At 42.7% G+C, this 63342-nt stretch overlaps 2 protein-coding genes and 1 non-coding gene across 3 annotated transcripts in view; 1 reads left to right on the forward strand and 2 right to left on the reverse strand.

Moving 5' to 3' along the window:
* Positions 1–4333, reverse strand: part of Rab19 (RAB19, member RAS oncogene family) — a 13099-nt gene extending 8766 nt beyond the window's left edge. Inside the window, exons 1-2 of the mRNA XM_026405418.1 lie at positions 4133–4333; positions 1403–1586 (exon numbers count right to left, since the gene is read on the reverse strand). Of these exons, the coding sequence (XP_026261203.1) occupies positions 1403–1586; positions 4133–4333 (385 nt within the window). The remainder of the gene's footprint in view (positions 1–1402; positions 1587–4132) is intronic.
* Positions 4334–9612: 5279 nt separating this feature from the next.
* Slc37a3 (solute carrier family 37 member 3) lies at positions 9613–56966 on the forward strand. The gene is made up of 15 exons (XM_026405380.2): positions 9613–9709; positions 20127–20284; positions 22601–22709; positions 27627–27719; positions 29285–29368; positions 31512–31657; positions 36054–36150; positions 39259–39343; positions 40246–40424; positions 43012–43153; positions 44731–44832; positions 45406–45453; positions 46112–46263; positions 53602–53667; positions 54850–56966. Exons 2-15 carry the CDS (start codon positions 20196–20198, stop codon positions 54940–54942), a joined length of 1485 nt encoding a protein of 494 aa, XP_026261165.1. The 5' UTR covers positions 9613–9709; positions 20127–20195; the 3' UTR covers positions 54943–56966.
* Positions 38226–38298, reverse strand: Trnaa-ugc (transfer RNA alanine (anticodon UGC)). The gene has a single exon. It is a non-coding gene; the product is annotated as a tRNA-Ala (tRNA).
* Positions 56967–63342: the final 6376 nt, after the last annotated feature.

The following is a 63342-nucleotide window of genomic DNA, read 5'->3' on the forward strand; positions in this document are numbered from 1 at the left end:
CTAGCCATTACACCTGGTATGGTTAGCTCTTTCTCAGTCCCATAGCTAGCTATCTTTGCAAGTTTTAGCTGTGCTTTACGCAGGTAACATGCATTTGAGTCACCCCAGGATCTTGTTAAGATGAAGATTGACTCAGCAGGTCTGGGGTAGAGCCTGAGATCTTCTTACCCTGAGATCAAACTCCCAAGTGATGCTGCTGGTACACAGACCAGACTTCTAGCCTAAACTTAAAACTTAGCAACCTAAAACTAAAACTTAGCAACCACTTGGTAAACAGTAGTATTTCTAGGAGGGAGGAAAAGCCAACTCGGCTTGCAATACTCAAGTAGCAGAGAAATGCTTTTCTAAATGTATAATAGGACTGCCCATATTTCAAAGTAGGAAGTTTTCATTGTGTAACTGAATTTTTCCTTAATTTTCATGATGGTTTGTTGTTAAGTTTGGTCTAGGATTTTTTTTTTTTTTTTGGGGGGGAGGGTCGGGATTGAACTCAGAGGCTCCTAACCACTGAGCCACATCCCCAGCCCTTTTTACCCTTTTTATTTTTTTATTTTGAGATATGCTTAGGACCTGGCTAAATTGCTGAGGTTGGTTTTGAACTTGTGATCCCCTGCCTGGGCCTCCTAAATTGCTGGGATTACAGGCTTGGGCACGTCTGGATAGTTTAGGGTCTTTTTTGGCGGGGGGGGGGGGGGTAGCGGGGACTGAACTCAAGGGCCCTTGACCATTGAGCCACTTCTCTAGCCCTATTTTATATTTTATTTAGAGAGAGTCTCACTCAGTTGCTTAGTGCCTCGCTGTTGCTGAGGCTGGCTTTGAAATCCCAATCTTCCAGTCTCAGCCTCCGGAGCCGCTGGAATTACGGGCTTGCACCACCGCGCCCGGCTGTTTCAGGGTCTTAAAGAATATAGATAATCACTCAATGAAGTCATTCAATAGCGAGGCACATTCATCTGAGTGACGTCCTGGCGATTTGGAACCACCTGTCTGTTAACTCCAGTCGTACTACCTGTGCAGTCCACACAGCACCTGTGCACGCGGTGTGCAGGGGCCTCTCCGCCCACCCCAGATCCACCCAATGAGAGCTCGGGGGAGGGGTGGCGAAATCTGTCCCGCGCCCGCCCCTGCTGGAGCCGGAGCCGGAGCCCGAGACCGTGCGCACCGCAGGCGCGCGCTCTGGCGCTGAGCCGCGTCCCCAGCCTAGAAATCTGTACCTCTAACTAGTTCTCACCACCCCACTCTCATGCTCAAATGAATCTACTGGGAAGTTCTGGGCAAGGTAGTTTTTCGGTCCCGTCCATCGCTGTCACGACCCATCGCCTGCCCCGGAAAACTCGCGACCCGCTGGGCGCCCGCAGAGGGGGCTGGTCAAGAAAACAGTGAGCCTCCGGGGAACGCCTACCGATCAGCATGATGACCAAGTTAGCCGCCCCGTACTTCTCTATCTCGTGAATCCAGTGGGGGACCGACTCGAACGTGGACGGCCGCGTGAGGTCGTAGGCGATGATGGCTGCGTGGGCGCTGCGGTAGTAGCTCTGGGTGATGGTGCGGAAGCGCTCCTGGCCCGCGGTGTCCCACACCTGCATCTGCAGAAGGACAGAAGAAGGGCCTTCAGGCGTCCGGCCACACGCGACCTCTTTCCCCGGAGTAACTCAACGCAGTGTCCTGGGTCTCACTCATTTTCCCTGCAGGGCTGGGCGGGGAATCTGTTTTAGTGGTTCCCAGGGTGACTTGGACCGTTGTGCTTTCAGGACTGCATATCACCACCTACAGGAGGCTTCCCTGAGAAGCAGAGCATTTGTTCTTTGACTTCTCACCTCAATGTCCTTAGGTCCAGATTTTGGGGTTATCCTTTGAGCCTGCCCATTGATGGGGGATGGCATTGGTTAAACTTTTTTTTTAATGAATTAATTTAAATTGTTATTATTATTTGGTACTGGGGATTGAATCTAGGGTGTTTTTCTTTTTTTCTTTTTCTTTTTTAACCACTGAACCACATCCCCAGCACCCCCCCCCCCTTTCTTTTTTAATTTGGAGACGAGGTCTCACTAAGTTGCTAAGACTTGCCTTGAACCTGTGATCCTCCTGCCTCAGCCTTCCCAGTTGCTGGGATTACAGTCATGCACCACCCTGACCAGCTATCTCTTTGGTATCATCTAGTAGCCAGACCATATTAACAATTTCCTGATGATTTCCAAAATATTCATCCCCTGGCCATCAGGGGTTGAATCCAGCATCCCCCACATGCTAGGCAAGTGCTCAGCACAGAGGTAAATCTCCAGCCCTTTTTATTTTTGAGATGAGGCTCCATAAATTGCCCAAACTGGCCTCAAAGTTGTAATCTTATTCCCTCAGCCTCTCAAGTAGCTGGAATTAGAAGTTCAATTTTTTATTTTATTTTTTTCCTATACTGGGATTGAATTCAGGGATGCTCTACCACTGACATACATCCTTAGCTCACTGGTTATTTTTACTTTGAGACAAAGTCTTGCTAAATTTTGCAAGATGACCTTGAACTTGTGATCATTCTGTCATAGCCTCTGGAATTGCTAGGATTACAGGTTTGCACCACCACGTTCAGCCCAACTTTTTTTTGTGTGTGTGTGTGTGTGTGTATGTGGTGCTAGGGATTGAACCCAGGGCCTGTGCATGCAAGGCAAGCACTCTACCCAGCAGCCCAAATACCTTTTTTACAATTGTTTTTATTTCATCAAGATCCCAAATAGGACTGGGGTTTTGGTTCAGTGGTAGAGAGCTTGCCACACATGTGTGAGGAACTGGGTTTGATCCTCAGCAACACATAAAATAAATAAATAAATAAAGATATTGTGTCCACCTACAACTAAAAAAAAATATTAAAAATAAAAAAGGGTTGTGGCTCAGTGGTAGAGCAGTTGGCTCGCATGTGTGAAGCACTGGGTTCAATTCTCAGCACCACATACAAATAAATGAATAAAATAAAGGTCTATCAATGATTAAAAAATATTTAAAAAAAAATTAAAAAGATACCCAATAAACACCTGTAATACCAGTAGCTTGGGAGGCTGAGGCAGGAGGATTATGAGTTCAAAGCTAGCCTCAGTAATTTAGTAAGGCCCTAAGCAACACAGTGAGTCCCTGTCTCTAAATAAAATATAAAAAAGGGCTGGGGATGTGGCTCAGTGGTTGAGTGCCTCTGAGTTCAATCCTTGATACCCCAAAATAAAGAATAAAAAGGACTGGGAATGAAGTTCAATGGTAAAGCGCCCCTGGGTTCAATCTCCAGTATGGAAAAAGATCACAAATAAGATCCATTGACTACATTTCACTAACAGTTTTTTTTTTTTTTTTGGGGGGGGGACAGTACTGGGGATTGAACTATGGGAGGTTCTACCCCTGAGCTACATACATTACCAGCCCTTTTTAGTTTTTGAGAGGCCTAGGCTGGCCCTTATCTAGTGATCCTCTTGCCTCAGCCTCCTGAATCACTAGGATTATAGGCACATTTGGCAAAACATATTATCTTGCTCTGATTTTTTTTTTTTTTTTTTGCAGAGGGATAGGTACCAGGGCACTGGACCACTGAGCCACATCCCCAGCCCTGTTTTGTATTTTATTTAGACACAGGGTCTCACTGAATTGCTTAGTGCCTTGCTTTTGATGAGGCTGGCTTTGAACTCGTGAACCTCTTGCCTCAACCTCCCAAGCGGCTGGATTACAGGTGTGTGCCACTGCACCCAGCTTGCTGTGATTTAAATTTATACTTTGACAGTGAGGATGGGCATCTATATTTTAATCTATGAACTAGTAGTTATAAAGCTTGGAAAATAGTAGGTTTGTCCAGTCTGTGAATTGGCCACTTTTTGTATTTGGTTGTTGGTCTTTTTTTCCTAGATATTTATCAGAGCTCTTTTCACATTAATAAAATTAGCAATTTGTCAGTCTCCTACTGCAAATATTTCCTTACAGTTTGTCCTGCATCTTTTGACTTTGCTTATGGTATTTTTTGAGTATGTGGATTTTTTTTTTTGCCCTTTCCTTTGTTTCATGCCTTAATTAAAAGGCTGATGTCCCCCATTCCAGGGGGATATGGATGAGCTTCATGTTGGGAACTCTGACTAAAGGAGGCAAAGCCACCCTGTGCTCCTCTCACCTTTACTTTCTTGCCGTCAATCTCCAGGGAGCGCACGGTGAAGTCCACCCCGATGGTGTTCTGCTGTGTCTCAGTGTAGACCCCAGATTTGAAATGCTGAACCACACATGTCTTCCCCACATTGGAATCCCCAATGAGGATAACTTTGAACAAATAGTCAAAGTTCTCATCTGCTGCCCTGGCTGAGCTGTAGAACTGCATGACTCTGATCACCTGGAATAGACCTAAGAAAAGAAGGGATTCAGCTTCTCTCTAGTGGGCACCCACCAGGCACCAGGCACTGGACACCCAGCAGAAGACAAGACAGAGGGCCATGGTGGCTTTCACAGCTCAAACATTCTCGTGGGCGTGGGATGCTAATGATGGCAGTACCAGACTTCCCACAAGTCCATACCTTCACCATGTGTTGACAGTGCTTTAGGGGTGCCCTCAGAATGACAAGGTACGGCTGTCATTCTCTGGTGGATGGAGAATGCCTGTTCTCCAATCACAGCATTGAGGAAAGCCTAGTCCAGGAGACAAGGTGCCCCAGGGGCCATCAGAGAGCAAGATGGCAGAGGAAGTGCCCCCAGGAGTGACTTCCCTGCCATTAATCGGGTGGAGGACATGTGTATGTCAGTTTCACTTTGGGGAGAAGCCTCCCAACTACCAGAGGACTTGCTGCCCAGGAAGCCTGAGACAGGACTGAGGATGTCTGACCGGGAGTTACTTCAGAGTCAGTTCAGGGAAGAATGATGTGGCCTATTTACTGATTGATTCACTTACTTTGGTATTGGGGATTGAATCCCGGGGCGCTTTACCTATGAATTACATTCCCAGCCCTTTTTATTTGTTATTTGAGACAGGGTATAGCTAAGTTGCTTAAGGACTTGCTAAATTGCTGAGGATGGCCTTGAATTTGGAATCCTCCTGTCTCAGTCGCCTGAGTCACTGGGATTACAGGTGTGTGCCACCATGCCCAGCTAGTTTAAAAGTGTTTAATGGTAGTGTTTCCCCAAACTAACTGATTATCAGATTTACCTGGGAAGATAATTAAAACATATGTATTCCCAGAACCCATCCCAGATCCATTATATACACTTTAAAACTAAAAAAACAAAAACAGAACCATACACATACACACTCCCCAGATGAGTCTGATGACAAGCCAGGTTTGGGGAACGAACACTCGTTAACACAAGCAATCACCTGAAACTTTATTCTCACCTTTCATATCGCTGTCACTACCTCCTGAAAATGACCCATTGGGCAGCTCTGACTTCTGCGGGGTTGAAACCCATTTCCTTGGATTTCAGTCTGTCAACCCCAGAGATACCTCTGCTGTGCCAAAACATGTCACATTCCTGTTCCACATGACAGCTCATCAAACACTTGTAGCAGAAAGCTATTCCCTCAAGGTAAACAGCCTTTAACTGTCCTTTATATGATACTGTGTTAGGTCTCCTCATCAGATATCTCATGAAAGTAAATGAAACCTTATCCTATTTGATGATAAAATTTGATGTGCTAAAAAAGTTTCTGCATTGACACCCTTCTTCATTTTCCCCTGATTCATTCTTTTCTCTAACGTTATGGAAAAACCAAGTCTAGCTAGGCACCTGGCGCATGCCTGTAATCCCAGAGGGTCAGGAGGATCACAAGTTCAAAGCCAGCCTCAGAAACTTAGTGAGATCCTGCCTCAACAGAAAAAAAATAAAATGGGCTGGGGATGTGGCTCAGTGGTTGAGCGCCCTGGGTTCAATCCAAAGTACAAAAAAAAAAAAAAAAAAAAAATCCCAGTCTATATCATCACAAAAATATCCAGTCTGTATGTAAATATGTAAAACCCAGGGTTTTAAAGGAATCAAAAAGAGCCATATCTTTCTTGGATGCCTCAGATATCACATAAACCACTTTTTTTTTTTTATTTCCCTCTGACTTTTCAACTAAGAAAGCCATTCCACTTCCGGTCTCATCACTTGAACTTGAGCTGAAACCTTATTTTCATGTCCCTCCTTCCCTTTCCCCTGTAAGCCCCCAGGGTTTCCACCAAAGCCCTCTGCTCCACAAGGAGAAACCGAGCCACCCCTTAGCTCACATCCTGCACCTTTACCTTCCTGGCTCACCTGTGGCTTACCTGTCTCCCTCTCTCACCTGTGCTAGCCAGAGGTAATGCTGTCTTCTCCTGGTTTCCTTTGCAGCCCTCGGTGCCCCTTCTTCCTCCTGCCTCGCTGCGTGGTGGGAACTGTAGTTCTGGCCCCAGGTATCAGGTTGTGTGGCCTGAGAAAGTGAAAGGAAAGCAAACACAGTCCCTCCCACCTGCCCCAAGCCACCTCAGCCACGGAGCCCCAGGCGAGGCGCTGGAGCACCGGGAGCCAGCTCCCCTCCAGCAACCACGCTGCCCCTGCTCCTGTTGCTCACTGTCTTTCCTGCACCTGGCATCTGTCATTTCCCCTGGTGTCCCCTGTTTGGCTGGGCTGGGGGTTGTTAGAAGGATAATGAGTCTTAAGTGACTTAATTGCTTTGTCGATTTGAAAAGCTCTTTTTGAGAAGTCCCAGAGAGAGAGGAAGCGAGCAAAGAGGAGGTGAAAAAAAGGACTTTGAAGGTGTGTGTGGAGACAGAACGGAACAAAAGTCTCATCTCACTCCCAAATTCCACCACTCAGTGACGGTTAATCTCTAGGTCTTGGAAAACCTCAAACCTGCAGTTCTGAAGGCTGGTGGTAGATGCGTAGAGCTGAGATGGATTTCTCCTTCTATTCCCCACAGAGTCTAGAATACTAACGGCTTCTAGCATAATGACTAGGTGATCTGGGAGGCTGAGGTAGGAGGATCTCAAGTTGGAGACCTGCCTCAGGAACTTAATGAGACTCTAAGCAATTTAGCAAGACCCTGTCTCAAAATAAAAATAAAAAAGGGCTGAAAATGTAGCTCTGTGGTAAAACACCTCGGGTTCACTCCCCAGTCCAAACAAAACAAAACAAAAAAGCAAACCAAAACCCCCCAGATTTTCTACATGAGGTAGGTAGAGGGCTGTATACCTACATATATGTAGGGTAATGTGTATTGCTGTTAAATAGCACCAGGAGCAAAAGAGAATCGGAAACATCCCGATTGATAAAATACTGAAATTGGCATAGTGTTTTCTAGGAAAGAGTCCCAAAATCAACTTGAGGAGGTTGCAACCAGCAGTTTTACAAGAAGAGGTTGGGGGGAAATTCAGAATGTACATAATTTAATAATGGTAAATATTGCTTTAGAAAATGTTTGGGTCAGTTGTATACATGCAGTTGTATATACTGGGAATGAGGTAAAATGTTCTTTCTTGGGCTGGGGATATAGCTCGGTAGAGTGCTTGCCTTGCATGCACAAGGCCCAGCACCCCTTCCCCCCCTAAAAAAAATTCTTTCTTTTTTTTCTTGCCCGTGGTGGCGGGGGCGGGAGGTGTCACTGTTGATTTAACCCAGGAGTGCTCTACTACTGAGCCACAACTCCAGCCCCTTGTTTTCCTTCTCACATTTTAAAAAAATTGGTGTCTTCTTGTTGAACATACTGATGGGATTTGTTATATATTCCTACATGCACACAATGATAAAACAGCATCATTTGGCCATTATTACTCCTCAGCATTTCCTCCTCTCATTACATCTTCCACCCCTTGTTCCAGCCCTTTTTAAAAATTTTTATTTTGAGGGCTGGGGATATAGCTCAGTTGATAGAATGCATGCCTCACATGCATAAGGCCCTGGGTTCAATCCCCAGCACCACAAAAGAAAAAAAGTTTTTTGAGATAGGGTCTCACTAAAGTTTCTGAGGCTGGCCTCAAACTTGCAATCCTCCTGCCTAAGCCTCCTGAATCGATAGGATTACAGACACCACTATGCTGCTGGCAGGTAGAGCAAGAAAACAAACAAAAAAGACACTGCCAAATGCTGCTCTGCTCTGTGGGCTGCTGCTTTTTTTTTTTTTTTTTTGGTGCTGGGGACAGAACCCAGGGCCTAGTACACGCAAGGCAAGCACTCTACCAACTGAGTTATCCCCAGCCCTGGGCTGCTGCTTTGAGAGCCACCATGGCATGTCCTCAACCTGGAAATCAAATGTAGGTCAGGATCTGCCACAAAAGCACCGGCTGGGGCAGGAAGTAGACGTGGTGTCTGTGTCAAGGAGGTCAGGTGCAAAATATTGTATTTCCTCTGGTAATGGTTAGGGTTGCAAAGTAAGTCAGCTGACAGATCCAGCACTCAGAGGGCACCCAGAGGTAGGAAGCAAATGTTAAAAATGTCCAGGTGGTTAAAAAAATTAAGTCCAGAGATACTGTCTCTCCCCGTCCAACCCTCTCCCCCAAGTTGAAAGGGCATTGTGTGGGCTATGGGGAAATTAAGTATTCTTGCCATGGGTGGAAGTAACAGAGGTTGTGCACTTGTTATCCATGCATAAACATAATCACATGTGCATGTATATATACAAAGAAATGCACAAATATGTACACATATATACCACATATTTCACTTTTTTTTTTTTTTTTTTTACTATTTTCACTTTTTTTTGTGTGTATGTGATACTGGAGGTTGAATCCTGGGACTCAAACGTTAGGCAAGTGCTCTACTATTCAGATATATATATATATATATATATATATATATATATATATATATATATATATATATATATATTAAGAACTGCATTTCTGGGGCTGTGATTGTGGCTCAGCGGTAGAGCGGTCCCCTAGCACGGGTGGGGCCCGGGTTTGATCCTCAGCACCACATTAAAAAATAAATAAATAAAATAAAATAAAATAAAGGTATTGTGTTGTGTCCATCTACACCTAAAAGAATATCAACTTCATTTCCCCAACAGTTGAAAGCCCCCAGGAGGCAGCGCACCTTTGCCTTTATTTGCCTAAAGGGACCCTTGCTCGGAGTTCTGTTGTCAGGCTTTAACTTTGCTGAAGGCTACATTGATGTTATTAGGGCAGATGGGGCGTGGTGCAAACAAAACTGTGTATGATACTCACAGACTAAAGGCCCTGCCAAAATGGGCAACTACATCTATTTATTTTTTGGTGGAACTGGGGATTGAACTCAGGGCATGGTGCATGGGAGGCAAGCACTCTCCAACTGAGCCTTATCCCCAGCCCTAGCAACTGCATTACTTAGTTTAAACAAAAATTTAATGCTTAGCCAGGTCAGTAGCACAGCAATAAAGAATAAAATTAAAATTAAAAAAATAAAAGAATGGAATAAAAATAAAAATATTCCATAAAAATAAAAAATGGAATAATGGTTCGTTGAAAAAAAACCTGTCCGTCCATTCCCCCCCGCGTTTCAGCTCTGGTTTTCCTCTTGACTTTCTTGGCCAGCAACGCCGGCGGTGTCCCAAGCCCGGGGCTGGGGCCTCGGTCCCGCGGAAGCGCCCCGCCCGTAGGTAAAGCCGCGCGGCGGGACTACAACTCCCGGCTTGCACCGCGCTCGCGCCCGGAAGCCCTGGCCGCGGCTCCGAGGGTGAGGTGGCGGCGGGGGCGGCGGGCAGCGGCGCGGAGCCGAGCGGAGCCAGCGCGTGGAGCGGCCGGCCGCAGCGGGGGAGTCCCGCGGGTCTCGGGTGCGTGAGCTCCAGCGCGTGCAGCCCGAGCCCGGCAGGGGAGGGGACGGGCCCGAGGGGCTCCCGGGGCGCGAGGGCGGTGCGGGGCTGGGGGTGCTGGCAGCTGGTGGGTGTGGCGCCCGGGCGGGGCCGTCCCGCGCCCCCCGGTGGCCCCGCGCGGGCTGCGGGTCCCGCGGCGGGCGGGGACCTCCGGGGAGCCGCGGGAAGGGCCTCGTGGCGACCCGCGTCCCCGTCTGAGCCCTCGGGAGGTGGGGGCTTTTGTGCCCCTCGAGGACCCGCCGCGGCCTTGGAGCCCGCGAGGCTCGGACTTCTCCAGCAAAGGGCTGGTCCTGAGCCCGGGCGAGGGACTGCCCAGGGGCTGGGAGGCGCTCGGAAAGGATGCGCAGAGGGCAGAGAGGCAGGGTCCTGGGTTGTGATTTGGGGATGATCGTGGTCTCAGCCCCGGGACTGACGGTCCTGTGACTCCTCATTCCTCCCTCCACACTGATTTGCAGAGTGTGGTCTGTTTCTTCTTAGTTTTGACAGGAGGTAATGGGACGTGTGCCCCTGCATCCTGGGGTTCTTGAGACGGTAGGCGACCTGGTGGTACATTGTTACCGAACTGTTTATAGGAAGAATCCTTCCCCGGTGGGCAGAATCAGACTTGTTTTTCCTCCTGTGTTGGGGATTGAGCCGAGGGCTTGGTTCATGCTAGGTAATTGCAGTCAAAGCAACTGCTCTACCTTTGAGTTACACCCTCAGGCTCCCCCACTTCTTCTTTTTTTTTTTTTCTTTGAGACAGGGGTTTACTAAGTTTCCCAGGTTGGTTTCGACCTTGCCAGCCAGGCAAAGACAACGTTGTTGTCCTTGGAACATGTTCAAAAACAGGAAGAATGTGGTTTTGGGAATTCTGAAATAAGATAATTTTACAGATAAATTCTAGGTATTTAACATCTGTGTTATTGAGACAGTTTAAGAAGAGAGAAAAATTACAAAGAGATTTGAGTTTTGAATAGAAAAAGATTTGTGTGGTACAGGTAAAATGGCTTCAAATCAGATGTGAAATAAAAAGCTACTTGTATAAGTGTTGGATATTAAGGTATTAAATTAAAACATACAGTACTGTAAAAACGGTCAATTCAACTAACCTTTTAACACTTTCCTACCTACCTCTTAAACTTTGAGTATGCATATTTTTTCATTTTGCAAACATAAAATCTGAAGTCCAGGGAGTGAGGAAGTTGCCTATCCAGTGCCCTTCTCATTTAATGTGTAAGAGAGTCACTCTTACCGTCAAGGTGAGCTTTTTCCCATCCTGCATGTGCACCTGTGCATCTTAGGTGTGATAATTGTAATTGCTGTGTTTTACTCAGCTTGGGATAGTTTCTAAGCCTTTTCATTTAAACAACATCACATAGAATGTAGAGTCATAGGGCTAGGTTGTGGCTCAGTGGTAGAGCTCTTGCCTAGCATGCATAAGGCACTGGGTTTGATTCCCGGCACCACATAAAGATAAAAACAAGTAAAATAAAGGTATTGTGTCCATCTACAACTAAAGAAATATTTAAAAAAAATGTAGAGTCAGTTCTGGTTTGAATATGCACTACTTTTCTTGAGAGATTACTTTCTAAGTGGTTTATGGTGGCATATGCCTGTAATCCCAGCTACTTGGGAGGCTGAGGCAAGATGATCACAAGTTCAAGGCCAGCTTTGGCAATCTAGTGAGACCCTGTGTCAAAATAAAAAATCAAAGCTGAGTGTAGTGGTGCATGTTTGTAATCCCAGTAGTCTCAGTGGCTCAGGAGGCTGAGGCAAGAGTATTGTGAGTTCAAAGCCAGCCTCAGCAACTTAGTGAGGCCCTAAGTAACTCAGTGAGACCTTGTCTCTAAATAAAAGTACAAAAAAAAAAAAAAAAAAAAAGAGAGAGAAAGGGGGCTGGGGATGTGGCTCAATGGTTAAGAGCACTTGGATTCAATCCCTGGTACATAAAATAAAATGAAAGGATTGGTGATAGAGAGAGAGATCTCTATTATCTTTCTTATCTGTAAACTATTGGGGAGAATTGAGTGATATTCGTGCAAAGTACCTACCACAGTGCCTGGAACCTTGTACAAAATATAGTGTTGTGCAAAATCATCCATTCAAAACATCTTCATTGGGCTGGGGGTGTAAGTCAGTGGTGGAGCACTTACCTACCATTCACAAAACCCTGGTTGACTTCTCAGCATTGCAGAAACAAGCAGCAGGAAATCTTTATTGCTCATTCTAATTATTCTGCATAGTTCTGGATTAGAGCTGTGGTCTTATGAAAGAAAGCCACTGCTCTCTTGGAGCTTTGATGAAAGGTAACCAATCACATCAGATGATTATGTTGGGAGAAATGCTGTAAAGGAAAGAAACAGAAGCAGAAGCTGAGGAGTACCACTTTTTGGTAGGGTGGTCAGGGCATGCCACTTGAGGTAACATTTGAGGATGAACCAAGAAAAGGAAAGGATTCAGCCATCATAAGGAAAAGCATGTATGGCAGCACAAGAGCCAACAGGGCCCAAGGCATGAGAGGTCTTAGCAAGTTAAGGCACTCGTGTGGGGCACCTCGGGTGGGTCCTTAGGTCGGGAAGGTAGGTGGCAAGGAATGTGGCCTGACCAAGGACTAGGGAACACCTGGCTGCCCAGGGGGCGTCTATTCATGTCATGGGAGGCTGCTCATCTCTGTTGATGCCAATAGGGACAGAACTCCAGCTTCTAAGAAGTGAGGGGAAAGGGGTAGAATTGTGTGTGCTGTGTGCTTGCGGGTATGTGTGTGAGGGGAGGGGCTCTGCTGGGATGTGGGCAGGGTATGGATTCTGCAAGGTACAAAAGGAATTGGGAAACAGGAGGGAGGCTTCGCTCTCTGCTGGGTTGTGCCTTTTGACTTTTCTACCATATTCATATATTCCAAATTGAAAATTAATAAAACAAATTCCGAGCTCTCCAGCTGTCTACTCAGGCAGTCCCCTCTGTCATTTGGAGCCTTCTCCCACCAACCTATCCCTTAGCCATCCTACTTTTCTGTAAGAAAAGAGTCTGTTTTGATGTGTGTCTTGGGGAGACATCAAAGGGTTGTAAGCAGAAGCTGGCTTCTGTTTTCACATGTGCTTGAGGCTCCTGCAGAGAGTGACTTGGGGCTGGGGTAGATGGAGCTGGTGAAACCTCACTGGAGGCCGTTTGGGTCAGTTGGCAGGTGGGTGATGCTGGCGGTTTATCTTAGGGGAGTGGCAGTGATGGGGCAGAGTTGATGGGGATGAGTTTTGGAGGTGAAAGGACTGGGCTGGATGAGGAAGCTGTGAGAAAAGGAGAAATAAAGGGTAAGTCCCAATTCCCTTGGTAGGAGGAATGGCGGAACCATTTACTGAGGTGGAGGCTCCAGGGAAGGGGTGGATTTGGAGGGAGAAAGGAAGAATCCTGTTTTAGCTCTGTGGAGGGATATCAGGTGGTCAGTAGGAACCCTGGAGGGTCTGAGGTGGCACCATAAACCTGGGGATCATTGGCATAAAGCTGTGGTACTGGCTGAAGGAATGTGGCCTGACCAAGGACTAGGGATGTTGATGTTGGAAGTTTAAAAAGAGAAGTGTGAAATTGCCACCTCCGAGGTGAGGAAACACTTGCTAGGGAAATGCAGCAGGCTTGCCGGGCAGTGTTGCAGCCCTTTGAGGTTTGCGGGTTTGAATCTGAGACGGAAACCTGTTTGTGATTTTTCTCTGACAAAACTCAGCTTCATGGGTGCAAGGCAGGCGGACCAGGCTGGGAGAAGACCAGGCCAGGAGAAGACTTGGCCAGCAGGAGATGGCAACCTCTGAGCTGCTGAGGAGTTGAGGCCAAGGCAGATGTGGCAGACATGGGGAGGACACTGAGGTCGTGAATTGGGAGCCTGCTTGGAGTAAAATAACTGCTGGAGCATGGGGTGTTGGGCAGGCAATCTGGAGATAAGATGTCTGAAATGCAGTTTGGGAGCTGATGACCAGGGTTACTTTTGCCCACAGAGTGGGTTTAATCAGGAGGTATCCACTGCCTGCTGGAATGCTCTGAAGCAGTGGGAGGAAGGTATGTGAAACTGGAGCTGTCCACATTAGAAAGGCAGTGCTTGGGCCATCAGTTGATGGTATCTCACAGGATATTCTGTGAGATATCTGTGAGATAGATATAGCCCCAGGATAGACCTCTGAGTATCTTTACTGCCTAGTAAAGTCTGGGACATGAATTTCCAAGGAGGTAGGGTTTCCCCCCCCCCTTCCCCCACATTGGGGATGGAACCCTGGGCCTCACATGATACACAAGCACACTGTCACTGAGCTACATCCCCAACCGTTTTTATTTTATTTTATTTTTTGAGGGTAGTGGGGATTGAACTCAGGGGCACTGGACAACTGAGCCACATCCCCAGCCCTATTTTTTGTATTTTATTTAGAGACAAGGTCTCACTGAGTTGCTTAGTGCATTGGCCTCACTTTTGCTAAGACTGGCTTTGAACTCTCGATCCTCCTGCCTCAGCCTCCCAAGCTGCTGAGATTACAGGCATGCTCCACTGCTCCTGGCCCTTTTTATTTTATTTTGAAATAGGGTCTCACTAAGTTGCCCGGGCTGATCCTCCTGCTTCAGCCTTCTGGGAGCTGGGATTATAGGTGTGTGCTTACCACACTGGGCTTAGAAGTGGAATTTTAGGAATAATAATTTAGTGATTGGCTGTACCCAAAAGCAATGCTGTTGCTGAGAATTGAATCTAGAACCTCACACATGCTAGGCAGATGCTGTACCACTGAGCTAATTCCCAACCCTGAAGTCATCAGTGGCATTGATTACACAATATTAATATTGTGTTCCCATTCTGGAAAGTGCCATTTTTATTCTTTTTTTTTTTTTTTTTTTTGGTGGTGCTGGGGATTGAACCCAGTGCCTCATACATGCCAGGCAAGTGCTCTGCTACTGAGCCATGTTTCCAGCCAAAAATACCATTTTTTAATAGTTGGTCTTCTAGGACAAAAAATAAAACAATGTGACCCTCCCAACCAACTAATCAACCAAACAACAACCAAAAAAAAAAACCCTCCACTTTATTACAAATTCATGTTAGTGATTGTAAAATTGCTTTAAAAATGTAGAATATGGCTCAGTGATTCTGGATCTTACCAATAGCAAGGATCTTTTGAATCTGGGGACTGTTTGCCACTGAGCAACATTTCCAGCCTTTATTAAAATATTAAATTTTGAGACAGTCTTGCTAAGTTGCTTAGGCCCTTGCTGAATTGCTGAGCCTGGTTTTGAACTTGGGATTCTCTTGCCTTAGCCTCCCCAAGTCGCTGGGATTATAGCTATGAGCCACTGTACCCAGCAAGGATCTTGTTTAACCTTTTGTGGTACTGGGGGTTGAACCCAGGGCTTCTCACATCATAAGCGAGTGTTCTTCCACTGAACTATATCCCTAATTAGTTTTTATTTTGAGACAGAAAAACCTCAGCTGTGGAGGTTGGTCCCGAACTTTTTATTCCTCTGCCTTAGCCTCCTGAGTAGCTGGGATTATAGGCATGTGCCACTGTGATGGGCAAGGACTTTATTTTTAACAAGAATTGTTTTTTCTTTTTAATTGATTCTTGTGGGGGAAATAGGGAGATATTGTCAAAGGATACAAAGTTTAATTTAGATGTCAGGAATAAATTCTAGAGTTTTGTTGTGCAACAGGGTAACTATAGTTGATAACAATGTATTTTTTTGTGCCTTACCTTTACCCTCTTGGCTTGGCGCATGCTAGGCAAGTACTCTGCCACTGAACTATGCCCTTAGCCTTTGTATTGTATTTTGAAAATTGCTGAATAGATTTTAAGTTTCTCATCACACATACACACACATAAAAAAAAAAAAAAAGAAAAATTTTTATCAGGTTGACTGAGCCATTCTACAATATACAAATATTTCAAAGCATACTATATATGATAAATATATACTATTCTTGTGAATTAAAAATGCTGTAATCTAAGAAACAATAATTACCATCAACTATTATGTGATAGGTATGCATTCAGTATTCATTGAGAAGCCACTCAATGACGAACTATTGTGATTTCAGAAGCACTGAAATTTGGTTTTCTTTTTCTTTTTTTGTTTGGTACCAGGGATTGTACCCAGGGGCACTTAACCACTGAGCCACATCCCCAGCCCTTTTTAATATTTTATTAGAGACAGGGTCTCACTGAGTTGTTGAGGCCAGGTTTGAACTCGTGCTCATCCTGCCTCAGCCTCCCAAGTTGCTGAGATTACAGGCATGTGCCACCATACCCAGAGTGGTCTTCTCAATTACAGTAGCATTTACTATACTTTGAAGATATTTGACCTCTCTTCAGTCTGTATTTAGAACATTACAGAAAGTGGTCTTTAGAAAGCAGGATGTGCTGGCTGATTCAGACTTGGCAAAAACTCCCGTGTGCAAGTTATTATTTTTAGTTATAATTACATAGGCCTATATGTTATAATATTCATTTTAAATGGCATTCTGTCAACAGCAAGTGATTATTTGAAACTATTTTCTCAATGTGCTTATTAGGACTTTTCTCTTTCATCTCTATGGTCTAGGAAAAGATAGTTTATTTAGAAACTACATTTACAAGCTGGATGTGGTGGTACATACCTGTAATCCCAGCGACTGGGGAGGCTAAGGCAGAAGGAGCACAAGCCTCAGCAACTTAGTGAGACTTTGTCTCAAAATAAAAAATTGAAAAGGGCTGGGATATAGCTCAGTAGTAAAGTGCCCCTGGGTTCAATCCTTGGCGCACACCCCCCCCCCTCCCGGAAAAACATCCACATGGCCTCATATCTCAGTAGTTATTTAAAGCTATTAATTTTTTTTTTTTTGTGGTGGTACTGGGGATTGAACCCAGAGCCTTGTGCATGTGAGGCAAGCACTCTACGCACTGAGCTATATATCCCCAGCCCTAAATCTAATAATGTAACTGTACAAGCCTCCCTCTTCCGAATCATACAACTGTTGCCAAAGCAGTACAATCTCACAATCTCAATGCATTGGAGTACACATTTTTGAAATTATTATTATACTTGATAAATAATGGAATTGTATTATATCCTGTATCCTTTCCTAAAATATTCAGTACAGTGTTTTTTTGTTTTTTTTTTTTTGGTGTTTTTGTTTTTTCCTTATAGTTGGACACAACACCTTAATTTCATTTATTTTTATGTGGTCCTGAGGATCAAACCCAGGGCCCCCACACGCACTAGGTGGGTGCTCTGCCACTGAGCCACAACTCCAGCCCCCAGTATGGTATTTTGAGGTGAAATGTATTCGGTCCAGAGAGCTATAATTTCTAGAGAGTGGTTGAAACTTCAGGTTGTTCTGTTTGTATATCATGTTTATTTTTCTAGATGGAAGTAAGTTTAGTAGCAATGCGAAAAGCTCTTATTTGGAACTTTTATTTCTTAATGCTAAAAGCTCTGGCTTTCTAGAATTACAAAGTTTATTTACATTTTGTAAATAGAATTTTACAGTCTATTCTACTCATAATTTAAGAATGAAATTAGCTACATTCTACTGATTTAGGATTAATCTTGGGCAGCATTTTCTCCACCTGTGCTTCTGAGGATTGAGCTCATGGCCCTGAGTGTGCTAGGAAAACATTCCACTGAGCTATGTCCCCAGCCCTCCCACTCCTCATGCACTGTCTGTTTTAGCTAAACATCAATCAAAGGAGATGGACCACTTTACAGATGACAGTCTTGTGACTCACAGAGGTGACCTCTCCAGTGGTTCACAGAGAGTAGGTGAAACAGCTCTTATTATATGTATATAATTTAATGACACCTTGGTTTTGTTCTTGTTGGGGCTCTGAAAATGATGCCCCAAAGTGAAGGCCTCAGAAATAAGCCTAAGGAAAGCAGTCAGTCTGTGACCTTTTCTTGTCCTTCTGGCTCCTGTTTCCCAAGGCAAGACATAGAAACTAGTTTTTCTTCCTCAAGGCAGGTCCTAGAGACCTGAACCCCTTCTCCATAAGCAAGCTACAAAACCTGAACATGTTGCTCTCACTTCCTCTGCCTTTCTGTGTAAGAATTGGCCATAAGGAAATTCTCTGACCTGCCTGAGTGTAGATCATAAGCCCCTTCATTCCAAAAAGGGTCCTGCCCCATACCTAGCCAGAATGCTACAACTGAAGGGCCAAGAGAAATCTGAACACACAAGCCTGTCTGGGTATGCTGCCATGTCTTTTACTTTTAGGTCATACCCTTTTTGTCCAATCATATTTCTGCATGGCTGTCCCTGCTTAGTGGAACTTAAGCATGAAAATGAATAGTTCACATGGCCTTTGGGTCTTTTATCTGAAGGCTTCCATGTCACATAAAACTGGGATTAAATAAATTTGTTATGCTTTTTCTCTTGTTAATCTATCTTTTGTTATACTGGTGTTGGCCATGATCCTTTATGATAAGAGGAAAAGAGATCGTCCTGCTTTTTTATTCTAAAAGATGTAAGAATGGCCAGGTGCAATGGCACACACTTGTAATCCCAGCAGTTTGGGAAGCTGAGGCAGGAGGATTGCTTGTTCAAGCCAGCCTCAGCAACGGTGAGGTACTAAGCAACTCACTGTCTCTAAATAAAATACAAAATATGGCCAGTGTAGGGGCTCACTGGTTGAGTGCCCCTGAATTCAATCCTGGGTACAAAAAAAAAAAAAAAGAGTTGCAAGAATGGCCTTTCTGCTGAGTCTCTCAGTCTGTAAGGCTTGAGTATATCCACTAAATTGTGGCCTGTGACAATAAGTAATCTGACAATTACACCTGCAAAGCCCTTAAATATAAAGCAAAGCCCTGCGATTCTCCCTGTGGTTGCTCTTGGGCTTGTCTCCAACCTTGATTGTGGTAGTATATCATACACTTCATTTTGTTAATGTGTTTCTCTAATATGCAGACAAATTATAGAACTTTTCTAAAGCTGTGGATATGCCCTCCATTATAAAGATAATACACATGTTTATTATAGAATTTTTAGGGAAGTATATTGAAGAAAATTAAAATTGCTCCTAATTTGATTACTCAGACTAGTGTATTCCCTGTTGTGTTACGTAAACATGGAGTTGGATTGATTATCATTTCCTGTTTTTTGCATATTTAAGTTTTTCTACAGATGGAGTACTAGAGATATTAAGTGTAACTGCTTATTTTATGTATAATTCTTCTTGGATATCAGAGGTGGCTGCAGCTTTTAGTGCAGAGAAATGAGTGCAATTAAATAGAACGCTAGTGGAAATGTAGAAAGAGATGCCTTTCCTTTTTTTCTGTTCCTTTATGAATGATACACAGTCATTTATTTTATTTTTTTAATTAAAAATTTTTTTTTTTGTTTTAGGTGTACACAGTATCTTTATTTTTATGTGGTGCTGAGGATCGAACCCAGTGCCTCACCCATGCCAGGCCAGCGCGCTACCCCTTGAGCCACATTCAGCCTTTCATTTCTTAAATATAAAAAAAGCTTCTGTAATGTTTTGTGAAAACTACCTTTGTTTATAGATCTAAAGGCATTTCATATTTCTTTAGGAATCAGCTCCTAGATGTTGGAATTTTGTGTCAAAGCTCATGATGAACATGGCTGGGTTGTTTTCTTCCTGTAATGTTGTACTCATTATCATCAGCAGCATGTGAGAGTTCAGGAACATACAACATACCCTGAGCTGCACTGAGCACTTTTTTTTGTGTGTGTGTGTGTGGTGAGGGGATTCAACCCAAGGGCTTTTGTATACTATGCACATCCTCTGCCACTGAGCCATACCCTAAGCACAATCTTTAAATATGCAACATTTTCTTACCTAATATTATTAGAGAGATTGGAACTTTTATTTCTTAAATTTCATAGTTTGTTTCTTATAAGTGGCTTATTTACTTTGTTCATTTTCTGTAAGAACTAGTGATTTTCAGCTGGGTTTGGTGGCGCATGCCTGTAATCCCAGCAGTTTGGGAAGCTGAGGCAGGAGGATCACAAGTTCAAGGCTGGCCTAAGTAACTTAGTTGAGACTCTCAGCAATGTAGCAAGACTCTGTCTCAAAATAAATGAAAAGAGCTGGGGATGTAGCTCAGTGGTAGAGTACCCCCAGGTTTAATTCCCAGTATCCCACTCCCACTAAAAAGTGATTTTCTTCTTAGTTTATATGATAGATTATATCTACTAGGATAGATATAATCTTTGGTCAAGGGTTTTGTTAGGACTAGCTGATAACTATAAAACATAGTTATGAATCAGATTTTCTGGTATCAACTAGCCCAGGAGCTTCCCCCCCCAACCCAGGCTTAATTATATGTTGGTTAGTCATAGCCTAATTAGTTCAGGTTTTGTGTAATCTTTTGGATGATTTGGATTACATTTTTCCTTCTCTTTTGGATAAGATTAAGAAAGTGTTTTATTTTTCCCTAGAGAGAATCCATGATGTAAATCATTCACCAGCAAACTTTAGGGTCAGAGTGAGAAGGCATCCGGAGCACCATGGCCTGGCCGAGTGTTTTCCAAAGAGGGACTGTGCTCTCGCGGTTCAGCCATCACCATGTGGTTGTATTCCTGCTCACCTTCTTCAGGTAGAGACTTGCCGAAGCTCTTCTCTTGGTTTATTTGTTTTGTCTTTTGAGGGAGGGGTCTAATTCACTGATTGTTATAGGCCTCTAATGAAATAGACTAGTTTTCCTTTTGGAATTAAAAAATGTGTAATTTAACCTTCATATTTCAACTTTTTTTTTTTTTTTTTTTTTTAAAGAGAGAGTGATAGAGGGAGAGAGAGAGAGAGAATTTTTTAATGTTTATTTTTTAGTTATTGGCGGACACAACATCTTTGTTTGTATGTGGTGCTGAGGATCGAACCCGGGCAGCACGCACGCCAGACGAGCGCGCTACCGCTTGAGCCACATCCCCAGCCCCATATTTCAACTTTTAAGTTTTAATTAATTAGTTTTTTTAAAACATTTATTTTTTAGGTGTAGGTGGACACAACCCAATGCATTTATTTTTTTTTTTATGTGGTGCTGAGGATTGAACCTGGGTCCCACCCATGCTAGGCGAGCCACAATCCCAGCCCTTAATTAATTAGTTTTTTAAAAATATACTTTTTAAGACTTTATTTTGTTTATTTTTTTAATATGGTTCTGAGGATCAAACCCAGTGCCTTGCACGTGGCAAGGCAAGTGCTCTACCACTGAGCCACAACCCCAGCCCTGATTAATTAGTTTTTGACAATGTTGAGGACTGAACCCAAGGCCTTGTGCATGCCAAGCATGCATTCTGCTACTGCACCACATGCCTAGCCCTGTTAATGCTTTTGGAGAGCTCTAGTATAGTGGTTCTCAGGAATCATTTTGCCTTCCAGGAGACATTTGACAATGTTGGGAAACATTTTCAGTTGTCTCCATGGAGTAAGGGGTGCTGTTTGCATCTAGTGGTGGGGGCTAGGAATGCTGCCAAAACACCCATGCACAGGATAGCTCCCACAGCCAAGAATTTTTTGCCACAAAATGTTAATAGTGTGGAAGCTGAGAAACCCTGGTCTAACATGAAGTGTTCTATTGGTCGAAATCAGGGGGTTGAGAACAAAGTCTATGCGTACTCACGGGTTGTGCTGTGCCTCCTTGAGCACTGAAGATGGTGTGAGACATTGGAGGAGCTCTGGTTAACTCCTGTGAGTCTCGCCGTTAGCAGCACCCATGTAGTCAGCGCAACCCAAATCCATGTTCATGATTCTGTAGCCCTAAGTGGTTCTCTTTAGTAACATAATGTAAACCATACACCAAAAGAATATTTAAAAATCCACAAAAACGTATATAAGATTATTTATTTTTGTGTTAGGCACATGTTATATAACTCTATTACTGAACTGTTGTGATATTTCTTCTGCACGGGTTTGTTATTAATCTTTATTGAAGGTACCACAAATGATCATTTGTTTTCCTCCTGCCTGCCTTTCTTTTTTTTTTGGGGGGGGGTACTAGGGATTAAGCTGAGGGGCACTCATCCACTGAGCCACATCCTGGCCCTATTTTGTATTTTATTTAGAGACAGGGTCTCACTGAGTTTCTTAAGGCCTTGCTTTTGCTGAGGCTGGCTTTGAACTCTGCAATCCTCCTGCCTCAGCCTCCTGGCCACTGGCCACTGGGTTTACAGGCATGGGCCACTGCACCTGGCTCTTTCTTCCTTCCTTCCTTTCTTCCCTCCCCTCCCCTCCCCTCCCCTCCCCTCCCCTCTCTTCTCTTCTCCTTTCCTTTTTTCAGTTTAAATTCAGGTCCTCACACATGCCGTGCAAGCACTCTACCCTGAACTATATCTTCAGCCCTTTCTTTAAAGGCAGAAACTAAGAAAGTGGTCTTCCAATTAAGTGAAAGTAAATAGGTCATTTGGATGCTTGGTTTGGGGGCTATTTGTGAGGGGTATGAGGCATCAATCTGAGGAAAAGACATGGATCCAAGGAAAAAACTGAATTGCTGATGCAGTGAGTGCCCTTTGTGTGCTAAAGATTAATTTTTTTTTTTTTTTTGTGATGCTGGGGATCAAACCCAGGGCTTGGAGCTGCTGCCAGGCAAGCACTCTACCATTGAGCCACATCCCCTGCCCTGAAGGTGTAAAATTCTTTACAGAATTCCATTCATGACTTAAAGTGGGTTGGGATCAGATACATATCCATCTTCTAGTTTGCAGTATCTGATATGCATGAGCAGGGACTCATAATGAAGATGACTAGTTATTTTTATTGCATCAATTCATAGTTCCTATAGAACAGTACTTATTTTTTTTTCTTTTGAGAGAAGAATTCTAAAATTGAGTAGAGACAAATGGGCATATATCTGTGATTTTATTGACTTCTGTTTTCTTTGCTACTGATTCATCTGTAGTTTTTCTCTATTTTGTAGTTATTCGTTGCTCCATGCTTCAAGAAAAACATTTAGCAATGTCAAAGTTAGTATCTCCAAGCAGTGGACCCCAAATGCTTTTAACACAACACTTGAGCTGCCTGTAGAGGTAAGTGGAGCCAGTGCTGGGAGGGACTTAGAGAAGGGACAGAACTTAAGTCTTCTTAAGTTCTCTCTTGCATTGTTTACCTGAAACAGCTTATCCTGTCCTAGGGAGTCCAATCCAAACTGTCTGCTGATTTCAAAGCCTGCTCTGATTGGTCTGTTTTACCAAGCCAACCCTTATCATATGATTCTGGGAAGGCTGTTTTTTTCATTGAGTTTTACAAGTACTGGTTATGTTTCTACTTTTGAGATTTTGCATATTATCTTTTATATATACACTTTACCTTTTCCACCTATTTAGATTTTGCCTTTCTTTCTTTCTCTTTCTTTCTTTCTCTCTTTTCTCTTTCTCTCTCTCTCTCTCTCTTTCTTTCTTTCTCTCTCTCTCTTTCTCTCTTTCTCTCTCTCTTTTTTTAACATTTCAAATGTTACAAGTTTTATTTACATTAGAAAAAAATCAGGGTACAATTTATTTATTTATTTATTTATTTATTTTTATTGGTTGTTCACAACATTACAAAGCTCTTGACATATCATATTTCATACATTAGCATGAAGTGGGTTATGAACTCCCAATTTTTACCCCAAATGCAGATTGCAGAATCACATCGGTTACACATCCACAATTTTACATAATGTCCTATTAGTAACTGTTGTATTCTGCTACCTTTCCTATCCCCTACTATCCCCCCTCCCCTTCCCTCACATCTTCTCTCTCTACCCCATCTACTGTAATTCATTTCTCTCCTTGTTTATTTTCCCATTCCCCTCACAACCTCTTATATGTAATTTTGTATAGCAATGAGGGTTTCCCTTCATTTCCATGCAATTTCCCTTTTCTCTCCCTTTCCCTCCCATCTCATGATCTTTCTCTCTCTCTCTCTCTCTCTCTCTTTCTTTCTTTCTTTCTTTCTTTCTTTCTCTCTCTTTCTCTCTTTCTCTCTCTTTCTTTCTTTCTCTTTCTTTCTTTCTCTCTTTCTCTCTCTTTCTTTCTTTCTCTCCTTCTTTCTTTCTGTCTCTTTCTCTCTCTCTCTCTTTCTTTCTTTCTCTCTTTCTCTCTCTCTCTTTCTCTCTCTCACTCTTTCTCTCTCTTTCTTTCTCTCTCTCTCTCTCTCTCTCTCTCTCTCTCTCTCTCTCTCTCTCTCTTTCTTTCATCTACCAGGGATTGAACTCAGGGGCACTTAACCACTGAGCCACACCCCTAGCCCTATTTGGTATTTTATTTAGAGACAGGGTCTCACTGAGTTGCTTAGCGCTTTGGTAAAATGCTGAGGCTGGCTTTGAACTTGCAGACCTCCTGCCTCAGCCTCCCAAGCTGCTGGGATTACAGGTGTGTGCCATTGCCTGCCTCTTTCTTTTTGTAGTAAGATAAAAATGCCATTTTCCCCCCACTTTTTTTTTTTCTAGCTTCTTATTTTTCCCTTCTCTGAAGTCCTGTATGCTATTATATAGTTTAGTATTTAAGTATTTCCCAGTTCTTTGATGTTTTTGTGTCTTGAAGTTAGGAGTGTGTATCCCAGTTCTTTATATTTGTTCTGGACTGGGAAAATCCTCTGATGCCTGTTGGAGACTCATATGCTGTCCTTTACAGTGCCCTTTCTCAATACACAGATCCACCCAATGTTTATCACATTTCTTGACTTTTACTTCTGTGGAATTATAGATGTCTTATTAATGTTGTTAGCATGTTTTATATTTAGAAATTATTTCCCCTATTGGGACACATTCAAAGTTGACAGAGGTTTGAGGGTGACAGGAATATCTTCCAAAGTGTAAATACGCTCGCTACTCAGTCAATTGCTTACTGAGTGACAGTCTTATGTAAACACTGTCCTAGGCAGTGAGGTATAAAAAAACATAAAATCCTAGAAGGTTGAGCTGCGGTTGTAGCTCAGTGGTAGAGCACTTGCCTAGTGTGTGTTTGATCCTCAGCACCACATAAAAATAAACAAAGGTATTGTGTCCATCTGCAACTAAAACTATTAAAAAAAAAAAAAAGCCTAGAGGATTGGAAAGGAGACCCTGATGAGTCTTTATGCTAGTGGAGGTGCTTCCATGCTGTTCTTCTGGATTTAAGTTATCAGTCACTTTTTAAGGAAATGAGTTGAGACCAGAGGGTTAGATTGCAACCTGAGTCTAAACGACTAAACTGACTTGTCCGATGTATTTGTTTAGAATCACAAATTTCAAAGGTGAAAGTGGCCTTAGGAGAGGTCATGGACCCTCTGCTCCCCATTGTTATTTTGTCATTGTTGAAGGATAGCTGCCCAGTTTTTGCTTTAATACCGCTGGGGAGAAGAAATTTTCTGCTTTCTGAGATGGACAGTTAATTTTTATTCAGCTGTTTGAAGACAACTCTCACTAAATCCCGAGGTTTCTCTTGTTTAAGCAAAACATCTCTGTCTCCTTCAACCACAGTTTAGTGACACTGAGCACTCAGTGTGGCACTGCAGGTGCAATCTGACCGATATACAGAAAAATGGGATTTAATTTAGATGTTAAACTCTGGTTTTACCGCCTAAGGTTACCTTGGGTTTCTACTTAATTGGGTTGGGGCTCCCAAGACCACTCCCAGGTTTAATGGCTCTGAGGGAGGACTCACAGGACTCAGCATGAAGTGCTCATGGCTGTGATTTATTACACTGAAAGGACACAAAATCGGCAAATGGAAAAGGCCGTGGTGTGAAGTCTGCAGGGAGCCAGGCACAAGCTTCCAGGGTTCCTTTCCCAGGATGTGCTTAGTTTTTCTAGCATCAAGCTGTGACAACACATGTGAAGTGTCGTCTACCTGGGAAGCTCATTACAGGCTTGTGCCCAGGGTTTTTATTGGGGCTGGTCACGTAGGCACGCTGTCTGACACATATCAAAATTCCAGGCTCCCAAAAGGAAAGCACGGTTCTCATAAATCACGTTGTTGGGTATAAACAGTGAGCCACTTGTATCGGGATGGTGGGAACCCTTCATCGATCTAAGTTCCCAGATGCCAGCCCGGAGCCAGCCTTGTGAGCCTGCCTGTGTAAGGAGAGTGATCTCAGGCCTGCTGTCTTACTCTTTTCCTCAGTAACCAGTTCACATTATTAACTCTTCTGAAACATGCATTGACTTTTCTGTGGGTACTTACTTATTTACTTTTTTTTTTTAAAATAGTTTTTATTTTTAAAATAAAAATTATTTTAAAATAAAAATATTTTAAATTTTAAAATAAAAATAAAAGCACAGCAAAAAACAAAGTCATACAGTTCCCAAGCAGCTTAGTAGGATGTGTTCCTCCAGGTTGTGTGTGTACATACATACACAACAACCCATTTTGTGTGTCTGAGATCATAGTATGTATCATGCTTTTCCACACATCATGAATATTCATAGTATGTATCATGCCTTTCCACACATCATGAATATTCAAAATCCCAAAGCTATATGAAAAAAATAATACACTATAACAAATACAAAAAAACAAGAATACACTATACCAATTCAGTCTGTTTAAAAAATTGTAATCCTTTCTTGGTGGCTTAATTATTTACTCTTTTTTTTTTCCAGTTGTAGATGGACATGACACCTTTATTTTTATTTATTTATTTTTATGTGGTGCTGAGGATCGAACCCAGTGCCTTGCACATGCTAGGCAAGTGCTCTACCACTGAGCCACAACCCCAGCCCGATTATTTACTCTTTCTGGTTTTGGTACTGGGGATTGAACTCGGGGGCACTTGACCACTGAGCCACATCCCCAGCCCTATTTTTTTGTATTTTATTTAGAGACACTGTCTCACTGAGTTGCTTAGCGCCTTGATTTTGCTAAGGCTGGCTTTGAACTCACGATCCTCCTGCCTCAACCTCCCGAGTTGCTGGGAATTTATTTACTTTTGATTACTGTTAAAATAGATATTACCATCCTGATTTTCAGAATTATAGGGAATGCAGTATGGCTTGGTTGGATGTAGAAATGTGAAGTTCTGACCAAGCCTATTCACCTTCCCTCATGAGGAGCTATGTGCACTTCCAATTCCTTTCTTTACACTTTACATGTAATAGGTAAAAAAGTATAGGGGCTGGGGCTAGGGCTCGGGCTCAGTGATACAGCACTCGCCTAATTTCTAATATTTTAGATATATAATATATTAGATATATAATTTCTAATATATTAGATAGTTATTTTTTATTTTTTTGCTTTGGTACTGGGGATTGAACCCAGGGGGCACTTACCCCCTGAGCCACTACCCTAACCCTTTTTTGTATTTTGTTTAGAGACAAGGTCTCACTGAATTGCCTAAGGCCTCGCTAAATTGATGAGGTTGGCTTTGAGTATCCTCTTGTCTCAGCCTCACGAGCTGCTGGGATTACAGGCATAAGCCTGGCTGTATAATTAATTTTGACAAATAAAAAGATAATCAGAATTTTACTTTTTAAAAAAATTTTTTCCCCCAGTACTGGGGATTGAATCCAGGGATGCTCTACTACTGAACTACATCCCTGGGCTTTTGTTTTGTATTTTGAGACAGGGTCTTGCTGAGTTGCCCAGGCTGACCTCAGACTTGAGGTCCTCAATATTCTGAGTAGATGGGGTTGCAGCAGAGTTCTGTGGCACCGAGCTAAATGTCTGTTTTTATACTTAGTGTCCAGCTTTCTTAATAGGTTTAGTTGTTAGCATTTGAGTGTATAAAATAAATAGATAAAAAGACCTTTCTAAATGCATTTTGAAGTAAGAGCTGGTCTTTAGCAGTTCTTGGTCCTTTGCAAGTGTGCAGTTTTTCACATGTAAACTTACCCTTTTTGCATATATTTTCTTATCCATAGGTAACTGCTGGTTTTAGTGGGGATGGGGATGGGGTTGGGATGGATGTAGGTGGTTATAGGGTGTTGAGAGCTATGAGCACCAGCAGATCCTGGCGGGATGTGATTTGTTCTTGTGTTCCTGTAGATCTGGAGCAGCAACCATTTATTTCCCAATACAGAGGAGGCTACTCTTTTCCTTGGAACGCTGGATACTATTTTTCTGTTCTCCTATGCTGTGGTAAGTTTTAGAATTCTGTAGGTTTTTTTGTGATGCTGGGGATCCAATCCAGTGCCTTATGCATGCAAGGCAGACCTCTACTACTGTCTCCACTGAGCCACCACACTCCAACTCTTTTTTTCTGGGCCAGGGGTTGAACCTAGGTGCACTTAACCACTGAGCCACAAGCTCAGACTTTTATTTATTTATTTTTTGTGTGTTGCTGGGGATTGAACCCATGGCCTTGAACATGTGAGATGAGCTCTCTACCAGCTGAGCTATATTCCCAGCCCAAGCCTAGCCCTTTTTATTTTACAGGGTCTCACTAAGTTGCTTAGGGCCTTGCTAAGCTGCTGAGTCTGGTCTTGAACTTGTAATAATCCTGCTTCAGCTTCCTGAGTTGCTGAGATTACAGGTGTGCGCCACTATGCCTGGCCATACTCCAAGTCTTAATGATCAGTTTTCTTTTTTGTTACTAAGGATTAGTGCCCTATCACTGAGCTACATCCCCAGCCTTTTTAATATTTTAGTTTGAGACAGTCTCACTAAGTTGCCAGGGCTGGCCTTAAACTTTTTGATCCTCCTGTCTCAGCCCCTGGAGTTGCTGGGATTATGGGCAGGTGACTGACTCGTTTTTTTTTGAGCTGCATTTCCTTCTGTAACTTCCAGGCATTTTGCTTTCTGGAACAACACAGAGAAGATTGATTCTCTTATCTGAAAGAGAATTGAGAGATTTTCCTCATCCCCTCTGTCACATATAGTACAGATTGTTAAGAGGCCTCTGCAGATCATCACATCTGCTTCAGTGGTGGTGTGCCCTCTTTTGAGGAAGCGAAGACCTGGCTATATTAAGGGGAGAAGCATTTATTATGATGTTTGTCATCTAAATTTTCTCTTATTTAGATAGTCACCTTATTAGAAATGTTTAATTTGGATGATAATGAGGTCAAGAAATTTATTTGTATGTATTTATGGAGGAAACCTAATGTGTGTAGCCCTGGTCTTCAGTCTCTTTTCTTGGCCTTATCTCAGCATTTTAATTCTGCCACACAGTGGGAGGAGATCATACCTCTCTTCACCTAATTGTCATATCTGCCTCCCTCCCCTCCCTGCCTTGTAATGCTGTGAAGCCCAGGGGCAGATTAAACAGGAAGCCAGTGAGCCCTGCAGGCTTCTGTCCCCTTTCTTAGGAGGATGTGGCCAAAACTGCAGGGTGTGTGGGGACATGTCGGAGAGTAAATGCTAAGGGAAATGGTGGGAAAGCTGAGTGGTGTTGAAGGATTAATATCTCTAGAAGGTGAAATTACTGGAGTGTTTGTTTTATCAGAATTCTCACTCGTTTGTGTCTGTTAGGGAATCAAGAATAACGCGGTCTCCCTGAATAAGGGGGTCGTGGTGTCTAAGATCTGCAGTGTAGTGTTGTTTCCTGAAACATTGTGATGCCCAAAGCCAGCTAGTCTAGGCATGTGAATTAGGTTTGATTTAAATCCCCGAGTTTCGTTTGCCTCTTTTGCCTTGCAATGCATGTTACCTCTTTTAGACTGTGTTACTATTTAGGACTATAAAATGAAATGCTTTGTTTTTAGGGTCTTTTCATCAGTGGCATCGTTGGGGATCGGCTGAATTTACGATGGGTTCTCTCTTTTGGCATGTGCTCCTCTGCATTAGTGGTAAGCTGGAAAGATTTTATGATTATAGTAATAATCATTTTATTTTGGTCAGATTTAGACTCCAAGTGACGCCCTACTTCTCGAGGTAGGGTAGAACAGTGAGTTTATTCTTCAGTGTCCTGATCCCTTGCATGCCTGTCTCTTAGGTAGATCTTTTTAACGTGGGATTCTGATGAGGTCCTTCCTTGACCCTCATTAGAAGTTTCATAACAGCATGTGTTAGTTGATTGGTCCCAGCTCCGGTCCAATCCTATTTGTCACTCTGCTTCACCTTTTGCTGTAACCACACCAAGCTACTTTCCAAGCCCTGGACCTGTCCTGCTTTTTTCTACCTTGGTGCTTTTGTCCCTGCTCTTCTTCCCTCCTTGAGTGGCACTCTTCAGCTCTCTGTGGTCTGCCCCAGCATCTCCTTCAAGTCCTTGGCCACATGACCCTTCTGTCAGAACGCCTGACTTGATGGGCTCCGCTCCTGAAAGTAACATTCATCTCTCCTCTAAGCTTCTGTGCCTGTGTTTCTTTGCAGTCACTTGTAATCTTCTGCTGCTTAGCCTGGTTATTTCTGTTTGGGTCTTGCTTACCCTGGGAGTGGGTGGCACTAGGGTTAAGACCACAGATTTCATAGGTCAGGAGGCCTCGGTTTCCATCCTGTCTGCAGTTTCCTAGCTCATGCTCTCTGCATTTGAAAAGAGGCTTCAGTTTCTTCATTTGGAAAGGGATGTGTGTGCCCCCGCTCCTGGGTTACACTGAGGTGGGTGTGAGTGCACAGCCTTTGGAACGGTGCCTGGCACGTTAGGTGCTGTGAAAGGCAGCGTCCAGATCAGATCCATCTTTATTGCTTACTAGCATCTGTTAAGGAGTTCATGGTTTGATTTGAAACCACAGAGTTTAGTTAGACCCTAATTTATTATTGTTTTCAATGACCACCTTTTGAGTCCAGGGAAAAACTTTTTCCTTGAAATTTTAGGAACTTATTTATCTATTCAAAAGCTGCTCTCCCACACATACTTAAACCTGTATATATATATTTTTCGGTACTGGGGATTGAACTCAGGGGCACTCGACCACTGAGTCACATCCCCAGCCCTATTTTTTGTTGTTGTTGTTGTTGTTGTAGGTGGACACAATACCTTTATTTTATTTATTTATTTTTATATGGTGCTGAAGATCAAACCCAGTGCCTCACACATGCTAGGCAAGCGCTCTACCATGAGCCCCCTATTTTGTATTTTATTTAGAGACGGGGTCTCACTGAGTTGCTTAGCACCTCATCATTGCTGAGGCTGGTTTTGAACTCCTGCCTCAGCCTCCTGAGCTGCTGGGATTATAGGTATGTGTCACTGTGCCCGGCTTAAACCTGTACATACTTTTAAACCTGTACATATGCTTCTAAAAATACTTTTTGAAATTTAGTTTCATACATAAACTCACCATTTTAGCATATAGTTCTGAGTGCCCACAAGTAGGGTAGCATAAACTACCCCATGCTCTCCCCAGCTCCTGGCAACTGCAGACTGTTTTTCAGTCCTTATAGTTCTGCTTATTCCAGAATGTCTCATAACTGGAACTTGACAGTATTCTACATACTATTTTGTAACCCATGCCAAGTATTCTCAAAATAGATTTTGACTGCAAATAAAATATCCCCTTGAGCCAGATGCCTAGAAAAAAGCAGCCACTCAATGGAACCTACTAAATGACTCAGCAGATGACAAGTCAGGCAGGTTTCTCATACGCAGGTGAGCTGGGTAGCTGTAGTCCCGACAGTTAGACTTGCCCGGGACTTTACCCAGACTTTAACTACACACATACACGCAGGGCTTGTTCAGTTCTGCAGCCCTCCCTCCACCACACAGGCCTAAGGAAGCAGTGGAGGGAGATGTAAAATGAGGTGAAAAATGAGGCCTTCACTTTTAAGAGTGGAAGATGCCAGTTAGAAAGATGATACTGATTTGATCATTTGACGCCTTTGCCTTTCTGGTGATCCCATGGTTACTTTCTTGGTGCCAGCTCTGAGCCACCCTGTTCGCCACACTGTTTTCGGGTGCGAGTTGTTTAAATGTATTCTCGGTGTAGTCTGGTGGCAGTTGGGCATACTCACAGTGTCCATGTGGACGTCACATGTTCCTTTTTCTTTCTTTCAAAGGTGTTTGTCTTTGGCACTCTCACAGAATGGCTGCACTTCTACAACAGATGGCTCTATTGTTGCCTGTGGATTGTGAATGGCCTGCTGCAGTCCACTGGCTGGCCCTGTGTGGTCGCTGTGATGGGCAACTGGTTTGGGAAAAATGGGTATGACTCTTCCTTTCTCTCCCATTACTCAAATGGATTTAATGTTGGATTATTCAGTCTCATCAGAGCCTATTAACTTGATGCCTTAGACACTGTTAGTCAGCTTTCTGTCACCATGACCCAAAACCCGGAAAATAACTCAGAGAAGGAAAGTGTATTATGGCTCCTGGTTTCAGGTGTTTCAGTCCATGGTCACTTGCTTCCATTGTTGCTGGGACTGGGGGGTGTGGGCAGAACATTCTGTGTACAGCGAAGCTGTTCACCTCATGATGGCTGGGAGGGTGGTGGTGGGTGCCGGGACAAGACACACCCTTCAAGAACACGCCTCCAGTGACCTACGCCTCCTGAGGTTTCCACCACCTCCCGTAGTACCACCAGCTGGGGACCAAGCTTCCCTCACACGAGCCCTTGAGGGCCATTCCACATCCAAACTAGAGCCCACTGTTCACATCTTCCTTCTATTTCAGTTCATGTTGAAGTGTATGGAAGATGGTGTGGACCTCAGAGATGGTCTTCGCCAGCACGACACGTTGCTAGCACTGCTGGCCATCTTCAGTTTTGAGTGTGAGCTAAAGCAGTATATCTCGTTTTTGTCTTTTCCCCCCCGGTACAGGGGATTGAACTCCAGGGCACCAACGAGCCACATCCCTAGCTTTCTTTTATTTTGAGACAGGGTCTCCCTAACTTATTGAAACTGGCCTTGAACTTAAGATCCTCCTTCCTCAGCCTCCTGAGTCACTGGGAATACAGATGTGTACCACTGTGTCTGCTTTTTTTTTTTTTTTTTAAACTCATCTTTCCTTTAGAAAACCTTGTCTCACATGACGTCCCATCTCTTATCTTCTTTTGAGTTTTGCCTTCTCTGTCCTTTTTTGAGATGCAGTGATCGAGTTTAACTTTCTTACATAAAGAGAAAAAAACTGAGGCTAAAATTTATCCATGTGACTTGCCTAAAGTCACATAGCAGGGACAGTAACAAGATTCAAACGGAGAATGCCAAACTTTGGGGTTTAGATTGGACACTTTTCCCTTAACCCTTCACCTAGTTGTGAGATTACATTTGACTCTGTGTGTGTGATATGGACCACAGGATGAAGATAGGTACCTCCTAATGCATCCTCTGGGCCACCCAGGAAGAAGAGCCGTGCCAGAGTCGTAGGGTGGGAAGTAAGCTGGGATAAGCAGAGACTTGATTCATTATGGATCGTTGCCCTTCTGGAACATTGCTGTTTATCATGTGTTGTCAGCTGCTTATTCACTCGTGTACGGCTCTGTCTTTTCTTGTGTGTGGCTAGTTTCATGAGGACCAGTGTGTGCGACAGACATTGTCGCCCACTGGTGTCGAGTCCATGCTCTGAGTGGCTCCTCTCAGTTTCCCAGCTTTCCCTATTTTATAATGGGAGTCAGCTAGGTCACTTATGCTCTATAATGTTTGGAAAGTTCATCTATAAAACGTCTTGTGGTTAGAATAAATACCATTCCAGAAGGTTCTGATGGTGTTTCCGGGTGCTGGTGATTTCTGTTCTAACTCTGGCGTCACTGGTTTAACACAGTCCCATTGTAAAAGGCGTGGCCCAGGGCCTTCCAGTTTTCTCTTGGAGTAGATGAGAGGGCCTGCTTAGTCTTTTGGCGGGGCAGGGCAGGGTGGGGAGTGCTGGGGAGTGGACCCAAGGGCGCTCTGTCACTGAGCTAGGTCCCCGGCCTTTATGTTGTTCATTTTGAGACAGAGTCTTGCTGAGCTGTCCAGTCTGGCCTTGAATTTGTGATCCTCTTGTCTCAGCCTCTCCAGTTAGTGGGCTGATTTTTTTTTTTTTCCTATTAAGATTTTAAGGTAATATGTGATTTTTAGAAATTATAAAATGTTACTTTTTATTATTAATCAGAAGATAGAAAGAACAAAGATAGACCAACTGACATACTGTCACTTGAAAGATACTAGCTTTAACTAGTGTCATTTTGAGAGAATTTTAAGCTTTTATAAATTGGCTGACAGAGTGTTTGATACCAGTGCCTGAACAAACTGACCACTTCATTATTCTGTGAATCAGTCACAGAAAAGGTGAAGAGAGCTGTTGCAGTTCAACTTTGAGAGGAGCCCGTTTTTTTAACAGGTTGTGCTGGGAGTGGAATCAGTAGTGCCTTACTTAGACTCTGACTTCCTGTGAACTGTCCCAGGAACCCACAAAGCCCTCAAAGACCGGGCAGCTTAAAACAGAGTTATTGTCAGCCAGACTCTTCTACACCGTGTTTTTGGTCAGCCAGTGTTATTTGGATCCTGACTTTCTGACTTTCCCTCCACGACTCTCTTGATGGCCTTTAATATTTTTATACAACTGGGGTATTTTAGAACTGGAGATGAATTGAGAGATTATTCAGGTCAAATCATTTGTTTTCCAGATGAAAAAAGTTGGTGGCCCAGAGAAATTGAGTGATCTGCTGAGGGAGGACATTGGTCCTAATAGTAGCTGTTACTTTGGCTGAATCCTGTTGTTGCTCTGGATCATTAGGGAATGTGGTTTTTTCAAACAATTTTAGACAATAATAATGCCCCTGTCCAGCTCTTTCACCAGGACTGTGTCTTACTGCACCCAGTCCTATGAGGAGCTGCCTTCGTACAAACGAGAGCACGAGTGGTGGCGGGAAGTGGAGGAGCTCAAATTTTCACACTTTGTTTCTCACTATACAGTGTGTGTCATCTCATTTGTTTGTGAAATTGCCTCTGCCTTGGGGAGGTTAGAAAAATATGAAATAGAATAAAGTGCAAATTTGAATGTTAAAAAAAATTAACGTCTTAAATTCTTTTTCTTTCACCTGCCCTACTGCTGTTGTCCATGTTCAGAGCTGGTCATTTCTCTCCGGAACTGACATAATTGCTAATTTCTACTCCACCACCTGGTCCATCTCTTATTTTTTCTCTTGACTCTATTGAGGTCACAACAAGCTGCACATGTGTAAAGTGTACATTTTGAAGAGCTTTGGCCTGTGTGCACCTGTAAGCCATCATCATCATGAAGAAATGCCCCTTAAGAATTCCTCTTTCCTACTGCTCGTGTGCTCATCCTTTTGCTGCCATCTCTAGGCAACCATTGATCTGCTTTCTATCTTTTTAATTTTAATTTCCAAAATTTTATATAAATGGAATCATTCAGTATGTGCTCTTTTTTGATCTGCTTTAATTCAGCACAATTAGAAATTCCTGTTGTAAGTATCAGTAGTTCATTCTTTTTCATAGCTGGGTAGTAGTTCATCATACCACATATGTTTCTCTCTTTAGCTGTTGATGGACATTTGAGTTGTTTTCAGGCTTTGGTACTACAGATGCAGCTACAGTGAACATTTGTGTACAAATCTTTGTGTGGATATATGCCTTCATTTTTCTTGAGTAAATACCAAGAAGTAGAATGGCCAATTTATGAGGTAGTCGGGTTTTATCCTTTTAAGAAACTTGAAATCGGGGCTGGGGATGTGGCTCAAGCGGTAGCGCGCTCGCCTGGCATGCGTGCAGCCCGGGTTCGATCCTCAGCACCACATACAAAAACAAAAGATGTTATGTCCGCCGAGAACTGGAAAATAAATATTTAAAAAATTCTCTCTCTCTCTAAAAAAAAAAAAAAAGAAACTTGAAATCTCTTCCACAGTGGTACCATTTTGCATTCCCACCAGCAGAGTAAAAGAGTTCCTATTTTACCTTCTTGCCAGCATTTGGTTGTTTGTTTCTTGATTTTAGCCGTTCTTAGAAGTATGACAGTGATATCTGATGATTTTAACTTGCATTTCCCTTATGTCTAATGATGTTGAACATCTTGTCATACTTATTTGCATCATCTATTTCTTTTCTTTTCTTTTTTTTTTTTTTAAGAATTTTTAATATTTATTTTTTAGTTCTCGGCGGACACAACATCTTTGTTGGTATGTGGTGCTGAGGATCGAACCCGGTCGCACGCATACCAGGCGAGCGCGCTACCGCTTGAGCCACATCCCCAGCCCCTATTTCTTTTCTTATAAAGGTCTTTTGCCCTATTTTTTAAACTTTATTTTGAGATGATTATAGGTTCATGTTCTTTAAAATTCTAGTGCATTGTCTGTTTTGAGAGTTTTTTTATGTTCTGTGTAAAAGTCTTTTATCAGATAAGTGATACATAGATATACTCCCAATTTGCAGTTTTTCTTTATTAATTCTTTTAAGTGTCTTTGGATGAGCCCCAGATTGAACTTTAATATCATAAAATCTTAGAAGAGACCTGATGTTTTGTCATTTGGTGTATTTAAAACATTTTAAAATTCATGCTTAGTTTATAAAGTGAATTTTTCATGTTATGGTAATTTTTATTCTGAACTGCATATTGAGTCCCTTATGACCTTATTGTCTACTCTTTTTTTCTGTTCTCCTTCTCAGGCGAGGAGTTGTCTTTGGTCTCTGGAGTGCCTGTGCTTCTGTGGGCAATATTTTGGGAGCATGTCTAGCTTCATCTGTTCTACAGTATGGTTATGAGGTGGGTATTTTTTCAGATTTGTGTCTGTGTGTATATGTGTGTAAACATAAGCTTTTTTCCCCTTGTGCATATTCAAGACTGTGTAGAGCTGTGTCTGGGTAGGGCACAGCTTTTGTTAAAATTGAAAAAGCTTCCAGTGAATTAAAACACAAAATTTGCTGGGCATGATGGCTTATGCCTATAATCCCAGTGGCTCGGGAGGCTGAGGCAGGAGGATCTCAAGTTCAAGGCCAGGGTCAGTAACTTAGTGAGGCCCTAAGCAACTTAGCAAGTCCCTGTCTCAAAATAAAAAGGGCTGGGAATGCAGCTCAGTGATAAAGTACCCCTGGGTTAAATCCCCAGTAACCTGCCCTCCCCCCTGAAAACAAATTATTCATGGCAGATGAACCATAAAAAGAGTCTAAAGACTAGCACTAATTGAGAAAAAGTATTTGAAATCTATGATATGATAAAGGGCTAATCTCTTTGATACATAAAAATAGATCTTTGTAACCTATGTTACTAATCTCTCTTACATAAAGAACACTCACAAATTTTAAGGAAAACACCAAAATGATACAGAAAGAAAGATAAAGGATTTGAATAGATAGATGATGGAAAGGAAGTAGAAATAGCTTAAAAATGTATGAAAAAATATTCAACTTTTCTCATAGCTTATACATTCATTTAGTAAATATTTAAGTTCCTTGCTTTGCTGTAAGACACTGAAGAATATAGTATTGACCAAAAGGGGCAAAAATCTCCATCCTTGTGGAGCTTAGGTGTTAGTGGAGAAATGTAAATTACAACTACACCAATAAAAATGGAGGGAGAGAAAGATGAGTTGTGTTCCTGAGGCCATGAATAGATGGGCATTGCGACTGGAGAGTACAGAACCCCTTGAGGGGGTCGAGATGGCAATGTCTGTCAAAGTGGCAACTTGCAGTTCACCACCAGGAATTAATTGCTCAGGTGAATGTTGTTAGACATGTAAAAAAAGATGTATATACAAAGCTATTTTGGCATTTTTTGTAGTAGCCAAAGATTGAAAACAAAGTCAGCCAATAGAGAAATAGTTAAATTCTGATAAACCTGTTCAAAGGAGGACTTGGCAGCTATGAAGTAGTAGGTCAGGAAACTGCTGTTAGAGATCAGGCACTGGAAAGGTCTCAGGTAGTAAAAGGCAAAAAGCAGCATACATGATGCCATTTGTTAAAAAAAACAAGGAAGGGATTTGGGATATAGCTCAGTTGGTAGAGAGCTTGCCTTGCATGCATAAGGCCCTGGGTTCAATCCCCAGCACTGCAAAAATAAATAAATAAATATATGAACCCCCCCCCCCAAAAAAAAAAAAAAAAACAAGGAAGAATCAATGAGTATATATGTATCAGCTTGTGGGTTTCTGAAACAATCTCTGAACAGTAAAAATTTAAAAAAATTTAAATGACAACAGTGTTGGGGCAATTGAAAGAATGAATGGATTGCAAGGTGTAGGAAAGAGGAATTTTTACTATTATTTTCTCTTGCTTGAATCATATGACTATATTTCCTACTCAAAAACCAAAATAATTAAAATTAAGTTGCCTTTTTAAAAAGTGGACTTTTTTTGGCAGTACTAGAGATTAAACTCGGGGGCACTCTCCTACTGAGCTACATCCCCAGCATTTTTTAAATTTTTATTTTGAGAAAGGATCTCACTAAATTGCTAAGGCTGGTCTTATTTGTGATCCTCCTGCCTCAGCCTCCCAGGTTGCTGGGATTACAATTGTGCACCAATAGTACTTAGAAAGTGGATAAATTTTTAAAGGCAACTCACCAGGAATTCTGGTCTAGTTAGAAGCCCATCCTCTGAACAGGCACCTTTATTCTAGTCTAATGCTTAGCTTTGCTCCTGGATTGTTCTGATTGGTTCAGATGGAAACTTCACTGTACCCCTGTGGTGTTCCCAGGCTTGACTTCTGGAAACATTGCTTTTATTTTGTAACTCACTTGTTGAAAAATTCAGATTATCTGTCTATATCAGGCTTCAGTCTCTTAAATAAATGCAGCCTGACTGTTGACTTTACATATTCTTTTTTTTTTTTTTTTTTTTTTTTTTGTGATGCTGGGGATTGAACCCAGGCCTCGTGCGTGCAAGGCAAGCACTCTACCAACTGAGCTATATCCCCAACCTTCTTTACTTATTCTTTCTTAATTTTTTTGTGGTCCTGGGGATGGAACCTAGGGCCTCTCCCTCCTGCTTACTGCTGAGTTACACCCCCAGCTTGGCAGTTACTTTAATTTGGTGTCACCTTTCCAAGTCAGTTTTATTCCCTGTTATCCCCTCACAGAAGCCCTTGCCTTTGGTCATGCAGTGACTTTCCACCGTGTTCCCACCCTGTACCTTTGCTCTCCTTTGCCTGGAAAGATAGGACATTCATTGCTTTGACTTTCCACTCTTTCCTAAATTGTTGTCCAGCTGCTTCAACCTCTTTTTAGCTGCTTTCTCCATTTGAATTCTGTCTGTCTGTCTTCCTTTCTTCCTTTTGAAGTACTAGGAATTGAATGCCAGGGTGCTCTACCACTGAGTTACATCCTCAGTCCTTTCTTCTATTTTATTTTATTTTGAGACAGGGTTTTGCTAAGTTGCCCAGGCTGGCCTCAAACTTAAGATCTTCCAGTGACAGTCTCTGTTGCTGGGACCATAAGCATGTGCCACTGCCCCCATCCCTGTGTTTCTTGCTGGGGCTGGACTTCTCATTTATTTAGCTGCATGCTACCTTATAGTATTGTATTGTCTTACCGTAAGTGTTGTTTAATCCCCACACCTGGATGTAATGTCTTTGAGAACAGATACCGTGCCTTTTATGGGAGACTGGGTGATGCAAAAATTTTGAGAGCTAGTCTTGCTTTTATAATCCAATAGGGCGACTGAGTGTCTAAGGGGCCCTGTTGATCTTATGTGAGCTTTGTAGAGTCCTTGGGAAGATGAAAGGAGAAGTCACAAGTGGAACACTTGGCAGATCGCCTGGTGCTGAAGTCCTCCCTAGTCTCCCCCTCCTTCCTGCCCCACTCCTCTTTACCCTGCACTCATCTTTAAGGACTTGGTGATGACTGCCCTGTAAGAACCACCTCTTCCCTCTCGTTCAGTATGCCTTTCTGGTGACAGCGTCTGTGCAGTTTGCTGGTGGGATCGTCATCTTCTTTGGACTCCTGGTGTCACCAGAAGAAATTGGTGAGGAGAAGCTGTGTCTTTAATTAAAATGTCTTATTGTAAGAGGCAAAGGGAAATATGAGTCCAGAAATGGAATTTCTTTTTTTCCCTAGGAGAACTGTGAATTCCTCCCAGCAAAATAAAGGAGTACTGTTGGCATTTGTGTCTTGTTGGCATTGTCCCATTCATGGCATAACTGTGTGTTCAAATGAAGTGATACACACCTTTTATAGATGAGTCTTAGCATTTGAAAAACTTTTTTTTTTTGTAGCTCTGGGGATGGAACCCAGAGTTTTACTCAGGCCTTGGCAAGCGCTCTGCCACTGAGCTACATACCCAGCCTCCAGATGATTTTTATCATTGAGATATTGACTACGAATTAGCATGATTGTATTTCTTTACTTTTTTGTGTGTGTGGTTTTGGGGATTAAACCCAGAGCTTTTCACAAGCTAGGCAAGTACTCAACTACTGAGCTACATCCTCAGCCCTTTTTATTTTATTTTGAGAAATGTCTTATGAAGTCACCCAGGCTGGCCTCAATCTTTTGATCCGCCTACCTCAGTCTTCAGAGTAGCTGGGATTACAGGCATATGCCACCACCCCTGGCCGAAGTTGTTTCTTCTACACAATGGCAATAGAAATAACATCAGCTAGGTGCAATGGTGCACACTCATAACCCCAGGAATTCAGGAGGTTGAAGCAGGAGGATCACAAGTTTGAGGTTCACTAAGTTTAGCAACTTAGTGAGGCCCTGTCTCAAAATAGAAAAAAGGCTGAGGATGTAGCTCAGTGATAGTGCTCCCCTGAGCACCAATAAATAAGAAAAATATCAATCCCATAAGTGATGATATATGCAAACCCTTTGCACCATGCCAGGCACACATAGGTGCTCTGTAAATGGTGGTTTTTATTGTTGTTTTAGGTCTCCCAGGTATTGAAGCAGAAGAAAACTTTGAAGAAGATTCCCACAGACCGTTAATTAATGGTACTGAAAACGAAGATGAGTATGAGCCTAATTACTCTATCCAAGAGTCCAGAACTGTTGCCCAAGTGAAGGCGATAAGCTTCTATCAGGCTTGCTGTCTTCCTGGTGTCATACCGGTAAGAACTGTTCAAATCCCTTACCACAGCCAGTAAGGCCGTGTGGCCTTGAGATTTACTCTGCCTGGGATAAAGCTTTTTGAGTGTTTAGCTTCTCTTTGATAGCTTGGTTTTAGGAATGCATGTTCAGAGATATGTTGCATAGTGTCCCTCAGCTTATCTTGTATCTGAAGTAGGATTGGCAGACCTTTTCCATGAAGAGTCAGAGTAAATATTTTTCAGCTCTGAGGGAACCATAAAATCTTCACTGACCTTCAGAGTTAAAAGGCCATAGACAGGATGGGTGTCGCCAGACTTGACCTACTAGCCCTGCTTGCAGACAGTCATCTGGCATGGGATTAAGAAAGCAAAATTGAGATTTTTTTTTTTTTTTTGGTACTAGGGATTGAACTCAGGGCTACTTGACCACTGAGCCACATCCCCATTCCTATTTTTATGTTATTTAGAGACAGGTCTGACTGAGTTGCTTAGCGCCTCACCATTACTGAGGCTGACTTTGATCTCGCTGTCTTCCTGTCTCAGCCTCCTGAGCTGCTGGGATTACAGGCATGTGCCACCACGCCCTGCTCAAAATTGAGATTTTTAAATTTGTATTTTATGGTTTATTGAGGTATATAGACTTACACACAGACCAAGAATGGTTTGAACGGCTTATTGACTGCCTTGTTTGCCTACATTCTAATCTTCCCAGGGGAAAAATTGCCCTTTTTTAGAAGGTCTAGAGCAGAATATGCCACAGTGTCTCTTGGGCAGCATTCCAGCGCTGCCCCAGCCCAGCAGTCAGGAGAGCTCCCTAATGCCTGACGGGCTCCCTCTTGCTGCAGTGGTGCTGTCTTGCGGTGCAGATGCTGAGGCTGGAGTGGAAACTGAGGCATAGGTGATGTTTCCAGCTTACCCACTCCCTTTCTGTGAGACCTGGGATAAGTCACTCAACCCACCCTCATGTCTAGTTCCCTCTCCAGTGGGATAGAGATTACCCCAGTCTTCCCTGGTGGCCAGGACATTGGGTTATTGTGTTGTGAACAAGCACCTGTTTTTTTGCCATTTTGTTTTTTAATGGTGCTTCATGAGTGTAACCCCCCCAGGTAGATTTAGTTCTACAGGACATCTTATTTTAGACTTCACAGTCCTGCCTGTGACCCCAAGGTAGGAAAACACTTAGAACAAATAGGTAATTAGGAGTTAAAATGTAAGTGTGATTTCTTGCAATTTTTAAACTCAAAGATTTTTTTTTTTTGTACCAGGGATTAAACTCGGGCATTCGACCCTTGAGCCATATCTTTAGCTCTATTGTGTATTTTATTTAGAGACAGGGTCTCAGTGAGTTTCTTAGCACCTCACTTGCTGAGACTCGCCTTGAACTTGTGATCCTCCTGCCTTAGCCTCCCGAGCTGCTGGGATAATAGGCGTGTCCACCGCGCCTGGCCAAAGATGTTTTTTAATATAAGGGAAATGCAAGTTCCTTTAGTCCTGTTCTTAGGGCAAGCTATAATCTTTCAACTAGATTCTAAAATATTCCACTAGTAAGAGTTTAATTTTTGAGACAGACTTTAAATTTGTTGTGACTGCACATTGAACTCTGCTGTTTCTTTGCACTCACCAGCCATTGTTCTCTGTCGAGGGTCGGGGTGTGAGGGAGGGGAGTTAACTTGGTGCCTTTGTCTTTAGCAGGCTGTCTGGACAGCATGCTCTGGTGACTGGGACATGGCTCTCTAGGGGTGGCTGCTGTCCTGCCAGGGGAGCTTTTTTAAAACAAGTGATACCCAGGGAATAACTGGCTGCCCCATGGCCAGGAGTGTACTGGCCAGACATCCTTTGAAGTCAGTCCCTCTGCTCCTCCCCCTTTCCTTTGATGCTAACTGACAGGATTTCCTGGTAATAATGTGTTGAATGTGGGAGTCTCAGCCCCCCCACCATCTTAAGGCAGCCGCAACTGCTTTCCCTCAAGACAGAGTGACAGGGCCTAGGACGAGCATGGTCTTCCTTTTCGACCCACCAGAGATGCTCTTCTCTGCCACTGGTGTGCAAATGCAGGGCTTTTGGAAGCTCTGATGTGAAAGTGGTTCTAATGAGGATGCTTTTCTTAGATCTTTGGCTCAGTCACATGCTCTCTGTGGTTCACAATATTAACTTTGCTGAAAGTAGAGTAACCAAGAAAGTAAGAGCTGTGATGGTTGCTATTTTTATTTGCCTGTGGCTAATGCTGGTCAGTGGCAAGAATATCATTCACCTTTATCCGAGTAAGGAAATAGAGGTCTGTGCCCTGCCTTCTGGATTCCAAACTCTGGTTTGCTTCTACCAGAGAACTTGGAGAAGCCAGGGATCGTTAAGAAAGAGCCACATACTATGTTTTTGGTTTTGTTTTTTTATTCCAAAGGCCTTTCTGGAAGCTACCTGGAGTACGGAGAGAGGGAGACTGGGTATAAGTGGGCAGATGGGAATTTGTAAAGTTGCTTAATTTTTGAAGTCAGGCACCATTCATCCCAAGCTCTTATATTTTGCTGTGTTTTTTAATTACATTAAAAGCTGTGGTCATGTTGTGCCATGCTGTTTGTCCCTTGCTGATAGTTGTATGTTTTTCTTATAGTATTCACTGGCCTACGCCTGCCTGAAACTGGTGAATTACTCCTTCTTCTTCTGGTTGCCCTTTTATCTGAGTAACAACTTCAGATGGAAGGAGGCTGAAGCTGACCAGTTGTCCATCTGGTACGATGTTGGAGGAATCATAGGTATATGAAAGTGCATCTTCTTCCATAATAGTTAGTCACTAGTAGCCTTTTACTGGATTGTGGAGTCTGATTCCATTTAAAGTTTAATTACTCATTCTGTAACCATTTTTCCTAAACTGTCCTAACAGTGAACAAACTCTTAAAGATTATCCATAGGAAGGAAGATCCAACCCAAGGCAAGGCTGTGATTTAGAGGGCTCTCTTCTCTCAGTTTTTTGTTTAGGAGTCACTTCTTTTGTCTTGGGAAGTGCTTGAGATCTCTTTAAACACAATTCTTTTGTATACTTTCAGTGCTATCTTGGCTCTGTAGCTAATTGTGTGAGAGATTCAAGTTAGATGTGAATGTGTTCATTTTCACTGCCTCTCACCTTCTCCACTCCACCCCCCCCCCCCAGCCTAGGAAGCAGAAATAAAACCATGGTGTGTACATTGTCAGATCCTAGAGGTAGGGACAACAGCAGAAATTGATTTTTGTGTTTTATAATTGTTTCAGTGTGTACAACAGATTTTAACAGTGACTTTGTGCTATAGCCAACTTGAACAAGGAAGTAAACTCTTAAATAAGAAAGTTCAGTGGGTGTGACACATACATGGCTATGAGGTGGCACACACCTGTAATTCCAGCAGCCTGGGAGGCTGAGGCAGGAGGATTACAGCTTCAAAGTCAGCCTCAGCAATGTATCGAGGCCCTAAGCAACTTAGCAAGACTCTTTCTCTAAACAAAAAGTTAAAAAAAGGGCTGGGGATGTGGCTCAGTTTTAAGCGCTCCTGGATTCAATTCCTGGTACCCAAAACAAAAACAGAACAGAAACCTTAGGTATATGAAATTGCATCTTCTTCCATAATCCAGAAGCTCTCTACCATGGAGCTACAACACCAGGCCTTTTTAAATTTTATTTTGAGACAGGATCTCACTAAGTTGCCCAGGGTGGCCTTGAACTTGTGATCCTCCTGCCTCAGCTTCCCCAATCATTGGAATTACAGGCCTGCACCACCACAGCCAGTTAGACCTGACCATACTTTTGTGCCTTCTGAAATTAAAATTGCCTAGATGCCAGTCATATGATGGGGGTGTACCAGGTGTTCCATATCCCCTAAAACTCAAACTGGCATTTTATTTGAATGTGACAGTGTTACCCAAAGGAATCACATCACCTCCTGAGCCTCCTCACCTGTTTGTTCCTACTAAATCATAATTGCTGCATTTCATTTTAGTGAATTTTTGATTAGCACTGCTAGTAGCTTGTGAAGTGTGTCCTTCTTTGATCATCTTTTAAATTAAAAAGCTGGGGAAAAAAATCAAGAAAAGCACTCACAATTTGTTTTTGCAGGGAAAATAGTAAGTAAGAAATCATGGCTCGTTTTGTTGATTTTTCTTATCTTGATGTTGGATTTGTGGTGTCCTGTCCTCATCGACCATCATGCTGATTTAAGTCAGTTTATCTTCTAAAAGGAAATGGTGGTGTGGACTTTCGGGCAGAGCTGGTACCATTTTGGCTGGATCTGATAATTCTAGAGAGTATAGGCAGCCGAGCTCACAGCTGAAATGGTTGTGACTAGTGTCTCTTTGTTTGAAGGTGGGACTTTGCTAGGCTTCATCTCTGACATCCTACAGAAGAGAGCACCAGTATTGGCCCTTAGCCTGATCCTTGCAATTGGCTCCCTTGTTGGGTACAGTCGTGAGTATTCCTTACATTGTTTCCTAATCTCTGGGGAATAAGCATTTTCCTAGAGTAAGGGACCAGCCCTAGAAAGAGTCTGTGACCAGCTGAGGCATGATATGTCACCTTTGTATAGTCCCTTGAGTGCCGGGAAACACCGACATCAATGGTTTCATTTGTGTCGGGGGAAGCTGGCGTCTCTTGCCCGGCCGATTTGTTTAAAAGCTTGCCTGGGAGTATGTGTGCTTGTTTGAGGGGTGGCTCCAGAGGGACAGCATTAGAGCCAATAAAACAATAAAAGGGGTGAGGTTTCAAAAGCAGGAAGATGCTGATTAGTAGACGTGGGTATGTCCTCAGTGCTGTGGTGGTGGGGAGAGCTTTTCTCTAGCTTTTAAAAGTCTCATTAACTTGGGCACCAGCAAGAGGCAGACATTACAAATAAAAGTTGGAAAAGGCCTTGAAAGAACAGTCTCTCTTTGTGGCTCTGGGAGGGATTTGTGAGGTCATAAGATTCAGGCCTTTGTGTCCTCTTTGTAGATGCCCATGTCACTGCTTTTGTAGTCACTGTGGCGTGTCTGTGTCTCCTCACAGGTTCTCCAAATAATAAGTCCATCAATGCGCTTCTGATGACGGTTACAGGTACGGCGATGGCTCGGTTCACTGTGCTGTTCTTCTTTCTCTTAATCTGATTGCTACTAAAAGCTAGTTACAGGGAACTCAAGTGATAGAAAGGTGGCTCCTTTTCTAGATTCTAGTCTCTGCTCTAACTGGCTTTCTCAGTCCTTTTATGACAGAAGCAGTCCCTGCTGAGGCATTTTCTAAAAATTTTGATGTTGCCCACCTTTGGGTATGACTTCAGAAAGTGGCTGGGAAGACACCACATTGGAAACCGGTTTAGTCACCTGTACTATTGACATAAATTCTTTTTTGCCTGCTGTGTTTTTCTGTGTTTGGTTAAATTTAGGTGGTCAACTGATTGAATGACACAGCTCTGCCATAATAAAATTTGACGAGCTGGTGCCATTGGTTATTAAAGCAAATGTCACATGATTTGCTACATGTTTCTTTTCTGTGTATTTTCTATCAATACAGCAGAGTGTGACACAACTGAAGAACATCCCAGAGGAGTGGATGTTAGCAGTTTGAATATGATACTATCTGGGACTTTCCTTTTTCTTTCCATTCCTCTTTAACCTACTAATTACAGTGTCAGAATGATATTTTGCCCTATCCAATGGCTTGCTAGTGTTGATATGAATCATGTTTTAATAAGAACCTGTTCTGTTTTTGACTTCAGGGTTTTTTATTGGTGGACCTTCTAATATGATTAGCTCAGCTATTTCAGCGGACCTGGGTCGCCAAGAGCTGATCCAAGGGAGCAGTGAGGCTTTAGCCACGGTCACAGGAATTGTTGATGGAACCGGGAGCATTGGAGCTGCCGTGGGCCAGGTGAGAGAACAGAGATGGGTTGGGATTAAATGCTAAATCTTTCATGGCGAGTGAAAAGTGCCACTGTCTGGGCCACAGTAGGTGGCACTCTCGTGCTGTGGAATACTTGCTATGCCGAAGCCTGGGGTTTTCATCTCCTCTGTGGCCCAGCTGTTGTGAACTGATGCGGAAGGTCCTCTTCCTTTCTTAGTTTCTTCTTTCCATTTTTGCCTGCAGATTCTTCCTGTCTGCAAATAAACTAAGACTTCTTAAGATTGATCCTTCTGCCCCAGTCCACCACCCCCTTCTTCCTAGGCCAAACTTGGCGCTCCAAGTGGGGATGGTGTGAGACGCATGCATCTATTATCCCCATCTGCATACAGACCCCATTTTTCTCCTCTTTTTAGTGTCTCTCTTCTAAAAGCATACGTGTCCCTGTACATCTGTTCTTTACATGGGTCCCTGTCACATGGGACCCTGGACTCTGCAACTGCCTCTGAGGCACATTGTTTCCTGCATGCCCAGAAACCTGAATATTTCAGAGCGTGGTCCATAAGTGTCTTGTATCAGAATCATCTGGGATTCAGACACAGGGCTTACTGCAGGCTCCCTGTGGTGGGCCCAGGGCCTGTGTTTCCCTAGGCCTTTGTGGTGATTCTTATACAGGCTGACATTAGAGAGCCGTAAGCTAAGATTGGCTTACCATATGTAGTCAGAACTATTCAAATTGCCCCTTTTTGCTTAAATTCAGGCTTTCTTTCAGGAAGAGATATGTCATGAAACCTACCTCTCATGGGATATGGTAATTTTACAAAAATATGGATTTGGGGCTTGTCTCCATGGGTGAAATAGTTGAACCCATGGAAGTGGATGAGGCATTTACTGGGGAAAGAGAATGCAGGTGGATCCTCAGAGAATGCCCAGTGTCACATGCAGTCAAGGGAATAGCTTTTGAGTAGGTGTTGGTCAATAGGCCACAGATGTGGAAAGGTCAGGAGAAGCACTGAAGGACAGAGCTTCTTAGTGTGGACATTTAGAAGGTCACCAATAGCTTGGAAGTTTGCTAGCTTGCCTACTGTGGGGGCAGTGAGTTTCTGATCGCTGGTGGTAAATGAGAAAGTGGGTATAGAGGTAAATCATCTTACTGCTTGTCACCTTCCAGCCATGAAGTGTAGCTTATTGTTGACCTCCCTCTTGCCCACAAAGGTGGCATTTTAGATTGTATTCTTCTGTAGCCCCCATACCTAGCTGGTGCTTGGCACACACAATAGACTTATGGTATTTGCTAAGTTATCAAAGAAGGAATGCATGATGCAGTTGGCAAATTGCATGCTCAGCATATTTGGTTATAAGACTAGAAGGGGAAAAACCTTAGCAAGGTTTGGAGAATTATGTGATCATACTTTGGAGTAGAAATTTTAAAATGTTATTGGTTATCAGGTCAGACATCTAAATTTTTGGGATAAAGAATGACTGTATTGGGCTTCCTTTTCCCAATATACTTCTTCACTGATGTGTTCTTCATTAATTAAATAGGTGAATTATAATTGCATTTCAGGGAGTATACTTTTATTTAGAATATCTCACCTGCCAACGTTGAGATCCCTAACTGGACTGGGTCAGCATTAGACTGACCTCCATGGTCATGGAAGCATATCAGGAGTGAATCATAGTTAGCTGTGCTCATTCCTCCTCTGTGTTTGTGTGTGTGTGTGTGTGTGTTGCTGGGGATTGAACCCAGGGCCTTATGCGTGAGAGACAAGCACTGTACCCTAGCCTCCCTCCTCCATGTTGATTTCCAAAGGATGTCCCATTGCCTGAAATCACAAACTCTAGGACTTCAGATTCAAACTCTCTTAGCCTATCCCTCAGCCATTCCCCTGACTGCCCTGAGTAATATGGTTGCTGCCCCTTCTTCTATCTTCTCAAGAAAATAATTCATTGTTTACTCTTTCTGGTTGCCATAGCAGTGGATGCATACCTCCAGCAGAGCACTCAGCATCGTGCATCAACCTTTACTGGTTTGTCCATCTGTCCTCTGTACCAGGCTCTGTATTCCTGGGAACAAGGACTGTGTTTCATCCGTCTTTGTGTTTCCAGTGCTTAGCGCCGTTTGGACACATAACTGGGACTCAGTAAGATAAAGTTGTAGTACATGTCCAAGGGAAATGAGAACAGATCTCCACATTAAAACGTATACATAAACGTTCAGAAGCTTCATTATTCATAGAAGCTAAAAAGGAGAAACAACCCAAATGTCTATCAGCTGATGAATGGATAAACAGCAGTTAGAAAAGAATAATAGGTGAACCTCAAAAATATTATGCTGAGTCAGGCATAGTGGTGCATGCCTGTAGTCCCAGAGTCTCGGAAGGCTGAGGCAGGAGGATTGCGAGTTTGAGGCCAGCCTCAGCAACTTAGAAAGGCCCTAAGTGACTTAATGAGAATGTCTTAAAATACAAAATGAAAAGGGCTGGTATGTGGCTCAGTGGTTAAGTGCGTTCAATCCCCAGTACCAAAACACACACACACACACACACACACACACACATATATATATTATGCTGATAGGGCCAGGGATGTAGCTTAGTAGTAGAGCACTTGCCTAGCATGCATGAGATTTTGGGTTCAATATCCAGTACTGAAAAAGAAAAGTGTGTCTGTCTGTCTTGTCTATCTATCTATATTTGTTATATTCATATGAGATGTCCATAATAGATAACTCTATTGGGAAAAAATTGGGTTGAGGGTTGTGTAGGTCTGGGTGGGATGGGGGAATGACTACTGATGGGTAAAAGTTTTTTTAGGGCTGATGATAATGTTGAAAAATTACATTTAGGCAAGATTGTACAACTCTGAAGATACACTAGAAACCGTTTAGTTTTATACTTTTAAAAGGTGAACTTTATGTTATGTAAATTACTTATTGACTATGCTGTTTTAAAAAAAAGATGAATTTGCTGGGCATGGTGGCTCATGCCTGTAATCCCAGTTACTCTGGGAGGATGAGGCAAGTTTGAGGCCACCTTGGCAACTTAGTGAGATCCTGTCTCAAAATGAAAAATGAAAAGGGCAGGGAATGCAGCTCAGTGTAGGGTACCCCTGGGGCCCATCCCTAGTACCTACCCACCCCACACAAAAGTTGCAGTCAGAGTGTTCAGATAGCCACTATGCTTCCTTTCACAGGTGATTAAACCTCTACTTTTTTGCTTTACATGTTGTAATCTAGGCTAATTGTTCTGCTTTAATTTTCCCACTTATAAAATTTAAACAGTATGTGATAAAAGCACACAGGTGACCCTCAAGTCTATGGTCAATCAGTTTTTGAGAAGGGTTCCAAGACAATTCAATGGGGGAAAGGATGCTCTCTTCAACAAATGGTATTGGGAAAACTGGATATCCTCTTGCAAAAGAGTGAAGTTGGATACTTACTTTGTCCTGTACAAATGTTAACTCAAAATGGATTAAAGACCAACCTTAAGAGCTAAGATTGTAAAACTCTTAGAAGAAAACACAGGGACAAATTTTCATGACAAGTATATACAGAATATTCTCAACATTCTTATTCATTAGGAAAATGCAAATCAAAAATACAGGAAGATATTTACCTATGACATGATTCTACATTTAGAACACCCCAAAATCTCCACCAGAAAACTCCTAGAACTCATAGACGAATTCAGCAAAGTAGCAGGATATAAAATTAACACCTGTAAATCAGTTGCATTTCTATTCACCAACAATGAATCAGCTGAAAGAGAAATTAGGAACAAAATCCCATTACAACAGCCTCCAAAACAAAGAAAACCCAAAAACCAAACCACAACAAAACTTGGAAATCAATCTAACAAAAAGGTAAAAAAACTTCTACAATGAAAACTACAGAACACTAAAGAAAGAAATTAAAGAAGACCTTAGAAGATGGAAAGATCTCCCAGAATCATGGATAGACAGAATTGATATTGTCAAAATGCCCATACTACCAAAAAAAAAAAAAAAAAAAAGCACTATACAGACTTAATGCAATTCCTATTAAAATTCCAATGACATTCTTCATAGAAATAGAAAAAGCAGTCATGAAATTCATTTGTAAAAACAAGAGTCCCAGAATAATCAAAGCAGTACTTAGTAAGAAAAGTAGGAAGCATCATAATACCAGACCTTAAATTATACTACAGAGCTATCATAAGAAAAACAGCATGGTATTGGCACCAAAACAGACATGAAGACCAATGGAACAGAACAGAAGACACAAAGACAAACCCACATAAATATAGTTATCTCATACTAGACAAGAGGCACCATAAACCTACATTGGAGAAAAGATAGCCTCTTCAACAAATGGTGTTGGGAAAACTGGAAATCCATGTGTAGCATAATAAAATTTAACCACTATCTCGTCCTGCACAAAAGTTAAAATAGATCAAGGACCTAGGCATTAGACCAGAGACCCAGTAGGCCCATCCAGCTTTCTAGCATTTTGGTTTAGGAACTGACTTCCTCAACAAGACATCTGAAGCACAAGTAAAATTGAGAATCAATAAATGGGATATCAAACTAAAAAGTTTCTTCACAGCAAAGGAAACAAAAATGTGAACAGAGAGCCTAAAGAATAGGAGAAAATCTTTGCAACCTGCACTTTAGATACAGCATTAATCTCCAGAATATATAAAGAACCCATAAAACTTAACACCCAAACCAAATCCCAATCAATAAATGGGCAAAGGAACCAAACAGGAACTTCACAGAAGAAGAAATATGAATAGGCAAAAAATATATGAAAAAATGTTCAACATCTCTAGTAATTAGAGAAATGCAAATTAAACCACACAGAGATTCCATCTCACTACAGTCAGATGGCAATTATCAAAAATGCAAGTAACAATGTTAGTGAGGATGTAGGGGGAAAGATTCACTTGTACGTTTGTAGTGGGACTGCAAATTGGTGCACTCACTCTGGAAAGTAGTACGGAGATTCCTCAGAAAACTTAGAATGGAACCACCATTTGACCCAGTCAGCCCACTCCTTGGATATACCCAAGCATGGAGTATATGCTTTAGTGACACAGCCCCATCAACATTTCTAGCAGCTCAAATCACCATAACTAAGCTATGGAACTAACCTTGGTGCTCTTCAACAGATGAATGGATAAAGAAAATGTGTTCTATATACACAATGAAATATTACTCAGGCTGGATATGGTGGTGCATGCCTGTAATCCCAGTGGCTTGGAAGGTTGAGTCAGGAGGATCCCTAGTTCAAAGGCAGCCTCAGCAAAAGTAAGGTACTAAGCAGCTCAGTGAGGCCCTGTATTAAATAAAATATGAAATAGGGCTAGAGATGTGGCTCAGTGATTGAATGCCCCTGAGTTCAATCCCTGGTACCAAAAAAAAAAAAAAAAAAAAAAAGAAATATTAGCCATAAAAAGTGACTTTATGGCATTTGCTGGTAAGTGGATGGAACTGGAGACTACCATGCTAAGTGAAATAAGCCAGTCCCCCAAATCCAAAGGCCAAATGCCTGATATGCGGATGCTAATATACAACAAGGGGGCAAGGAATACAAGTTCATTCGATTAGACAAAGGAGGATTAGACAGGTAGGGAAGGGGAATGGGAATAGGAAAGACAGTAAAAGGAACTGGACATGACTTTCCTATGTTCTTATATGTATACATGACCGTGAAACTCCACATCATGTACAACCACAAGAATGGGAAGTTATACTCCATTTATGTCTAATATGTCAAAATACATTCCACTGTCATCACTGTCATGTATATCTAAAAAAAAAAAAAAATGCAAAGAAATGAAAAAACAGGGAGAGCCAGATGTGGTTCGCAAACCTGTGATCCTATCTCCTTGGGAGGCTAAGGTGGAAGGATTACAAGTTCCAGGCCAGCCTCAGCAACTTCATGAGGCCTCAGCAACTTAGACCCTGTCTCAAAACAAAAAATAAAAAAAGCTTAGTGGTAAAGCACCCCTGGATTCAATCCCCAGTACGAAAGCAACAGCAAAAATAACTATAAAACCCAGGGATGCAACTTTATGCCTGTGGGAAGCTGTAATAAGAAAATTATGAAATATCAAATGTTGGTGAGCATGTGGAGAAATCAGAGCCATGCATTGCTGGTGGGAATGTAAAAAAATAATAAATAAATATGGAATTATCATAAGGTCAAGCAATTCTACTCCTCAGTATTTCCCCCCCAAAATTAAACACAGGCACTCTGGTATTTGTATGCCAGCTCCTGTTTGTTGTATCATCATTCCTGATAGCTAAAGGGTGGGAACAGTCAAGGTATCTAACAGATGAGTGGATAAATAAAATGTGGTGTATCTGTACAGTGGAATGCTCTTCACCATAAAAGGAATAAAGTTCTGATACATGCTTACAACACGGTTGGACCTTGAAAATGCTGTGCTAGATGAAGTGAGCCGTACACAAAAGGACAAACATCTACAGTTAGGGAAATTCCTGGAGTCAGAAGGGGGCCATGAGGAATTACTTCTTAACAGGTACAAAATTTCTATTGGGTGATGAAACTTTTGGTAAAAGTGGTCATGGTTGCACAACATTGTGAATGTAACTGATGCCGCTGTTGCGTACACTTAGAAGTGGTTAAAACAACAACTCTTTTTTTTTTTTTTTGGCACCTGGGATTGAACTCAGGGGCACTGGACCACTGAGCCCCATCCAGCCCATTTTATTTAAAGACAGGGTCTCAGTGAGTAGCTTAGCACCTTGCTTTTGCTGAGGCTGGCTTTGAATTTGTAATCATCCTGCCTCAGCCTCCTCAGCCACCGGGATTACAGGTGTGCACCACCATGGCTGGTCTGAAACAGCAACTTTTATGTGAGACCCATTTTGTTGTAATCAAAAAAGAATGGATTAAATGCTATGAGAATCTTTAGTAATTGAATGTGAAATAAAAGAACATGCAGTAGAGAGTCGAGGAAGAGCAGCAGTCCTGTGTGAATGGCAGAGCTGAAAAGTGAGCAGCTCATGTAGAAGACAAAGCATTTTGAAAGCATGGATTGTTCCTTTCATTGGAAGACAGAATGCTTGAGTGAGAGTGGTTTGAGGATGTTCATCTTCCTCTCTGAATAGCAGAGTGAATAAAAATAAACCTGAATGTAACATCTTTTATACAGTTTTTGTATTTGCACCCTGAAAGCTTACAGAATGAACCATTAATAAAGCTTAAATGGGAACATGTCCGTGGAAGGGCTTTGTAAATGGGCATACAAACCCTAACTCCCTTCTGATTTTCTAAGATAGCTGTTAGTCTACTTTTTAGCTACTTCATTTTATTAATTTATTAAGAGTTATACTGTAATTCATTTCTCTTCCTTTTAGTATTTGGTGTCTTTAATCCAGGACAACTTAGGATGGATGTGGGTTTTCTACTTTTTCATTCTCATGGTAAGTGTATGCCTTTTTTTTTTTCATAAACTTGTCATTTTTCTTAGTAATTTTGTTTAGAGTATTTATTTAAGTCACTTTTTGAGAAATAGCAAAATTTCTGATTGCTTTTAAAGACCCTTTTGTGAAAAGTAATGTTTTATTAGTCAAAAATACACATTCTTTTCTCAAGGAGGAAAAGGGTCCTCAGTTTATCCTTGATCTGAGTCTAATGAGTATTGCCATTTATAATGCCAGATGAACAACAAGGGACTTACTTAAGATCTGCCAACCGTTAATCAGTGCACTCTTCTGGGTTGTTCTCTATCTGCTAAAATATAATTTGACATTTCTGAAGGAAATTACAGTGTGTGCCAAGCAACATAGAGTTAAAAAAGAAGCATTGATCTGATTAACACTGTCTTGTGTGCAGGTTCTGAATGATGAACATCTCTGGAGGAAATAGTAGTTACACCTTAGACACTTGGCTGGGATTTTGTACTCTCTGGGAAACAGCCAATATTGAAATAAGGCCTTGTGCTTTCAAAGTGATGAATAGGCGTGTTGCACACTCTGCCACACTATTGGTGGAATAGTGCACAAGACAGATCTACTTGAGAGTCTGGTGGTGGCCTTGTCCTCCAAGGATGCATGTAGTATCCTGTCCCTAGATCTGGGCCATCCTGATTGGAGGCATCCTTAGCCCCCCTAGGACCTGGGGTTGTCTTCTTGTCTGGCCCGAAGCCCTGGGATCGGCAACCCCAGGAAGCCTCTGGAGCTCTCTTTTATTTACCTCCTGGCTTCTGGAGATGGTGCCATATGACTGGTTCCATCCTTGGCCTCCCTGCTAAGTAAAGGGAGGTAGCTTCTGAAGAACCTGCTGGTGTGGTCATGCTGTTGTAGAAAAACAATTTCCATCAGTGAAACCCTGTTTTTTGCTGGGGCTGCAGCAAAAGTGTTTTGCTCTACCTAATGGAAATCCTTCACTTAAGTTATTTTTTTGATAGCTAATATGTCATTTAGTATGTTGTGATATTAACTGTAATTTTCAAAAGTCATTTTCTAATTCACTGAAGATTAAAATTATCTTTCTAAATAATCAAAACGAATGTAATTGTTCAGACCCATTGTTTATGTCCAAAACATGATGCTCTAACTGAAGTAAGTTGTCACTGCATATTTAATACTTTCTTCTCTTCACAGACTAGTTGTACAATTCTGTTTATCTCACCATTAATAGTGAGGGAAATAATCTCTCTTGTGCAAAGGAGACAAGCTCACATATTGAGTGAGTGACTGTGCCCACAAGAAAAAAAGAACAGTGGGAGACACGAGACTATAAGATCTTTTAATTCACTACATTTGGGGTTGTCTAAGAGCGCCAACATAACCTCGGCTTACCAGACCTCTTTCAACACTGCCAGCCCCCCTGGACACTGGCCAGGAGTGAAGACTGCATTATTTTTCTACACTATAGGAATTACTATTGATGATTTTTATCGTTATTTCATGAATGTACTGGACGGTGTATGAATCTTCCTGCATCCCTGTTGGCCCTTTGAGGTTTATGCCTTTAACCCTGGTATCATATTGGCCTTCGACCCTGTACTGCAGCCTCAAGAACTGATGAACAGGAGAGAGCTGCACATGGTTTGCATGGATAATGAATAAAAAGGATCATTGCATTTTGCTTTGGTAACAAGTTTGCAGAGAGTGGCTCACCTCTGAAGCATCAAAACTTGAAAAAGAGCTCCTGCAGGGTTGAGCTGCAAACCCATCATGGACTAAGAACACCTCTACCAGCTGAGCTGGGAAAGATGGCGCCACGTGCTTCTTGGCTCCGGCACTGTCTCAGAGTCGTTTGCTAAAGAAGCAGACTATCTCCCAATTATTGTCAACTTGTTCTGCCTCTTCATTCACAATTAGCTTTGACAACTGGAGGCCTTTTGTGATTTTGAGGACAATCAGGCACATTAGTTATCTTGAACATTCCATTGTGTAGTTCTCAACCCCAGATTTGCTGTCTGGGAACTTCAGGGCCCTCTGGGAAGCGAATCTGCTCAGCCCTATTTTTGGAGGATTGATCTCTGTCACTACTAGGTTCCTGGAGTTCCCTCAGCAGAAGACAGAATTAGAGGAAAATCCTGGAAGTGTTCCAGAAGCGTGAAGTGCGTGATGTTGACTCACGTTGATGGGTTTCTAGGTCTGAGGGGTGTTGTCTTTAGAAGAAGGTAGTGTATGTACTCAAGGCTGTGAATTCTATATTAATCGGTGTTTTAAGGTCACTATATGTATTTTAAATTATGTAAACAAACTAGGAGGAAAATGTGCAATTTTGAGGGATACCTAATTTGCTTTGAATTAGCAAATATTTTTCAATCTCTTGCTTTATACTTCAAAATGTGTGTGATGAAGTTGTTGATGATATTTAATCATGAGGATTTTTGATCACTTTATTGCTTGTTTACTGACATAAAAGGAAAATACAAAACACAGGAAGGAGAAATAAACCAACTTTTGTAGTAAATGTCTATCCATTTAGTTATTTAAGTCTCTTCCATGAGCTCTGTGTATTTTATTTTCTCTTTCTCTCTCTCTCCCCCACCCCTCTCTTCTCTCCCTCTCCCCTTTCCCTCTCCTCTCCCCTCTCTCCCTCTCCCCCTTTCTTTAATTGAACCCAGGGCCTTGTGCATAGTCATCAGCCACTGTACCCTAGCTACCTCCCCAGCTCAGCTCTGTGCCTTAGGTGTCCTGGTACTGAGTGGCACTGGTGTGCAGGTGCTGATCCTCCAGCCTTGCCCGGTCTTGGATGCCCGCTATGTGCTGGTTCCCAGTCTCGGATGCCCCCTATGTGCTGGTGGGCCTAATTCCGCTCAGGCTCTGTGGACACTTGCCCTCTCACTCTCTGGAAGAATGCTCATTCTGGATAAGTTGCCTAGTTGTAATTTAGGGACTGTCTAGATGAACCTGTTATTTTCATAGACCCTTTTACTCACATTTAACTCTGAGAGTTTCTTTTTCTCCCCAGCTCCTCAGCAGCAGGGTTTTATCTTTGTGTCCTGATGCCAGCCAGTGTTTTTTTACCAGTTTAACTTTAGGTGGGTGAGTGTTCTTTGACCCGTCTGTGGCCCCCTGAGCTGTACCTGAAATGAAATTATAAATAAAATAAATGCTCAGCTTTGGAAGAAATGATGTATTGCCCTATGGGTGTATTTCCTTGTGTTCTAGTTCTGCCAATCTGGGTGAGAATTCACTTTAAGAAATGCCTAAGAGTTAACTTCACTCTCTTATTATTATTTTTCCCTGGAAGAAAAGGCCATAGTGAAAGCGCATCTGAAAATGCCTTCTCTGTCAATAATTTGAAAAAATGTAAGGCACAGTAGGAAACTTTTACACACTAAGATAAAGGATTGTTGGATGTGGGAAAAAAATTGCCTTCCAAGTTTCTCATGTTCTGGAAGTAAAAATGATAATTCAGATGATTTTTTTTTTTTTAACAGTGCTGGGGATTGAGCCTGGGATACTCTATCACTGAGCTAACCTCCTTCCCTTTTTAACTTTTTTATTTTGAGATAGGGTCTTGCCACGTTCCTAAGGCTAGCCTCAAATTTGTGATCTTCCTGAATATCTGGGATTACCAGTGGCCCACTGTACCTGGGAAAAATTCTTTAATTACATTTTAAGTTGGGCACAGTGTCCCATGCCTGTAATCCCAGCAGTCAGCAACATGGGAGCTAAGACAGAAGGATTGTAAATTCAAGGCCAACCTTAGCAATGCAGTAACACTCTGTCTCAAAAATAAAGTGGGCACTGTGGCACTCCCATAATCCCAGTGGTTCAGGAGGCTACAGCAGGAGGATCCCACATTTAAAGCCATTCTCAGCAACTTAGTGAGACCCTGTTTCAAAAAAAATAAAAAGGGTAGGGATGTGGCTCAGTGGTTAAGCCCCCAAGGGTTCAATCCCTGATACCCCCCCAAAAATAAAAAGGAATGGGGATATGGCTCTATGGTTGAGTGCCTAGCATGTGTGAGGCCTTGGATTCAACATCCAACACCACACCAACACACACACACACACACACACACACACACACACACAGAGTAAAATACTAATTAAAAAAAAGAAGGGACAGAAATGGTCTGTCTTCTCCACCCGAGGCTCGTCTCCTGTCTACATAGGCTACTCTGCCAGTTGCCTGCATTAGTAGTTTTCATCATAAATCCTTTTAAGAGTCTGAAAGCCACTTACCTTCTCCCCAGATCAAAATTCACAAAAAGAGAAAATTTTATTGTTGGGTGCTCATGGGCCAAACTCAAAGTCCTTAGACAACAGAGACAGAAACTTTGGTCAGAGAATGGGAGCCTGGGGGAGGTTCTCCACAGTGCAGCTGTCACCTGTTTCTTTTTTAAAGTATTTTTTTAGTTGCAGTTGGACACAATACCTTTTTTTTTTTTTTTTTTTTTTTTTTATGTAGTGCTAAGGATCGAACCCAGCGTCTCATGCTAGGCGAGCACATGCTAGGCGAGCACTCTGCCGCTGAGCCCCAACCCAGCCTCCATCACCTGTGTCTGAGTCTCCTGTTGCCTCTCCGTGAACTAATGTCAGACTGCTTAGCTCACGACTCACTGTAGTGGCCCTTTTCTTACCTCCTTGTCCTGACTTGCTCTTTCCTGTAATACCCCTTTTCACTCTCAGCATCCTGAATCTTCATTTTCCTTGAAGGCTGGCCAAACTGCCTAGTCTAAGAAGGCTTTCCTAACCAGCCCTCCAGGCCTCCCACTGCCCTTCCTTCCTCCGTGCTTACTTGGTGCTGCTGGTGTCTAATGCCCAACCCTCTTTTCTCCAAGCTTGAGGGCCTTGGTGGTTGGTCCTGGATATCCTTGCTCTTGTTGGAAAAAGTGGAAGGAACCTGGGAGTGGAGACTGGGCAAAACAGGCTGAGGGGGCCTGGACCCTGCGGATTGCTTTTTTACTTGTTTCCTTCAAGAGAAGGCCCTTCTGCAGTAGCTGTCCAGGCCATCAGACAGTTGCTCTGCTGTGGTTCCCAGTCCTAGTGACTTTGGGATCTAGGATGAGGAGAGTGAGTATGCAGGAATTTTTAAGGGAAACACCCTCCAACCATTGAAATGCAGAATCAAGCCATTGAGATGCAGCAAACACCATTGTAAACTTTGGCCCACGTCCTTGTAAAGTGCAGGAGATCTGGCAGGAAAGCTGGTGCAAAATTGTGCAGCTCCAGCCTGGATTCACCTCTAGTCCAGCCCCTCTGTAAATATTGGATCCCAGACCAAGTTGGGCTGCTCCTCACTCCTGAGACAGCCTACTTTCTCCCTTAAATATGTATCTGCCGCCTTAAATAAACCTATCTATGCCTTTGCCTAGCTTGTGCTGAAATTATTTTCTATTATACATGCCAAGAACCTCACTGGTCCTGGGTTGAGTTCTGCCTCTCCTCTGGGAACTCCTTGGACCCTTCTTTAAGAGACATCTCTTCTGCTGTGACAGTCTCCTTAGCAGCTCTGCTGCTCTCCTAGAGAGCTCGCAGTGGGGAGCAGGAAACTCAGTGATCCAGTGCAAACTCCCTGTTCCCGCTACACATTCCTTCTGTAGTCTTTCATGTTCTCTTCCTGCCCCCCAGTTCCCCTTGATACCTACCTTCTATTCATGCTGCTAGAGTGCCTGTTTCCTCTGGAACATTCTAGAGCCCATATCATAAGACCACACAGTCTGCCGCAGGCCGACTGGTTTTACTGCCTGATGGTGTTCTCTGGTTGTTCTTGGTTGTCACTTCCTCACCAGAGTCAGCACCAGGCCCTGGAACACATTTAATCAGGACAGCCATTCACTTTTCCCACCTTGCCTCTTTTGTTCCTTTAGATTGGATCTTAGTTATCCTCCTTTTTCTTTCCCTTAATTGCCCCAAGCATTTCTGGTGATAAAGTTTGTTTCAGCATGTATCTAGGGTAAGTCAGATGAAGTGTGAAACACTGAGGTTTATATATGCATGACCATGGATAGCAGATTCCTTAATATATGGGTATATATGTATATGTTACACAATATCTATAATTATATGTTATTAATAAGTAGCATTTTTAAAATGTATTTGATACTGGGGATTGCACTCAGGGCATTTAACCACTGAGCTACATCCCCAGCCCTTTTTATATTTTATTTAGAGACAGGGTCTCACTAAATTCCTGAGGCTGGCTTTGAACTTGGAATCCTCCTGCCTCAGCCTCTCAAACTGCTGGGATTACAGTTGTGCATCACCATGCCTGGCTTTAAGTGGCATTTTAGAAGCAAGTACATGTGTATAGGGCTGGGGATGTGGCTCAAGCGGGTAGAGCACTCGTCTGGCATGCATGCGGCCCAGGTTCAATCCTCAGCACCACATACAAACAAAGATGTTGTGTCCGCCGAAAACTAAAAAATAAATATTAAAAAAATTCTCTCTCTCCCTCTCCTTCCCTCCCCACCCCCTCTCTCTCTCTTAAAAAAAAAAAAAGTACATGTGTATATGTGAGCATATATATGCATTAATGTGGGTATGAAATATGATAATTACCTATAGTTACATATTTATAATTAAAAGATTTTTTTCACTGTGCTGGCAGTTAAAATGTGTATTATTTGAAAAATGTGTATGCTTAAAAAGGACTCTTCTGCCCAGACCTGGTGGGGTGGTCTTTCCCTGAGTAGTGAAGCGAAGCCTTGTGTGTGTATGGATCTTTCTGCAGTGCCGTCCTGTTCACTATTTCACCCCACCACAGTCCTCAAGGTTGTCAGGTAATTCTGTAGTTTGCAGGTAAGTGCTGAGATTCAGAGAAGGTGAGTGCCTGCCTAGGATCACTTGATCTACTACGGGATAGGAACAGAACTAAATTGACACTTGGGTCTTTGAATTAACTGTTTTCCATTGCCCTGTATGGCCTCTTCCCCTGGGCCTGCTTCCAAGGTGGGATGCAGCTGCTCTCACCTCCTCCAGGGCCACCGTCCTGAAGGACCAACAGAGCCACCAGGCCTTGCAGAGCTTTGTGTGCAAGCTTCCTGCAGCCCCAGCTCCTACCCTCTGTCCAAGCCACCCTGGCTGGTGGCCTCACTCCGGGGTCTTAGCCTGTCTCTGCAGTGGCTTTCTTTTCTTTCTTTTTGGACTCAGGTATGAACCCAGGTGTGCTTTAACACAGAACTACACCTCCAGTCCTTTTTAAACAAATTTTTGTTTTGAGACAGGTTCTCCCTAAGTTGCTTAGTGCCTTGCTAAATTGCTAAAGCTGGCCTCAAACTTACAAACCTCCTGGCCTCTGCCTCGTGAGTTGCTGAGATTACAGGCCTGCACCATCCACCCAGCAGTTCTGTAGTGGCTTTCTCCCCTAAGTTCACCTCTTTACAGAGTATCTCTTTTCTCCTTCCGGTCCTTCTGCTTGAGTCTGAGGAGGGTTCTGCCACCTAGGAAACTCTAGCGCTGTCACCTCTCCCCTTTTCCGTGTCCGGCAGTCGCTGCAGTTTTTTCCTGTGTGTGTCTTACTGGGATCTGACCTTCCCCTCTGTCAAGCTCCCTGCTCAGTCACCCTTCTTTCTAATGAAGGCTGCATTAATGTTGAACGAGTTCTTGCTTCTAAAAGGCCATTAGCCTTTACTGCTTACCACTGCTCACTGGTAAAGAACTTTTTTCTTTCTGCCCTTTCAGAAATTAGACAAAAAACAGAAAAATCATTTGAAACTCTTTCAGTCCTCTTATCCCTGTGGAACAAGGAAGTTGTCATCTCAGAATGTTAACATTAGAAAAATGCAGATAAAGGGCCACCCTGTTTGGCACGAATATTGTGGATTTAATGGGATAATTGTATTTAGGTAAAACCTTTCATCCAGGACTTCAGAGGCCTTCACCTTGTTTACTAGTTATTATCCCTGAGGCCTGGAGAGTGACAACATCATGATGCTGTGTGTGTGTGTGTATTTATTTACTTACTTTGCTTTTCCCCCCAGGCTCACTATGGTGGGTTTCAGGGAGTTAAGAGCTAACAGGGAGCTTGCTGTTCCTGTCCCCAGGTGGCCACTGACCTGTACTTGGAGGACCCATGCTGTCCCTTGGGAGCCATCTTGGGGTTTGAAAGGTCATCGTCCTTTGAGTGAAAATCTTCGTGTTTTCTTCTGTTATTCCCAATTCTTCTATCTGAAGCCACACAGATTTGTATTTTCTCTTGGTGTATTTGAAGAAAACTTCCATTTTTTCCCTTTGAAAAGCTTTTTAGTTCTCTAATCTTGAAATTTTATTGAATCTGTTCCTCCAGCTATTGCTTTCTTTCTTTTCTTTTCTTTTTTTTTTTTTTTTAAAGAGAGAAAGAGAATTTTCCAACATTTATTTTCTAGTTCTCGGCGGACACAACATCTTTGTTGGTATGTGGTGCTGAGGATTGAACCCGGGCCGCACGCACACCAGGAGAGCGCGCTACCGCTTGAGCCACATCCCCAGCCCCAGCTATTGCTTTCTGACAAATCTAGTCCTTTCTTTCTTTCTTTCTGGTTCTGGGGATCAAACCAAATGCCTTGCACACGGTAAGCACACACTCTACCCCTGAGCTACACCCCAGCCCTTCTAGTCACTTTAAAAACATTCCCTCAGGCTCTGGTAAGTGGGCGGTAGAACTTTAATAAATGTCTATCTCAATAAATATTAGTATTCAATAAACATATACTTTTCTCTGTTCTAGGACTTCCTTTAGAAAGTTCTACTTTTCATGTTTTCTAAAACCTACAAACAGCTAGCAAAATTTTATCTGTAACCCCAATTTGATATTCATTTTGCAGTCTTAAATTGCCTTTAGGGTTGGGCGCAGTGGCACATGCCTGTAGTCTCAGCAGCTCTGGAGGCTGAGACCAGAGGATCATGAGTTCAAAGCCAGACTCAGCAATGGTGAGGTGCTAAGCAACTCAGTGAGATCCTGTCTCTAAATAAAATATAAAATAGGGCTGGGGATGTGGCTCAGTGGTTGAGTGCCCCTGACTTCAATCCCTGGTATTAAAAAAAAAAAAAATTGCCTTTAGGGCTGGGCTGTAGAGTGGTGATAGAGTGCTTTCCTAGTACGCAGGAGACCCTGGGTTCCTTCCCCAGCACCAAGAAAGAAAAAATCGCCTGTGGGTATGAAGTTGCTTTAATGTCATGTGGCCAGAGTTTTCCTGGCAGCCTACACACCTGCTTCTCACACTCTCCCAGGGTCTCTGTTTCATAAGTTGCCTGAACCGTTGTTGAGTCTCATTGGATGTCTAGATTCTTGTTCACTAAGTAATTCTCTATATCACGTCACATGTGTGCCTTCATCCTCCTGCTTCCCAGGTTCTCGGTAATTGTTGGTGGCAACATAGTCTTCCTGTTCCTCCAGGCTCACAGCCTCAGCCATCATTTTTGACACGTCTTTCTCTCTCCAGACAGCGAACCCCTCCTGCACCCCACCGGCCCCGTGATGCCGATTCTTCCTCTTCCTGGCTTTTCCAATTCATTTTTCGTTTTTTATTTGGAAGCCAGTTTCCTCTACCTGAAGGGCTGTTGTCTGTGCCATGCTCTTAACTAGAAGAGTCTTGAGACAGTACTTAAGTGGTGGTGTTCTGCTCCTCAGGCCTGTTGCAGGATCAACTGTGGTTTTACCTGAATCCGCATCGGTGGTGAGAAAATCTGAGAGACTTAAAAGTAAGCA

This window comes from Urocitellus parryii, chromosome 3, assembly GCF_045843805.1.
Source record: "Urocitellus parryii isolate mUroPar1 chromosome 3, mUroPar1.hap1, whole genome shotgun sequence".
NCBI classification, from domain to species: domain Eukaryota; kingdom Metazoa; phylum Chordata; class Mammalia; order Rodentia; family Sciuridae; genus Urocitellus; species Urocitellus parryii.

Coding starts and splice junctions, on each gene's coding strand:
- Slc37a3 (XM_026405380.2), top strand. CDS start 20,196: ATGGCCTGGCCGAGTGTTTTCCAAAGAGGGACTGTGCTCTCGCGGTTC. Junction 39,344..40,245: donor GGTGTCACCAGAAGAAATTG/GTGAGGAGAAGC, acceptor TTGTTGTTTTAG/GTCTCCCAGGTATTGAAGCA. Junction 53,668..54,849: donor TCTACTTTTTCATTCTCATG/GTAAGTGTATGC, acceptor TTCTCTTCACAG/ACTAGTTGTACAATTCTGTT.